The 72,089-nt window shown below is 40.3% G+C and overlaps 1 protein-coding gene across 2 annotated transcripts in view; it reads left to right on the top strand.

Moving 5' to 3' along the window:
- Positions 1-70,921: 70,921 nt before the first annotated feature.
- The window catches only part of LOC147428033 (truncated transcription factor CAULIFLOWER D-like), a 16,647-nt gene continuing 15,479 nt past the window's right edge, over positions 70,922-72,089 (top strand). For both annotated transcript variants that reach the window (XM_086497611.1, XM_086497609.1), the window contains exons 1-2: positions 70,922-71,059; positions 71,154-71,343. In XM_086497611.1, the coding sequence (XP_086353737.1) occupies positions 71,162-71,343 (182 nt within the window). In that variant the 5' untranslated portion in view covers positions 70,922-71,059; positions 71,154-71,161. The remainder of the gene's footprint in view (positions 71,060-71,153; positions 71,344-72,089) is intronic.

Below are 72,089 nucleotides of genomic sequence, written 5' to 3'. Positions count from 1 at the left end.
GCTCTAAAATTTGAAGGGTTAGCTGCAAAGGGGTCTACTTCTAAGCCTAGACAACAGCCTTCACGCAAAGGCTGGGACCGATGCATGTGGTGTGATAGTGAAGACCACAAGTATGTTAAAGAATGTCATGAATTTGATGAAGCTTATAAAAGGAACGTGGTTTTCTAGAAGAACAAGAAGATTCACCTTAGGGAAACAGGTGAGATGCTCCGCCTGAACGATAGTTGAAGTTATTAGGAAAAAGATAGTTGAAGAAATCCAGAATAATGTTGCTCTTGTGGAGCAGCTACAAATGGACTGCAGGTCTGCGAAAAGGGTGATGATGATGGTGCAGGTACAAAGGGTCAATTGTGGTCTTATGCTTTGAAGACAACAGAAACAGGGAAGGTAACTTATGGGCAGCTATGACAAGTAGGGAATTCAATTTGAGAAACCACAGGGTGGATTGATCCAGTGGATTCCCTCTCAGTGTATGCATTCATTGTGAAGTCTCAAGCTAATGAGGCTATGGTAAGAGGAAAAGCGAAAAAGAGATGAAGAAGTTCCTGGGACATCGAAAAGGACAACGAGATTCAGTAGCAAAAAAGAAGAAGGTTCTACTCTTAAGCCCGCTCCTGAAGTGGTTATGGAGGAGTCAACCAAGGATAAAAAGCAAGGTAAACCTCATACAAGCTTAAATCTGACATTGAATTGGCTATAGATTTAAAGAAATTTTTTGAAGAGTGCATTCTGAATAGTAAACTGGAGCTCACATTGGGTGATGTTTTGAGGATTGCCAAATGCGAGTTTCATGAGGAGATTATTGATATTATCAAAAGGAAGCGGCAGATACCAAATGAGCAAGAGCCAAAGTCAGTTAAGTGCCAGGCGGTTTGCCACATTGAGGCAATTTTGGATGATTATGAAGAGTATTTGGTAGATCTTGAAGAAGAAGAGTCGAGGTCTATGGTGGTGTCAAACCCAACTGTACTAGAGGTAAGGCATGTTCATTCAATGAAGATGAAGATAATGAAAGTAAACCAAGGAGTCACTTTTCAAGGACTCATTGGGCAAGGGCAACAACTGAAACTATTGTGAAGCTTGGCGACATTGAAGAACCGGTTTTAGCACTAATAGATCATGGATCGGAGATAAATTTGATGGCAAAAGGCTTGCACAAAAAGGGGAAATGGCCTATTGATGTGGACCATGGTTGGCAGATTCGAGCTGCCAACATGCTTCCAGGCGACCTCTATGGTGCATGTGCAAATGTTAAGGTAATTGTAGGGGATGTCTGTGATGAGAAAAATTTCTTTATACAAGAGCATTCCTCTTATCCATTAATCTTGGGGCAACCTTACATTATGTTTGTGCGGATGGAAACCAAGGTGCTCGATGATGGCTCAGCCTATGCCAGGGTTCGAAGCCAAGATGATAAGAAAGCAGTTCAAATCTTGACTGTATGTGTTGATCATCCAGGAACAAGGATAGTCAAATGAGCAAGAGCCAAAGTCAGTTAAGTGCCAGGCAGTTTGCCACATTGAGGCAATTTTGGATGATTATGAAGAGTATTTGGCAGATCTTGAAGAAGAAGAGTCGAGGTCTGTGGTGGTGTCAAACCCAACTGTACCAGAGGTAAGGCATGTTCATTCAATGAAGATGAAGATAATGAAAGTATACCAAGGATTCACTTTTCAAGAACTCATTGGGCAAGGGCAACAACTGAAATTGTTGTGAAGCTTGGCGACATTGAAGAACCGGTTTTAGCACTAATAGATCATGGATCGGAGAAAAAATTGATGGCAAAAAGCTTGCACAAAAAGGGGAAATGGCCTATTGATGTGGACCATGGTTGGCGAATTCGAGCTGCCAACATGCTTCCAGGCGACCTCTATGGTGCATGTGCAAATGTTAAGGTAATTGTAGGGGATGTCTGTGATGAGAAAAATTTCTTTATACAAGAGCATTCCTCTTATCCGTTAATCTTGGGGCAACCTTACATTACGGTTGTGCGGTGGAAACCAAGGTGCTCGATGATGGCTCAGCCTATGCGAGGGTTCGAAGCCAAGATGATAAGAAGGCAGTTCAAATCTTGACTATATGTGTTGATCATCCAGGAACAAGGATAGTCAAATGAGCAAGAGCCAAAGTCAGTTAAGTGCCAGGTAGTTTTCCACATTGAGGCAATTTTGGATGATTATGAAGAGTATTTGGCAGATCTTGAAGAAGAAGAGTCGAGGTCTGTGGTGGTGTCAAACCCAACTGTACCAGAGGTAAGGCATGTTCATTCAATGAAGATGAAGATACTGAAAGTATACCAAGGATTCACTTTTCAAGAACTCATTGGGCAAGGGCAACAACTGAAACTGTTGTGAAGCTTGGCGACATTGAAGAACCGGTTTTAGCACTAATAGATCATGGATCGGAGATAAATTTGATGGCAAAAAGCTTGCACAAAGAGGGGAAATGGCCTATTGATGTGGACCATGGTTGGCGGGTTCGAGCTGCCCACATGCTTCCAGGCGACCTCTATGGTGCATGTGCAAATGTTAAGGTAATTGTAGGGGATGTCTGTGATGAGCAAAATTTCTTTATACAAGAGCATTCCTCTTATCCATTAATCTTGGGGCAACCTTACATTATGTTTTTGCGGATGGAAACCAAGGTGCTCGATGATGGCTCAGCCTATGCGAGGGTTTGAAGCCAAGATGATAAGAAAGTAGTTCAAATCTTGACTGTATGTGTTGATCATCCAGGAACAAGGATAGTCAAATGAGCAAGAGCCAAAGTCAGTTAAGTGCCAGGCGGTTTGCCACTGAGGGCGAGCTTTTTGAAATGGGGCCTCTAAACCCAAACCAATGGGCCTACCCTCACAAAATGTTCGTAAAGAGGTACGCACACTACTTAGGGCACCACCTTCTTTTGGGAGTGGAGAAGGAAACCAATCAAAATGACACTTGCACTCACCCACTCAAGCAACACACTTTGAAAACCCCCTTACTCTATATACACTTTGGACACTTGAACACCATCAATGATTATGCAACCCAATGCTGTGCATCAAAATGAAATATGCAATTTGTGGAATAGCATTCACCTTCTCCCCATAAGAATACCCATAATACATCCAAACTCTTCCTCTCTCAAGCACTCATCAAAAAAATCATGCTCACAAGACTTGCCTCTCAAACACACAAGAGAATCACTTACATCAAACTAACACACTTTGCATAGAGAGCTCATCTCCATCTATGCAATGCCGTGACACAAATAAAATCACCATGAGAGGTAGCCACATGCATATGTAATGAAGCAAAAGAGAGTTGGAGTGAGAAATTTCTTTAGACCAATTGAATAAGTGTGGAGAAACAAACCAATGGTAAATTGAGAATAGAACACTTACTTGATTTCTCGCACACCTTTTAAGGGGAGAACCGACGCTTGCTAACCATCACGAATTGCGACACTTGAAAGTTTTGAAGATGATTTCATGATCATTAACATAACCATGAGAGAGATCATGATGTATTTACAAGTTATTGAGGTGCTACAAATGATTTATTGGGTTGATGGAGTAAGAGATTGTAGAATGGAAAGAGGGGAGAATAGAGTTGCACTTCCTCCAAAGAGGAAGGTTAGGAGGGAGGATGTGAAAGAGGGAGAGTTGGGGTTTTCTCTACTATTGATCAAGAAACAACATGAAGTTGAAAATATAGGTGTGTGTGTGTGTCCTTGAGTCTCTCCAAGGGGGGCTATTTATAGTTGTGTAGGAGTGGGATTATGCTACACTTAATTAGAGTAAGTGATTAGACCTAATTAAGTGTCCTTTGACCACTCATTGAATATTGGACATAAAAGGGACTATTTATTCACCAAAAATATCATTTTAGACCGTGAAGGCTCCATAGGGGTGCATAATGTAGGTGGGCCCCACCATGAGGCCCTACGGGTGGCTCCTGCGGGGTATCTCAACTTGTCTGTCTTGGCATTTAGAAAGCATCTTTAGGTTGGTCCCATCACATGCAAGTGACCTTGAACACTCATTGCTCTTCTAGAAGATGAGTAGGGGAAAAATAAGATCTCACTCTCTTGATTTACTTGATTTACAGTTCCCTTTTGCTGCGAATCTGACAGATTTACACTGTTTTGACCATAACTTTTTACCTGTAGCTCGGAATGACATGCTTCAAAAGGCAAAATTGACCTTCTCAACATGAATTTGGACTATTCTTCACGCCCATGCACCAAGAAATTCGGTTTTGAAGGTCCACACTAGGCTAGGGAACCTTTTGCTTCAAAGTCTTCTTGTATGGGCCCTTTGCTTGTATGCATCCAAGGGGAATCATGCTTTTTCAAAAGGCTATGATGTTAAAAAAAATAGAGGAGGGCCCAATATTATTTGCTTGTGAAAAGAATATACAATTGGAGTCTTTTTGAAAGGAGAGAAACTATATGTATATTCTTAAGAGATATTGGGCCACCTATGTAGGGGGCATAGAAGACTTGTAGAGAGGGACCATAATCTTTGGTAAAGACAAGTGGAGAGTTGATTTCCATGGGAATTTATCTATAAGGGGTGGAAGATGGATATATTATTTTTCTACTACTAATTCACAAGAGGTAAGAAAGTTTGGGGGTATATAGTTGGTTATTGTATGCTTACTTTTATTTACAAAGCAAAAAGAAAAGGGTGGTAATATAAATATATGACTAAGGTGACATTCTTGGGAAGAGTACAATGTATGTGTCTCCACAAAGGTTAAACGAAGAGAGGAAATTTACTCTAGATAACTTAATAGTGTAGAAAAATATATACACATATGAGGAAGAGGACATTGAGTAGGCTGAGAAATGTTGCAAAAAGATGGTTACCATTTTATGCCACTCATATTAGCCCTCCCCCAAGCCTAAAGATATTCATATATTTAGGAGGACGGTGTTGCTTTTTTTTTTTCTTTCTTTTTTTCTCTTTTTTTTTCTTTTTTTTTTCAATAGGAGGAGTGTCATGCACTCTTTTACTCCATTAGACCTGCTTTTCATTACCTCAATCCCATAAATCGGAGATGGGAGGGTTGCCTTGGGTATGTTCAGATTCCAAGACTGGTTCTTCTTTGCACATCAAAGCTTTAAAAATAGGTGGAGCATTTGCCAAGCTGAAGGGAGCCATGCCAATTTGGAGTTTAGATGATGTAGGCAGATGACTGCCTATCAACGGATTGATACGTTGAAAGTAGGGCTTTAATCTCCATCCATTGACTCTGGTCTTGTGGAGTTTTCCTGATAAATCTGCTAATCTGTAACTACCATTCCCAAACTTTGTTTTTATCATGAAAGGTCCCTCCCATCTTTGCAAAAACTTTTTGTCAAGTCGAGTATCAAGTCGGTTATCATAGCGAAGAACCAACATACCTTCCTTCAATCCTTTCCCCTTGAGCTTCTTGTTGATTTTATCCCTTTGGCTTGTCGCTTTGGTGATGTAGTGATCAATGGACTCTTCTCTATCTAGCTCAAGTCGTTGGAGATCTAAGATCCTTTCATGTAAAACCTCCTTTGGTTTTTTTGCCACTCTTGCAAGAACGCGCAAGCTTGAGAGCTCTACCTCAATGGGTAGAAGTGCTTCCTGTCCATAAACTAGATGAAAAGGGGTGAATTGGGTAGATACCTTGAAAGATGTCCTATACGCCCAAAGAGCAGCCATCAAATGGCGATCCCAATCATTAGGCCGGTCCACAACCTGTTTAGAAATGATCTTACATATCATTCCATTCACTTTTTCCACCAATCCATTGCATTGAGGATAGTAGGGTGTGGAATGCAGGTGTTTCACTTTTAACCTCCTCAAGAGATCATTCAGAAGGTCAGCCCTAAAATCCGGGCCTCGATCTGATAAGATTTCTAGGGGTGTTCCAAACCTACTACAAATATGATCAAAAATAAACTTTGATACCTCTTCAGCTGTGATTTGGGTTGTGCTTGTTGCTTCCGCCCATCGTGTCATGTAGTCAACACCCATGATGATGAAAACCTTCCCTGTAGAAGTACGAGGTAGGGGACCTATTGCATCCACACCCCACTTTTCAAAAGGGCCATAAGATATTATTGGGACTCGAGGCTCATATGTTAGTCGTCTATCCCCAGCAATTTGGCATGGCTTACATGCTTTACACCAATATTGGACATCACGATGTAAGCTCGGCCAAATAAACCCTGCTTGTAAAATCTTCCTACTTGTAATATCTTGAGAAAAGTGACCACCACAGACATCATCATGACATGAAAGAAGAATTTTCTCTATCTCTTGCACACCTGGTACTCTCCTCAAGACCAAATCTTTCCCTTTGTGATATAAATCATCCCCGATCAACTGGTAAGGTGTGGCCTTCTTAACTAGTCTATGTCTTTGCACCTTGTCTAAGTGTTTGGGACACTCACCTGCTTGTAGAAAGAAGATAATTTCTTTTAGCTCCTCTTGACCTTGATATTTGGGTTCATATAGTTTCACACCTCCTACCGCCATTTGAAGCTTTTCATTTGCGAGTAAGTCTGCTTCCTTGTTATGAGTTCTCACAATGTGTTATACCTGTGTTGCTTTAAAACCCTTCATCAAAGCTCTTACACTACTAAGCCACTCAAACAATGTACGATTCTTGCACCTCCAAGTCCCTTGGATTTGCCTGACCACTAGCAAAGAATCACCTTTTATAATAAGTCTTTGTATGCCTAATTCTTTGCATTCTTCTAACCCAAGGGTTAGAGCAGCATACTCAGCCTCATTGTTAGAGTGAACATTGGGTAGAGTGATACCTTTTCTAACCATTACCTCCTTTTGTGGGTTTAAAATGAGGATCCCCCCTGCTGCTTTGTCTTGTTGGCGTTGATAGGCTCCGTCAAAGCATAAAGTATGGGCATTATCAATCTCCTTCACTTTGAACTGTTTTGAGCCTTCCTCTCTTTGTGGTCGTGATCCTTCCCTTTCTCTCACTTTGTAGGTGAGAATGTCTGCAAGTCCTGCTCTTGTGCTATCTTCTACAAGGAAAGTGTATTCAAATTCTTGGAGTTCAAGCACCCACTTTGCTATTCTAGATGAGAGGCTCATGTGTTGTACTACATATGGTAGATTGTGCTCTAAGGTGAGAAAAACAAATGGCACAGGGAGAAGATACGATCGAAACTTCCTTACCGCAAACAAGATTGCAAAGACCACTTTCTCCATTTCAGTGTATCCCTTCTCGGCTGGAGTCATCACCTTGCTTGCAAAATAGATCGGCCTCATGTATGATGTTTTAGGATCTTTTTGCATCAAAACAACACCAATTGCTTCGAAACCTACACTTGGAGTGACATAGTAAGTCTCCTTTGGATCTGGTGGCATTAGGATTGGGAGAGAGCTAAGAATGCCCTTCACTTCCTCAAAACATTTTGCATGTTCCCTCCCCCATTCAAATGTAGATTGGCTTGCCAACCTATGCAAAGGGGCGATGGCTTCTGCTAGGAGATGGATGAAGCGAGACATGTACCTCACTTTGTGGTTGAAGGTCATTAGCTCCTTTGTTGTTGTTGGTGGAGATAATGACAAAAGGGCCTCTACTTTAGAGGGATCCACTTGAATTCCTTGTGAAGAAACCACATGGCCTAGCAAAACCACTTGAGATTCACCGATATGACACTTCTCTGGGTTGAGTTGTCCCCCAAATTGATGGAGCCTCTTAAGCCCCTCTTCAACCTTTTGGCAATGAAGTGATCTACAACTATAAATACAGAAATCATCCATAAAGACTCTTATAGATTTTCCAAAGAATGGCTGAAATACAAATATTGTGAATCTCATGAAGGTGCTAGGAGCATTGGTGAGCCCAAAAGGCATTACTCTGAATGCAAAACATCCCCAAGGTGTGATGAAGGTGGTTTTTGGTTGGTCCTCTTCTGCTATTCTAATTGAAAATATCTCGAATACCCATCACACACAGTGTAGCATTCGTGACCTGCTACTTCATTCAAAATTTCATCTTGGAAAGGGAGAGGGAAGTGGTCCCTCTTTGTCGCAGCGTTGAGGGGTTTGTAATCCGCGCAGACCCTCCACTTACCATTCTTCTTGGGAGTGACTACAATAGGTGATACCCATTCGAAGTTGGATACTGGATAGATGAAGCCAGCCTTCAAGAGTCGATTCACTTCCTGTAGGAGAGCCTTTTGTTGCACAGATCCTAGTCGCCTTAACTTTTGAGCCACGGGTTTGGTCCCTGGTTTCAATTCAATTCGATGCTCTATTACATCTACACCTCTTATTTGTGAGTAGTCAGTGATAAACAAATTGGGATACCTCCTTAACATATTGATGTAGGACCTCTTCTCCTCACAAGTAAGATCTTTTGCATGCATCTTCTCAAATCCTTCTTCAAGGTGGTGGCATCTTTCATCCCCTCGTGTGTGATTGTCTGTTGGCTTTTCTTCTACTGGAACATCTTGAGTGTTGGCGTTGAATACAATTCCCATTACCTCCAAAGAAGACTCCTCTTCACTGGTTGATGCACTGGTTGATGCTTCCTCATCACTTGAGTAGGGACTCTCCTCCTCGCTCTCTTCATCTGCCGTGGTTTCATAGTTGATATCTAGTTGCTTTCCTTCTCGCCAATCATACACCACCGGTTGACCCTTCTTAAGAATCAAACGACCACTTCCCCATTTTTGATCTGCATTCACAGCAATGAGCCAAGGCCTCCCTAGGATGATGGGATAGCCCTCCCCCTTAGCTGGCATGACATACATATCCACTCGTGCATCTATGTTACATACAGAGACTTTTACATTTTCAATGATCCCCAAACACTTCACACTTGAGTTGTTGGCTAGCCTAGCTTGACAATTAGAGGACTTTGTAATTTCAAGCCCTAACTTGTTCATTGATTTTTCCGTGATCACACACATTTGAGCTCCACCATCAACATATACATTAGACACCTTTTTACCCCTTATGTAAGCATCCACAATGGGTTCCACATCTTTTTGTAGCTTTGAGGCCACAACCTTAATGGAAAGATTTGCTTTCTTTAGAATAAATGGATTAATTGAAGCATTGATTTCATTGAGGCGAGTGGATCCAAATATCCTCCTTATGATAGACTGAAACCTAAACTTAGTTGCAATGATTATATGAATGGATTGCCGAGCAATAGGCCTAAAAGGTTCATTATTTTGATCGAGATTCATGTGCTACTCCTCGTTGTTGGTTTGAAGACTTCGTTCCTTCATATGGCCCTTGAGCACCCCTTCACCACTCCTTGTTCCTGCCTTTAAAACAAAATGAAAACGTGAACATCAAAAGAAGTTTCATAATTGATGATTGGAAGTATAATTGGATTGGGTGATGCCAGTATTTCTCTAAGTCTTTCTGCACCAAACATAAAAACAATGCGTTGCTGGAAAAAGACTTTTCTATCTATGTGAACATTTACTCTAATGTGTTGTGATAAATGAAATGGATAGATGGGAACTCCATTGTTCATCACTATAGAATTTGAAGGTAATTTGGAAATATGTTCCTCAGTGGGGGCACCACTTTATGAGGGCGAGCTTTTTGAAATGGGGCATCTAAACCCAAACCAATGGGCCTACCCTCACAAAATGTTCGTAAAGAGGTACGCACACTACTTGGGGCACCACCTTCTTTTGGGAGTGGAGAAGGAAACCAATCAAAATGACACTTGCACTCACCCACTCAAGCAACACACTTTGAAAACCCCCTTACTCTATATACACTTTGGACACTTGAACACCATCAACGATTATGCAACCCAATGCCGTGCATCAAAATGAAATATGCAATTTGTGGAATAGCATTCACCTTCTCCCCATAAGAATACCCATAATACATCCAAACTCTTCCTCTCTCAAGCACTCATCAAAAAAATCATGCTCACAAGACTTGCCTCTCAAACACACAAGAGAATCACTTACATCAAACTAACACACTTTGCATAGAGAGCTCATCTCCATCTATGCAATGCCGTGACACAAATAAAATCACCATGAGAGGTAGCCACATGCATATGTAATGAAGCAAAAGAGAGTTGGAGTGAGAAATTTCTTTAGACCAATTGAATAAGTGTGGAGAAACAAACCAATGGTAAATTGAGAATAGAACACTTACTTGATTTCTCGCACACCTTTTAAGGGGAGAACCGACGCTTGCTAACCATCACGAATTGCGACACTTGAAAGTTTTGAAGATGATTTCATGATCATTAACATAACCATGAGAGAGATCATGATATATTTACAAGTTATTGAGGTGCTACAAATGATTTATTGGGTTGATGGAGTAAGAGATTGTAAAATGGAAAGAGTGGAGAATAGAGTTGCACTTCCTCCAAAGAGGAAGGTTAGGAGGGAGGATGTGAAAGAGGGAGAGTTGGGGTTTTCTCTACTATTGATCAAGAAACAACATGAAGTTGAAAATATAGGTGTGTGTGTGTGTCCTTGAGTCTCTCCAAGGGGGGCTATTTATAGTTGTGTAGGAGTGGGATTATGCTACACTTAATTAGAGTAAGTGATTAGACCTAATTAAGTGTCCTTTGACCACTCATTGAATATTGGACATAAAAGGGACTATTTATTCACCAAAAATATCATTTTAGACCGTGAAGGCTCCATAGGGGTGCATAATGTAGGTGGGCCCCACCATGAGGCCCTACGGGTGGCTCCTGCGGGGTATCTCAACTTGTCTGTCTTGGCATTTAAAAAGCATCTTTAGGTTGGTCCCATCACATGCAAGTGACCTTGAACACTCATTGCTCTTCTAGAAGATGAGTAGGGGAAAAATAAGATCTCACTCTCTTGATTTACTTGATTTACAGTTCCCTTTTGCTGCGAATCTGACAGATTTACACTGTTTTGACCATAACTTTTTACCTGTAGCTCGGAATGACATGCTTCAAAAGGCAAATTTGACCTTCTCAACATGAATTTGGACTATTCTTCACACCCATGCACCAAGAAATTCGGTTTTGAAGATCCACACTAGGCTAGGGAACCTTTTGCTTCAAAGTCTTCTTGTATGGGCCCTTTGCTTGTATGCATCCAAGGGGAATCATGCTTTTTCAAAAGGCTATGATGCTTAAACAAATAGAGGAGGGCCCAATATTATTTGCTTGTGAAAAGAATATACAATTGGAGTCTTTTTGAAAGGAGAGAAACTATATGTATATTCTTAAGAGATATTGGGCCACCTATGTAGGGGGCATAGAAGACTTGTAGAGAGGGACCATAATCTTTGGTAAAAACAAGTGGAGAGTTGATTTCCATGGGAATTTATCTATAAGGGGTGGAAGATGGATATATTATTTTTCTACTACTAATTCACAAGAGGTAAGAAAGTTTGGGGGTATATAGTTGGTTATTGTATGCTTACTTTTATTTACAAAGCAAAAAGAAAAGGGTGGTAATATAAATATATGACTAAGGTGACATTCTTGGGAAGAGTACAATGTATGTGTCTCCACAAAGGTTAAACGAAGAGAGGAAATTTACTCTAGATAACTTAATAGCGTAGAAAAATATATACACATATGAGGAAGAGGACATTGAGTAGGCTGAGAAATGTTGCAAAAAGATGGTTACCATTTTATGCCACTCACCACATTGAGGCAATTTTGGATGATTATGAAGAGTATTTGGCAGATCTTGAAGAAGAAGAGTCGAGGTCTATGGTGGTGTCAAACCCAACTGTACCAGAGGTAAGGCATGTTCATTCAATGAAGATGAAGATAATGAAAGTATACCAAGGATTCACTTTTCAAGAACGCATTGGGCAAGGGCAACAACAGAAACTGTTGTGAAGCTTGGCGACATTGAAGAACTGGTTTTAGCACTAATAGATCATGGATCGGAGATAAATTTGATGGCAAAAAGCTTGCACAAAGAGGGGAAATGGCCTATTGATGTGGACCATGGTTGGCATTTTCGATCTGCCAACATGCTTCCAGGCGACCTCTATGGTGCATGTGCAAATATTAAGGTAATTGTAGGGGATGTCTGTGATGAGCAAAATTTCTTTATACAAGAGCATTCCTCTTATCCATTAATCTTGGGGCAACCTTACATTACGGTTGTGCGGTGGAAACCAAGGTGCTAGATGATGGCTCAGCCTATGCAAGGGTTCGAAGCCGAGATGATAAGAAAGCAGTTCAAATCTTGACTGTATGTGCTGATCATCCAGGAACAAGGATAGTCAAATGAGCAAGAGACAAAGTCAGTTAAGTGCCAGGCGATTTGCCACATTGAGGCAATTTTGGATGATTATGAAGAGTATTTGGCAGATCGTGAAGAAGAAGAGTCGAGGTCTGTGGTGGTGTCAAACCCAACTGTACCAGAGGTAAGGCATGTTCATTCAATGAAGATGAAGATAATGAAAGTATACCAAGGAGTCACTTTTCAAGGACTCATTGGGCAAGGGCAACAACTGAAAATGTTGTGAAGCTTGGCGACATTGAAGAACCGGTTTTAGCACTAATAGATCATGGATCGGAGATAAATGTGATGGCAAAAAGCTTGCACAAAAAGGGGAAATGGCCTATTGATGTGGACCATGGTTGGCGGATTCGAGCTGCCAACATGCTTCTTGGCGACCTCTATGGTGCATGTGCAAATGTTAAGGTAATTGTAGGGATGTCTGTGATGAGCAAAATTTCTTTATACAAGAGCATTCCTCTTATCCATTAATCTTGGGGAAACCTTACATTACGGCTGTGTGGATAGAAACCAAGGTGCTGGATGATGGCTCAGCCTATGCCAGGGTTCGAAGCCGAGATGATAAGAAAGCGGTTCAAATCTTGATTGTATGTGCTGATCATCCAGGAACAAGGATAGTCTACGTGATTATCCAATGCCAAAGATACGCAAGGAGTTTAAATAACACAGTTCTGCATAGGATTTTCTCGGAGTGCCACTATAAAGCAGGACTATGGTGGTATAAGTGAGGAGAAGTTCTTACGAAGAGAAGCTTTCTCTTCAGGGTTTTTAGGGTGATTTGCCAGGGTGGGAAAAACAGTATGTTTCAGGTATCCAAAGTGAATTGCAGGGATATGATGTGCTTGAATTAGATGATGTGATTTCAGGGATCATTGAAGAGGTATCTTATGTAGATACTATGTCAGAGATTGAGGAGATCAAGCAACACAGGTTACAAAGCGGAACTGAAGTGGTTAAGGTCCACTCAATGGACATGTATGATGAGTTAGGTATATATGAAGCACTTATGCATATTGATGATGATTCAGGTAAAGCAGTTGAAGCACAGGTAGAGACAAAATGCAAGACTGTTGCAAAGAAAGTGAGGCCAGTGGCTACACCGCTACCAGAAGGAAGTGATGGGATGATCAAGGAAGATTCTCGACAGCCTATACTTAGGAATCCAAAGAACATAGGGCATAAATTTACTAAGGAGACATTGCAGCAGCTGAAGGTTGGAGACAATGGTTTCCTCGATGAAGAGGAGATCAAGTGTTTTCAAGGTATGCTCAAAAAACATGGTAAAGCTTTCTCTTTTGAGCCAAGTGAGATTGGGTGTGTGGATCCAAGTGTTGTTTCACCTATGGTTATTTTCATTGTTCCTGACATGCCATGGAGCTTACGTCCTTTTCCAGTTCCTAAAGCTCACTTGACGAAGCTTATCAATTTGCCTAATGAAAAGATTCAAATGGTAATTTTGGAGCCATCATGTGCACCATATTCTAATCGATGGTTTACTGTTCCAAAGAAAAACAATACATTAAGGTTCATTTAGGATATGCAACCAGTTAATAAAGTAACAATCCGCAATGTGGGTACTGGCCCAATTGTGGATGAATTTGCTGAGGTCTTTACAAGTAGATCTATTTACTCCATGGGTGATCTTTATTCATAATATGATCAACTCCAGTTAGCGTTGGAGAGCAGGGATCTTACTACAATGCGTACTCCTCTTGGTTTGGTAAGGATGTGCACTCTGCCACCACAGGGTGCTACTAATTCTGTAGCTCATATGATGAAAAACATGAATAGGTTATTAAGGGACTTTATCCCACATGTTACTATGCCTTTCATTGATGATCTACCAATTAAGGGCTGTGAGGAAGGCTCAAAAAAAGAGACAAAAGATCAGAGGGGGTGCCAACAGTTTTTTGCTCAACATAGTGCTGACTGTGATGCTATTTTATCGAGGCTTGAAGAAGTTAACTTAACACTTTCAGGTCAAAAATCAACTTTTGGTGCTAAGGAGGTCTTAATTGTGGGACATATGTGCAATTCTAAAGGTAGAAGGCCGAGTCCAACAAAAGTTGAAGGTATCCAAAAGATGAAGGAAACATGCTCTTCGGTTACTGAAGTTCGTCAATTCTTGGGTGTGTGTGTGTGTTATATCGTATTTGGTTGCCACACTTTGTTCATGTTGTAGAGGTGCTGTATCAATTTCTAAGGAAAAGTAAAAGGTTTTCTTGGGAAGAAGTTCACACACAAGCTATCAAGAAATTAAAGAAGATGCTTCTTGAGGCTCCGACCTTGAGGAAAGTTGACTACAAATGCGAAAGGCCAGGATGGGCTATAGGTCAAGATGATGCAGAAGGACACAAGTATGCAGTGAGATTCGGAGCTAAGGTTCTCAATGCTCGTACGTCGACGAGGTTATTCACAGGTTAAGAGGGAACTTTGGCGCCTTTCTATTGCTCTAAGGTCTGATAAGGAATACTTTATTGGAGCTTCTATCATGGTAGAGACAGATTGCTTTCCACTGATAGGGATGATTGCAAACTGCTCTACTTTGGACATTGCATGCTACGATGGATATCCTATATTAAGCCTCTAAATCCTGAATTCTGTCATATTGTAGCTAGAGATAATCCTGTTGAAGATATGTTATCAAGAGCCAGGTTTGAAGACGAAGAATAGATGTTGACCACAAGTGATGATGTTAGCTTGAAGTTCTATACTTCCTCTTATCTACATGCCAATTGTGGTAATATTTCTCATGTTTTTGAAGTATTTTTTGAAGAGTTCTATGACGAAGAGTGGCTTATGATTGGCCGCTACCTAAGTACTCTCACTAGGCAAGAAGGGTGGAGTGACCAAGATTACAAGAGGATCAGGAAAAAGGCCTATGGCTATTTCCTGAAAGATGGAAATTTATGGAAGCAACCGAAGCACCCAAGAGGGGTACCACAACGGATTATTTGTGATAAAGCAACTCAACAGCAGGTGATCAAAGAGTTTCATGAAAGTCTATGGGCTGGACACAAAGGAGTCTCGGGGACTTTTGTCAAGATTAAAAACCGGCATTGGTGGAAAGGTATGTACAAGATGTGGTTCAATCTGCGGAAACATGCTTAATATGTCAACAATATTCTAATGTGCGGCATAGAGATGGATTGCATCCCACCTATCCACTAGCTATGCACTACAAGTGGGTGGTGGACCTTATTACAAGGCCAGTAGGAGTGTTGCAGATGAGGTATATTGTTCTTGCCAAAGAATATCTTACTAATCAGGTTGAAGGCAGAGCTTTGCGTACTAAAGATACTAGTTCAGTATGTAAGTTCTTGCTTGAAGATGTTATCTCTAGGTATGGATGTGTTGGCAGAATTGCTGCAGTTAGAGGAGAGCTGGATGCAGATGAAGCTCAAGAGTTTTTTGCTCGTATGGGCATTAAACTCGCTCTCACTACAGCATATAATCCATAAGGTAACGGGAAAAGTGAAAGAGGACATCCGCCTATTATTAAAGCTTTAGCAAAGGCGTGTGAAGGACATATTGGTGATTGGCCTAAACTCTTGCCATTTGCTTTATGGGCTGATCTCACTACACACAGTTCTATTACAGGATTATGCTGTTTCAATTGATGCATGGGCAAAAACCCATTATGCCTATAGAGGAAGCAGTTATTACTTGGACCATAACGCAATGGGAAGAAGGTATGTCTACTGAAGACTTGCTTGCTCTATATACTTATTCGCCAGCTTGAGAGGCGTCAAGAGGATATTGAACAGGCTAAAGAGAAGCTTAAAAAAGAAATATTGAAGAATAAGGCAGCATTTAACGGAAAGCATAGACTACGATCACATGCTATCAAAGACGATGATTGGGTACTTGTCTATGACAGTAGCTTGGAGAACCAATATACTTCTATGCGGAAAATGGTTAAACGGTGGTTTGGACCATATATGGTGCTACATGTTTTTGATAATGCGGCATATAAATTATGCGAACTTGATGGCACTATGATCAAGGTGCCTATTGCAGGAAAGAAAATCAATCTATTTAAGAAGCAAGAAGGCAAGATTGTTCTTGAAAATTTCAATTCAGACTCACCTCTAGAGGATCATGTCATATATACATCAAATGATATCTCTGATGATGATTTTGACGAAGTTGATTAAGTGCAATTGGCACAGACCGGAGGCTGTGCAAGTTCAGAGGGGGTGGATGTCGTGCAGCTCCACTTCCATGACAAGAAAATGAGCAAAGGGATGCCAATCAAGTTTATTTGAATCCTACATGATTATTTAGCAGTAATAAGGGCTTGCTAACAAGCCAATTTTAAGTTAAAAGTGTGACAGATGTCGCTCTAAGGGCCAAAAGATGTCTTGGTAATGCTAAACAGTGAGTATGCTTGAAGTGGTCATAGCAGGGATTTTATTGATCAAAGTTGAAGTACTTGAAGTGATCTACAAGCTTGTCTTTACGGCTCGTCACAGTCGGAGCTACAGATAAGAAGTTATGGTAGCTTGAAGTTTGAGGTGATTGCACATCCGTACCAGATTGGGCAACTGCAACTCAAGGGATAAAAATGAAGTGAATGCAAGGACCTGAAGTGCTCACTTTGTGGAGTGCGTCGGTCTTTTCAGATCAGTAATAATCATATTTACGGTTGCCAAGGTATTGGTCGTTAATGATTCACCGGGGGCCGATTCCGTGCCAGTCTAGTTGACTCGGTTGGAGTGCCAACTCGGAGTTTTTTTGGCTCTCGACCGGATCTTGGAATGCAACAGACTCAATGGATGTGGTGTCGAGGTCTTATGGTATGTCTTTGAAGGTAGATGCATCCATTAATGTTGGTGTCCTTGAGGCCATTAGGCTTGCACCTCCCAATATTTCTTCATGAAAAGCCCAAAGCCCATAGCCTTATGGCATGGCCGCCCATATAATATGGCAAGGCCGCCTCACTTAAGCTATGGCTGCCCGACCGTTTTAATGGGGCCACCCTATTTTTAATAGGGTGTGAAGCCAATAAGTAAAGAAAAAAAGAAAGCCTTCATGGCGAGCAGGGCAGCGCGAGTAGGGCAGGCAGGAGAGATGACAGAGTAGGCTGCACGGTGCTCAAATGAGCGCGAACAAGAAACGAAATCTGCTCAGCTCACCACCGCGCACCAATTTGGGATCACTCCCGCCGATTTTCGTGCAGGTCGAATTTCGGGCTGCCACATCATCTAGGGGCGCTACCCATTAGCGACATCGCTAATGGGTTGGCCATAAATAGTAAAAGGTGGGTTTCCCATGCACCCACGGGGAGCTATTATAAAAAACATGTGTGACTCTTGTTGTTCTTCTACTAGGCATTCCTTAGCAGGAGAATCCAAGACGTTCTAAGCATCATAAGCCCAAGCTCTCTAAACCAAGCCATCTTAATCATAAGCTCTCTAATCTGAAGCCTAAGGAATCTAAGCCAAACTCTTCGAATTTCAAGCCATCATAATCCTAATCTCGCTCTCATAAGCCATCAAATCCTTAACTCGGATAATCCTAAGCTCTAAACCAAGTCATCATAAGCCATCAAATCCTTAACCTGGATAATCCTAAGCTCTAAACCAAGTCATCATAAGCCATCAAATCCTTAACCCGGATAATCCTAAGCTCTAAACCAAGTCATCATAAGCCATCAAATCCTTAACCCGGATAATCCTAAGCTCTAAACCAAGTCATCATAAGCCATCAAAACCTTAACCCGGATAATCATAAGCTCTCTAAAGCAAGCCATCATAAGCCCAAGCTTTCCTAGTCTGCATAACAAGCTTCCATAATCGTAAGCTCTAAACCCAAGCTTCCATAGTTGGTTCCAATCTTATCTACTCCTAAGCTAAGCCGCCTAAGCCCATTCAAATCCGGAATTAAGCCATAAATCCTAAGTCGAACACCTTAAGCCAAACTGGACCTCCTAAGGCCATTGGAATCCGAAGCTCCCATAGCCATAGCGAGAAGAAATTCAACTCTCTCTCAACCTTGAAGCAGCAGAAGGAAATGAAGTACATCAAGGCAGTTTTTGGTAGATCAATTAAGGCAAAAGAGCTTGTTTGGAATTGTTTCATGGGACGAGTCGTTATCATCATTACTAAAGCTAGATTTTCTTAATTAGCACCTGGATTAAGGCAAGTTAAACCTTGCAAGGAGCATAAACTCCTCCATTAACATTTGATTAAACAGGGATATTGTTAAGTATTTGATTTGAGTTCTCAGGCTTCACAATCTGAATCAAACTGTGTGTTTAAAGCTCTACCCACATTGATTGTGTCTATTGTAACTCTTTTCCTCTCACCTCTCATAGTCAGGGGCCCTGTGCCTTCCCGGCTCACCTTTCAAATACAAATCCCCCGACAACTTGCAGATTCCTCTCACCACTACATATACCCAAATGTACAAAGGATTCATTTGTTGTCAATGCTTTTTTAAATTGGTGGACAACTGCTACGAAGGAGTTTTACTTGATTCTTTTGCCTAAAAAATAACTAGGGTCTCATTGAACCTGTTTCTTGGTGACATAAAAATTTCTCTTAGATGTGGTTTGCTAAATACAGATACAAATTTAAAGGCTTTTGTATGCTTAAAAAAGGCATTGATAATGGCAATTATCCCAGGTGTGATAAAGTAGATTTTTTCTTCAACACACCAGAGGGCCAACTAGGGGAGGTGCTTATCCCTTCCAAATATTAGCCATGTTACATGGTCGGGCAAGGGCCGCGTACCATCGGGCAAGAGCCACGCATAGGCATCTCCATAGCCACATAATTGATGCACCACCTGTTGGAATAATTAGAGAGAACTTGTAGCAACGATCTAGGAACCTCCTCCTAGGGTGATCCACTCCAGAAGGAGGATGCACTCAAGTGTCCAAGGGCAAGAGCCCTAGCAACGTGAACACCAGGTGAGCACAAGGTGTCCCTCTAGAGTATGACCCAACGGGGGATTTGAACCCACAACCTGTAGGTTGAGAGGCCAAATCCTTACCCCATTAGACCAACCCTTTGGGGACGTGATTAAGTAGAAATTGTTGAGCATTTGTTTTGGAATTGCAGGGTTGTGTAAGAATGGTGGAACTAGGCCAATATTTGGTTGTAGGGCTCTTAGAGAATGAGGATTACTAACTATAAGCGCACATATGGGTATATCCCCTCCTTTAGAGTATGGTATCTATGGTTCATATGGAATACTACGAATATAGCTATGTATGAGGGCTCTGCGTAGTGTCTCTATATAAACACTCTGCAGCCTTTCATAGATACTTCCCAACAAATCTCATAAGAGAGAAAATACTAGAGCTAGGATGCTATGTCCATACATCAGACAATAGCTAGAGAGAATACTTTCAATATCTTGTTCAAATTGTAAGAATATAACAAGATTTGTCCACAGAGAGAGAGAGAGAGAGAGAGAGAGAGAGAGAGAGAGAGAGGAGTCTCAAGTACATTATGTAGCCGTGCGGGCAACTGCTATCCCAATCAGAAGAGATCCAAGGTCTAATCTCCAATAATCACTTCAAAAAATAAAGCCAAAGTTGAAACCTGCACAAGTTTCTTCTTTTAACACGTTATAACAAATTTCCTTTCAAATCATAATTGGAAAACTGTGGAAAACCATCCTCTCAAATTCCACATAAAAGAAGACATTTAATATATATATTTTTTGGCACCAGTGAGCTTAGAATACTAGCCCATTCAACAGGTTACTATGGATGTTTGATTACATTTTTCTCTTGTGTGTTTGCATGTTTTTTGAAAACATAGCACATGATTGCAAATCATGTGAGAAAAAAACATGCTAACATATTATGTAGGTAGAGAGTGTTCACATGTAATCCATGTGCGAAAAGACATAGAGATTGTGGACATGTATATGTGGGTGGAACAAGACATAGAGGCATTTATGTGGCCTATAGTTTTTTTTTTTTTTTGTAGATTAGCCTCTTATTTCGTGTTGTGGCTATATGTTAGTAGGCTGTCACTCTCTAGTTGAGTGCATACTTGAATCCATAGGTAAGGCAACCACTAAAGTCATGTGAACGTCAAAATAGTGGTCATTTTGAATGCATCTTTATAGAAGATTGTGAGAGGGTCGTTAATAGTGTCAGTATCACTATTCAATTCAATATATCGATCGAGGTACCCTTGCTCTTATCAACGCTCTTTTAAGTTGGATTCTATCATTTCAATGTAGGTGTTACATATAGATACACATTTTGATGCATGCCCCCATGTTTGTCAATTATCTTGGTACTAGGTTGCAACAAGCTATGGGCAACCCTACTTTGCAAGCCGAAGTTACTCAACAACTTCGTGCTCATGGGATTTCCCTTCCTCTCCAAGAGGAAGGAGCGCTTAGGAGTCCTCTTAATGAGCCCCCATAAGAAGACTCTTTCCCATACAATAGGAGGAATCCAAAGAATAAGAAAGTAATGAATCCCTAACTTCCTCTGAAGATGTGGCTCCACGAATACGGCAGTCTAGAGGATCGCCAAATCCTCCCAAGAGGAAACAATGAACACACATTCCTCCCCTCAATTAGGTGGTACTAGTTTGTAAAGGACTTTTTTTTAATGCAATTCATAGGCAAACGCCTGCTGCCTATATACTTCCAGGCTACATTTTATTGATCCCGAGCCCTCTCTCTCCCTTAGGACTAAGTAACACACAACATTTAATGAGGGGTGGTGAGGGGATCTACGACTCACAAGTCCACACACAAAAATATATGCAATCGCAGACGCAACCGTCACATAAAAACTAAACCCGACTACAAATTGAACCTCCTAAACCCGGACAGTGCATGTTGGCTTCAAATAAAATATAATAAAATCGGAATTGGGTACAACATGTACGCGTGGGTGATTTAGTTAGCCCATGTGATCCACTACCCAAACCGTGAGGTGATGGGTTCAAAACAAGCTTGTGGAGCCCTAATTTTTTTGTGATGCCTGTGCCTCAAGATTCTATCTTGGAATTTCCAGTCGTCAATCCCCTCACTACCCCTCATTAAATGTTGTGTCACTTAGTCTCTAGGCTCTCTCTCTCTCTCTCTCTCTCTCTCTCTCTCTCTCTCTCTCTCTCTACCAAGGTGAAGTGATTGTCTTTGGAGACATGAATGCTCGCACAAATACGTTACAACACGACACACAACAAGTTGACATGCAGCATGTTTCGAGAAGAATGGATGACTCATACATGTATAATCAAAGTTCTAATGATGCAAAAGAATTGGATCACTATGGAAATTCACTACTACATATGTGCAATAGTATCGGAATGCTCATTGCAAATGGTGTATCTTTATGGAAAGGCACCAATGACTTTACATGTAGAAAGCACTATGGTGATAGTGTGATTGACTATATGTTGTTTTTGGAAGCCACTCTAGAATGCATACAAAGCTTTACACTTGGTGAATGGATTCCGGAATCGGATCATAGGATGCTATGTATTGACCTCAAGTGTGGTAAAAGACCCGAGCATGTAGCCTCCAATCATGATGTGAATTATTTGTACCTACATCTAGACTTCATTCGAGCACTTATATATGTTGATATGGTGGACCGAATGTTAAGCATAAGAGAGCATCAAGAGAGCCCAACATTAGAATGCAAGTGGAAAGTTTTTAAAGAAGTAATTTTCTCTTGTGCGAGGGAATGCTTTTCGGTGAAACACATGTCTTGCAAAAGATCCAAGAAAGGTAGCACCAAGAAGAAATGGTTCGACATGGAATGTAGTCAATGTAGTCAAGCCCAAAAACACTTGCTAAGGTTGGATGCAAGCAAAGACAAGGAAGTTACTTGGAACATTCACACACATACAAAGCACTTGTTCAAAAAAAAGAGGAGAAGGTGGGAAGTCAAAAAAAAAATTCTTTTAGCGCAAGAGAAAGCACATGCATGTGGCAAGTTTTGGCAAAATCTAAAAGGCAAGCGTGTTGAGAGCTTTGGTGACTTGACTCTTGAGGATTTGTATATGCATTGCAAGAACCTCTATGAGCAACCGAATGTTCATAAGATGGAGTGTTGTAGCTCCCTTCCGTTTATGCCTCCCTTCTTTACCATTGAAGATGTATGTTGCGCGCTTGAAAAACTTGCTACCCGCAAGGCAAGGGACCTTCAAGGTATCAAGGCTGAAATGATTAAATGGACAAGCAAGAAAACATGATATTGGATATGCGATATGTTTAACCTTGCACTTCAGCATGGCATGCCTCATGATTGGAGTGAAAATTGGATCAAACCTTTGCACAAAGGAGGAGATGTAAACAATGTGAACAACTATCGCACTATAATGGTTGGTTCTTTGATGGCAAAGTTATTTGGATGTATCATGGAGATGAAGATGAGTGAATGGGCTAAAAATAATGACAAACGTGCGCTAGGTCAAGCAGGTTTTTGAAAGCATCATAGCACTATTGATCACCTTGTCACTCTTCAAGTTCTTATCGAAGCGTCTCGATTGAAAGAAAAAAAGTTGTATTGTTGCTTTGTGGATTTCCAAAAATCTTTTGACGTGGTACCGTGAGGCAATCTTTGGAGACGTATGCAAAGCCTTCAAGTGCTGAGAGAATTTATGCATGCAGTCTTTTGCATCTACCAAAAAGTGATATGTCGACTACGTATGGGAGATGGAATTTCAGAATTTTTTGCAAGCACCATTGGTGTCAAACAAGGATGCCCACTTTCCCCAACCCTCTTTCGGCTACTCACTGATGAATTGGAATGCATGGTTCTTGATTTTATGCAACAAGAAGGCATAGAAGAGGTTAAGATTGGAAATGCGGTGATCATGATTTTGCTTTATGCTGATGATGTAGTGCTCTTGGCAGATACCTTAGAAGATGCACAAAAGCTTATGAGTGTCTTGGAACGCTTTTTCCTACATAGCGGGCTGATCGTGAATGGATCCAAAACCAAGATTATGCTTGTAAAGACCCTCAATGATGAAAATCCATACATTGTATACAACAAGGTGCAACTTGAAGTGGTAGATAGCTTCAAGTACCTTGGCCTTGAGGTTCCATCCAGCCATAGATGGAAGGATTGCACAATGCATCGCTTAGAAGCCTGAAAGAGGGCTTATTATGCATTTGAGAATATGTGCAATGTCGGAGAGATCATGTGTTGGGCTCTCAAAAAGTACCTCTTTGACACATTGGTGACACCGGTGCTTCTTTATGGAGAGGAGGTGTGGGGTGGTAGCATCGGGAAGTCTACTTGGAAAGAGTTTGAAAATGTCCAAAAGCGTTTTCTCACCAACTTTCTCCAAGTCAAGACACAAACACCCTACATGCTCTTACTTCCTGAGTCTGGATTGCTTCCCATTGAGGTCTTGGGCATGCAAAGGGTTGTGGAGTACATGCTTAAGACACAACATAGCCCTTTGTATCGACTTCCTAGAATCGCATATGAAGCAAGTCAAAAGGTCCAAAAGACATGCAAGAGAAAAATACTAAGTTCGGGGTGGATGGTTGACATCAAGAAATGGTTTGGAAGATGGGATGCATGTCACTTGGTCAAGGATGTATCGATCGACTCCCAAGTTAATGAGACTTTCTTACAATGCCAATGTATCATGGCTTGGGAGAAATCCGGAGGTTCTCGCTTCAATCATTACACCACACACATTGCCCCAAACTACAAATCTCTCTTCTTCTCCGAACGCGGTAACCGAACCCATCCCTACATCCTTGAGCCCATCCCATTGAGTGCAATCCGCACCATTGCCTTCATTCATCTTAGCTCCCATTCTCTACACTACGAGACGGGACGTTGGGGCACTGGTGAGGAGTCTCATCGACTTTGCACGTTATGCCCTCGTCAAGTGCGAGAGAGTGAGTACCATACACTACTTGAGTGCTCAGCTTTTGACCACATTAGGTCCTCTTTTTCCCATATATTCAGCCATGATCTCTCCCTACATACCTTCCTCTCCCAACCACGATGTAGACTCTCTATTGGGACACTCATTTCAGCCATTTTTGAGCATCGAGAGTCACTTATGACCTCCACTCACACCACGTGACATGTTCATTTATTCCCATAGGTCATATTTAACCTCCGAGGACGATCTAATAGAACTCTCTCTCTCTCTCTCTCTCTCTCTCTCTCTCTCTCTCTCTCTCTCTCTCTCTCACACACACACACACACACACACACACACACACAAAGCGAAGTAGAGGTAGGATTTATTGAGGCAATAGCAGGTAGAGGTGGAGGATGGTACGTAGGGTGTATGGTAAGTATAGAGGAATCTATATCTTTCTCTGGCATCAGGATGCAAGAGCATCATTACTATTATGTGGAATCTTAGGAGATACCTTGAGTTTTATAGAAAAGAAGGAAAGTCATGTTTTCCTTGAGGTGCATTTGAAACAGTGTTCGGAAAAATCATCCTTTCCTTGAATTTGCCAAGAGAAAATTTTAGAAAAGTAGATTTATTTTGCGAGCTTTTACACTATTTTTCTCTATTTTGGGGCAGAATTTCTCCCTTTCCCCTTGCCTTCAACCGGCATTTTTTAAATCGAAAATGGCACGATATTAAGCTGAGACATATTTTTCCGAAACACTGATTTGAAAGCAAAATTAAGTTTTCCTTGGAGTTAAGTGAGTTAAGCTAAGTATGGCAAAACCAACACGCCAGCATAAATGAATGTTTGTATACATAAGTAGAAGCTAGTATGGGTAAGCCCATGGTCAAATGAGGCTTAGTTATCAGTTATTTGAATTGATAACTTAACCTCATTTGTGGTCACACACAAAAAAGAGCAATCAATGAATAACAATGCCTACTTTTTGTAACTATGCTGAATTTGACATAGTTGGGAAGTTCAAGGCATAGTTGGGAGGTTGACTGAGTAACTAAGCCTTGCGTGATCACCACCTAAGTATCCAAGCAAGATGACATGTATAAAAGAAAGGAAACATCATTGAAGCGCAACTCTGGCAGATAGTAACTCGTCTCACGTGAAACTAGTCCTACATGGTCGATGAAACACAAAAATGATAGATAGTCTACAATATGGGAAATAGTAAACACTGTTCTTTAGACGTTTGTGCAAAATACCTTATCAATGTAGTTTTTTTATCAACAGATGAAAACTATGCTTGAAACCAAAAACTAATTATATTAGAAAATATAAGAGACAATCTAAAATAAAAAAATTATTCATATTAAAGATCACTTAAGAAAAATCTATCTCCAAGGTCACCCCATCGCCATTACCAAGATGTCGCCGCTACTCGTGCCTTTACTGCTAGCAGTGGTAGATGCAAGCAGAGGTTCCTTTTCTTTCTTAGCATTCTCCTTAGAATTTGTGCTCGAGAAAATTTTCCCTTTCCTTCTTTGTTTTGGGAATTTAAGCTTCAACTTTGCTCAAGTGCGGCCTTTAAAGCCAGAGTAGATTATTCTAGAATCCCAAGGAGCAACCCTACAGTAGTTGTTGCTTATGCCATATCAAGATCCATCTAGGAGCCTAATTTCATCTTTTCTCTTAGGTTGAGAGCCTTGCTGTGAAGCTTGTAATATCAAAGTTGCTACAAAAAAACCTTGCGCCATTTATATAATAAGTGGCTTCAATGCTAGAACAATTTGCTGCTAAGAGGGTTGTAACTGCCAACAAGAGGAAAGGATTGAGCACCATTAAACATTTCATCATGATTACTTTGTGCTTGTAACCCAAAGTGTTAACCCTCACGTACACCCTATCACCTTCGACAGGCATCTTATTATTTATTTGATTGAGTCATGAACCGGGCTTGTCGGTCCAATTGGTGTGTAGGTTCAGCACCGATGAGAGGCACACCACTTATCTTATTTTTACAATAGTTTTGCAACGACCGGCCACTGTGGGCGTCCATGTGAGAATGCGTCAAACTCTTATAAAAGGTCCATTTGACCTAAAAATCCTTATTCTTTGAGAAGAAGTGTTCTTGCTCCATCTCTGTCTCTGTCTCTGTCTCCTTCTCCTTCGTATGCTCACGTGTATGTGTGTGTGTGTGTGTGTGTGTGTGTGTGTGTGTGTGTGTGTGTGTGTGTGTGCGAGAGAGAGAGAGAGAGAGAGAGAGAGAGAGATCGAGCATTGTGGCAGCATCGGCGATGACAAGGCGATTGAGCGCGGTGGAAGTGGCAACTCCTTCTTCTTCGGAGCACAAGATCCTTCACGATGGACGCATTGAGCTATGAGTGACAACCCCTGCCCCTTTGAGCTTGCTAGGACTCTCTAGTTACGTGCTTGTAGCGTTTCAAGGCTCGCATACAGTGCACAGGCAAGTTCCCAGCTTGCGACACGTGCGGCAAAGGTAGCACATTTTTGGCGTCGTTATCGTGGACTGCCTTGCACTAAGCTTGAGGAGAACTCAGTGCTACCTCAGGAAGCCTTCACTTACGCCATTTTTGGTATTTGCTGAGTTGTGCGAGAACTGCTAAGTGACTGCAATGGGCAGTATTAGCAGGTTTTTGTAAGTTCTGTTAAGTGTTGCAGTGTACTTGTTTTTGCTAGATTTGTTAGATCTGTAATGTGCAAGTGTTAGCAGATCTGTTAGTGAGCGTAAATCAATAATGTGTAGTAGACGGTGAGTAGATTGAGTACTATGTGTGAGTTAGCAGTGTTGTTGTGCTAGGAAGTATAGAGGGTATGTAGCTTACTGTGATAGATAGTGTATCAGTAGAGGTAGTTAGTGTTAATTAGTTGTGTTAGCTGTAAGGAGGTTAGACATAGCTGCTAAGAGTTGTTGTGTGCATGCGCGAGCTCGACGTCCACGCGACAATATTATTCACAAAAAAAAAGTTTATTGAAAAAAAACGCTCGAAAAACCTGAGACCAAAAAGAAAATTCAAAAATAAAAAGAAAATTAAAAAAAACTCATTTTAAAAAGAAGAAATCGGGATCGAGATCTTCTCCCAGGACCAAGCCTCGATTCTCAGTCTTATGATATAGTATACACACTACTATATATATAAAGACTAAGACCTCAAGTGAAGGGGGGGCATGTGGGACAAGTTCCTCAAGTCCTCCACCATCCCCTTCACACTCACCCTTTGGACTTACTAGTTCTAGCCCTCTCCCCACCTAGGATAAGACTATTTTTAAGATTTCGAGCGATTTAGATAACCGAATTGGGGCTATAAAGCACAACACGTCCTTTAGCCAAGATGCTCGTTTTGAGCTATCACACGCCATATTCCATGGCTTGGTTAGAAAAAGGACAAAAAATAACCAAGAAGTTTGGGTTGTAAACACCTAAAAAACAAGGTTAGCGGCCTTCACAGGCACTCACCAACACTTCTAGAGTGTTGAGGTCACATGCACATATGCTCTGGTCATGTGCTAGAGGACGATCACATAGAGAGTGTCTCTGTTTATGCGGGCACTCATTATCCCTCCACCTTAGGCTCTAGGCCATCAGGGAGAACCCAAGGTAGTACCACTCAGGACCCACATATTGTGTCTAGTGATTCTTCCTCTAACTACAACGTCATGGAAGGTTACCAGATGCCTAACCCTAATAGTTCAAGCCAAGACATGCATGCCATGGGCCCATGGTCCAAGTCGAGCGTGCTTAGCCACTTGACGGATACTTTCAGTAGGGCCACTTGCTTCGAACATGGAGCTCACAATGTGAATAAAAGGGGTGGGGGGGAAGGGGGGGGGGTTAAATTCACCATTAATGTAGACCCCATGCTCCCAGAGAGTGTTCATGTGAATACTCCATTCATGGCACCCATGTTAGGCGAGCAATTGATTGCTTCTAAATTAGAAACCACTAAGGGTCAACCCATAGGGATCCACATTGCATTTAGTTCAAAGGACACCCCTAGCACCTCAATCGTAGATGGAGCATATCTAAATGAGAACTTGGAGTATGAACTAAAAATGGAGACTTTAGCCGACGTATACACATATCACACCTATCACGTGGGTTGGTTAGATGTCCTACAATCCACAATGGGTGTTGTACTAGCATAGAGAATCAACAACAAAGAGTTTGTGATGTCATCCTTAGGGTTATTGAGCTCGAGAGGCGGAACAAAGGGATCCACATGCATTCAACAGGTCTCATGAGATTCTTGGATATAGGGAAGGCTAACAAACCACCTTATCGCAAATGGAGACTCCCTCGGTAAGCCCGATGGATCCTTCATATGTTGTCTCACGAGGGGTCTCAATACAATCTGAGCCCACAAGTGATAGCTTTAAACTTCCAAGTTTCACTCCTCTTTCTCTTGATGTTACTACGGCTACCATGCCTACCCCAGTGATGGGCATGCCAAAAAACACGTTGTCAGAGTACGCGTCTCTCCAGGGTCGACTGAGAAATCATCGGGCTTCTGGCTCTAGACAAATAAGTAGTCTAGGTGCAATCCAAGGGAAATTAGTGTGATTTGGCCGATTTACTGTTAATAAGATGATATAGAGGTGTTTTGAGAGAATTGCAAGACAATATCACAGATCGAAACAGAGTTAATGGCTAAAATCCAACTTAGAATAGATATAAACACTTGATTGAAGCTGGTAATCAGAAGATGTTTCCATTATTCAAATATCTGAAACCATTGATGCAAAACGGTTGCATACTCCAGTGTTGGTATGACGATCGCTTTAAAATCCCCCAACCAGATAATCACATCTTGTTGGAAAAAACCGTAGGATGTCAGATAAACTTCGATCTCCTAAGTCATGCTCGTACACTTCTTCCTCTTTGACTTCCCTGTCTCCTCGGAAAAAAAACTCTCCCTTTCAAGAACTCTGTCCCCCCCCCTGGGACCGATAATATTGGAATCGATAATATTACTAGTGTTGGGACTGGTAATACTGGGACTGGTAATATTGGGATCTGTCTCTGTAGTACTTGTAATACTATTACTCATAGTGCTGGTACTTGTAACACATGCCTTAGTAATACTGTACTGCTATACTGACAGCTAACCCAACACAAAACTGGCCCCGAAGAAACTTCAACTGCTGATAAATTGGTATCCTGGTATTGGTCTCACTAGTAGTGGTGCAGCTGGTACTGGTCTCATTGGTGCTCGGGAACAAAGCTCGTAGGCTCAACCGCGCCCACTTGTTTCACTAGTATTGGCGCAGCTGGTACTAATCTCATTGGTGACCGGAAACACTGGTGCTCAAGATACTGGCTCTTCAGACACTGGCACTTGAGACACTGCATTGGAGACACTGACATTGGTAATACTGGCACTAGTTGCCAATCTTTCAACCTGTCTGGCATAGTCGTTGTTATCATTGTTCATAAGTTCGAGAAAAACCTCAAATATGTATGCAGATTTTCATCTTTCACCCCGTGCCTGCAAAGCGGCACAACAATGCCATGGACCTTATTTGTTAGTAAAGCACTGCTTCATGGTAGCTGAATGCATGCAACAATACCTACAAGTGTATATCAAATATATGCACCTATAGGTCCTCGTACTCATATAGCTCCTACCACTCCAATTGTTTCAGCAACCTATGCTCCACAATCACAACATCCAAGCTCTTATTTCAATGGGACCATACCCGCTAGCGTTAGCATGTCACATCCAACGTCTATTATGCCTACGACCACACATATGAACTTTGGGCCACCACATGGCACAACACCATACCAAACTTGGAATCCAAGGGCTTCCTATACGCCAACCCCAATGCCAACCCACATTCCACATGCAGTCTCGAGAGCACCTGTCCCCACCATACCTGCTCACTTAGGTGACTTGGGAACATTTACTCAAGCTATCGATTGATCTATTGCTGAGAATATGCATAACACGTCTGATAGAGAGCCTAGAAGTAAGGCAATACAAATAGCCAAGCTCACACAAAAATGTAGTGGAGATGGGGATGTGAAAAGCATATCAAAGTATTTGAACAAATATGTGATTCCCTAGGAGAACACAATCACCTACATAAGGGTAATGCTTTAAGCCTGACCTTAAGTGGAAAGGCTGAGCATTGGTATAGAACTATAAGGGTGGAAGAAAAAACGATCTACCCTACTCTTAGGAGACTGTTCTTGAAAGAGTACATACAAGAGCGAGTACTTTAGGGTCTGGCATCTCAGCTCCAGAAAGCCCAACGAGAGGAAGGAGAATTTGTGAGAGACTTTATCAGTCGCTTGAAGCATTTGAATTCTCATTGTAATCCAGATGAGCGCTTTAATAATAAAAAATTCTTGATAGATTCATCAGGGGACTACGACATGAGGATATCTACAATGGCCTAGTCAGTAGAGGTATCACCACTTGGAAAGCAGTCACCACCAATGCAATCCAATTGGAGGATAGCTTAATGATTCAAGGAGAAAGAGTGTTTATTGAGCCTAAATCTACTAGCTCCCAAGCATCACGTCATGAGTCAATGACCATAAAGCCTATTTCTAAAGAGCCAAATTATCTGAGATGATTTTAGCAAATCTCACCAAGGCCATTCAAGAAAGACTTAAGAGAAAACCGTGCTCCACAAACAATCATATGTATCTAAGAAGGGAGCAACAATGGTGCTCAGTTTGCTATGGTCAGCATAGTGCCAGTGAATTTCCTACATTTATAGTAAAATTTAATGGCAATTGCAATGCGTGTGGTAAGTATGGTCATTAATCCAAGGATTGCATAGTATTTAAATACACGATGGCCAATAGAACAACTTTAGCATGGACGGACACATCTCGAGTGCCTGCATTGATGCTTGCCCCACCTCTTGAACAAACATCACAACACATGGTCCCTAGGGCCTAAAATGATGTTCAAACAACACCCTTACCACCTCCAGTGCTAGGACTGCAACCCCCACATCCGAGAATCACTTCTGTGAATTATGTGGATTATGAGTCATCTAATGTTGGTTTGGAAGGCTGTGAGGAAGATATAGACCCTAATATTTCCTATGGGATTGATGCACTTGAAGAAAGTCCACAATACTACATGGAGGACTATTGGGGACAAATCAAACCTATTTGTCAAGTAGTTGCTCTTGCTGCAAGAGGCCAAAATATCAATTACACTGCCAAGCAACCACCTCTTCAATGCTACGAGTGTGGGGGGCCACATCGTGTAGTTGAATGTCCTATTAGATTACAAAAGTGTTCCACATCAATGCAAACCAATCAAGCGAGCATGTCTACAATGTCGATACTCGTGTGTAATCGATGTGTCATAGATCATTTGATTGCCCAATGTCCTAATAATCCTAACATGCCAAAGATAACGCCATTGAATTTAATTGAGGTTACCGAGGAGCCATCACAAAGTACACTTGTGGTGTTGCAATTAGGCTATTTGTGGCCTACCTTATTTAAAGATGCGTCACTTTTTGTAAAAGGGTGTGATGAATGCCAACGTTACAAGATCACACAACAAAAGGATAGGATGCTCTTACATCCTATTAAAGTGACTCAACCATTTAAAAAATGGGGTTTAGACTTTGTAGGCCCAATTAATCCAGCAGCTCGTAACACTCAATCTCGATATATTATTGTTTCCACTGACTATGTGACAAAGTGGGCGAAGCCAGGGCGACACGCAAGACTGATGCAATGTCAACTACCAAGTTTCTCTTTGAGAACATTATTACGCAATTTGGTTGTCCCTTTGAGATTGTGAGTGACAATGGTACTCGTTTTATAAATGGAGTGAAAAAGGAACTCACTACCAACTTCATGATATCCCACCATAAGTCTACACCTTATTATCCACAAGCAAATGGCCAAGCTCAGAGCACTAACAAGACCTTGATTTCTATCTTGATCAAAACAGTGGAAGCTCATTGCACATATTGGGATTTGAAGCTGACAACAGCTCTATGGGCTTATCGTACTTCCTACAAAGTGGCTATTAATTGTACACCATTCAAAATGGTATATGGCCAAGAAGCAGTTATGCCATGGGAGTTTGTAATTCCTAGTCTACGGGTAGCTTCGTAAGAAGGTTGGGATGGTAACCCTTTAGTTAAGTGTTTATATATCCTTGAGAGGTTAGACAAAGAAAGGCAATTGGTTGTGAGCACTTGTGGAGAAAGATAGGAGAAATAAATGGTTTGACTGTCATCTAAAGAACAAAGATATCAATGTTGGTGATAAAGTCCTTATGTATGGAGTGTGTAACAAGAAGAAAAAGTTAATATATTCCGGAAAAGGACCATATAGAGTTTGCAAAATCACCCAACAAGATACCATTTGTGTGGAGACCCTTGATGGAGTTGAAACCATTGGATTCCTCAATGGGAGAAAATTTGAAAGATAGTATGATCCTTTAACACTAGTTCTATAATTGGACACTCAAGTGTCCCGAGAAACTGAAGTGTCTTGCAAATAGATGAATTTTGGTGATTTTTTTTATATACTTATGATTTATATAGATTATAAAACGGTCATGACCATATAGTTCAACACTTCAATTACGCTCCTAAATTTTGTTTTAGTCAAATTAGAGCTTACTAGTGCGTAAAATTTAGTTGCCTACAGAATGAAATTTTGCATGCACCCGCTTTCCACTGCCATGCAGAATCTTGGCATGCATGACTTCGTGTGAGGCATTGCTTGAGCTAGGGACTCTTTGGCCAAATTGATAAGCAAATTCAAATTTTAAGTGGCCATTTGGCACGCGAAACCTTCAAGTTGGTTTAGAATGAAACCTGCTACCCGAAAATGAGTGAAAGAGGCCTCGCTTACAAAAAACAGAGGCATTAATTCATTGCGCTACAGTTTCGAGTAACGTGCTGCTCGCGTGCAAACAAGATGGCGCTACCTTCTACAGGTGAAGACCTTCCCTCCACGCAATTTTGCAGAAGTTTAGAAGGCCGCAGGGTTCTGTATCCAGTCAACAGGTTTTGGGGTCGATTGGGCAAAACAGGCCCATCCTGTTGATTGGCACATCAAGTGTTACAAGGGGAAAATCCTTGCATTCAACTGCTGCAAGCAGCTCTTTGAATGCATGTTTGAAGGTGACAAGACTTGCTACATGCTCTCATGGGAGAATTTGCGCATGCATATTATTCCAGATGCGCAAGCAATGCTTGATTTACGGAATGTAATTGATTTTGATTTTGATGATGAGGTCTCTTTGGCAGAGTTTTTGGCATCCCAAAAGAAGGGAAGGGACAAAGCAAGACGCTCAAATGTATGTTCTCGTGTGGAGCCACCCGTGGTTTTTTATGTGGATGACGTAGTTGATGCCGATGGAGATGCGATACAAGTCATGAAATCTATGGATGATGCTTTGACTATACAACTCATGTCTTTGCGGGGAGAGATGTACAGCATGAGGAATCTTTGTGTGTGTCCGGACATGCTCAGATTGCAAATAACTGATACCTTTATTTTGTGGTCCCCTCCGTCCGACTCTTGACGGTCGGGAATGGTCATTTAATGACCATCTCATAACATTGACTCCCACCGTGGCTCCGGCTCCCCGCAGTCGCCATGTGGTCCTCAACATTTTATAGTGAAATAAACATTCCCTACCCCTTCTCCCTCGACACTAAAGGGCACAAGTACTAAATGAAGGGGGAGCACTGCGCGTGCAAATCTAGAGGACATTAAAGGGTTCAAAAAATTTGGTATTGAAGGCCATTGGCGAGATTTGAACTCAAGAGGGTGCGGTGCAAGGCTTGTGGCTTCTCCAACCCTCCGATGCACATATGGTGCCCATGGTGGGAAACAAATGCATGATAAATAAAATAAACTTGGATAGGGACAAAAGTAAACTAGGACAAAAAGGTAAACTCGGACACGTCGGGTAAAATCAAACGGCCGAGCCGATCCGTATTGCACATGCCTAATTGCCCGCCGTAGATCGCATCGCGGGGTCTTCATTAAAGACCGTGTGCACAGTGCACTCACTTGAATGTTCTACGGAGTCCGAATTGCAATGTGGACTCTGGAATGATATTCAAAACGAATCCGTGGTAGGTCGTTCCAAGGCCCAATGTTGGAAAGGAGGTAGTGTTTATGGACCATTTAGGTTGGACCTTGTGTGTGTGTGTGTGTGTGTGTGTGTATATATATATATATATATATATATATATATATATATATATATATATATATATATATATATATATATATATATATATATATATAGAGAGAGAGAGAGAGAGAGAGAGAGAGAGAGCATGGCGACCTCCAAATTTCCAAGCTTCGCATGCGTCAGGACTCAGGATTCAGGAAGGGTTACGGCTGCATTCCCTGAGAGTGAAGTGGCGTTCAAGGCTGAAAAGGGGAAACATTTCTAAAGGAGGGACTGCTACTCAATACAAGGAAACGTTTCTAAAGGAGGTATAAGAGTTACGGACCTTTGGTCATGAGTCACGAGTCACGACTCAGCCCCGGCCAATAATATAGACAGCACGACTCAGCACAGTCATCATATGGACTGCAGTCTGCTACTCAACTTTCAAGCCTCCGATGATCGATCATGCAGCAGGCTTACAGTTACAGCAGCGCACAATATTCCCGCGGCATTCCTGTTGAATTCTGTCACCTGTGCAGTGTGTCCTCGAAGGCTCGAAGTAATTTTAAAACGTACCTTTCGGGCTCCTGCAACCAATACCATGCATTCAGTGAAATGAAGAAGATTATAATTAATAGAGTACTGCAGTACAAAGTACAAGTAACATCGGTACGGGCTTCAGTTGCATAGATTGCCTTTTTTTTAAGGCTTTGAATACAAGGACTAATTATCTCTAACATAAATAATTACAGAACCTTTCTCATGTGCAAAGGGTACCCCCACCCTCAGTCTGCTTCCTCTCCATATTGCTTTGTGCAAGATGAGCCAAAGGAGTACCGAGTGTTTCGCCGGAATTTCTTTGCTCCAGATGTTTTGAAACTTGAAGATCCATTATTTCTTTGATAAACTTACCTTCCATTTTTTGTTGCCTGTAAGATGAGGGGAGATTTGGGGCGTGGTGGAGAGCACTGCCGTTGTCCCAGTAGAGAGCCTTGGGGTTGGCATACATCATCTTCTTCATCTTGACTAATCCTCTTCTTTATTTCATCATAACTCAAGTTTTAAGCATACAAATTGCATTTTATGCATAGGAGAGATATTAGGGAAACATTGCTAAGCTATTCAGTACATTCAACGCCAAAACGATGGACTAGGTCAAAATAGCCTTGTTAATAGTAAGATTTTTTTTGAAAAGTGATTGAAATGTGTCTTTCAAATTGTAGGCATGTGTGTTTAGGATCTATCTAACCAAACTATAATTTTGGTAACGATTGGACTTTGTTAGCTTTGTGAATCATCAAGATTTTCTTATAGATGTTACGTACAATTAGTTTTCTTTGTATGAAATATAGTTGAGTGTTGCATTGAGTAGATAAAGATTGAGTGTGTTTTTCAAGAGATTGACAACCTCTTATAGCCTCCATGTACTAGTTGAGTTGACTCCGTCCCATAGTATGACATTTACATATGTGGTTCTAGCTATCCCTACAATAAGGTACAATGAGGCTTGGCAATTCCCAAACTAATTTATAGTAGCAAAAAATATAGGTATGCAATCATAGGTTTTAAGTGGGCCACAATAAGGGTCACCTAGTGCAAGTTATGGTTATAATCCATGGAGTGTTAGGTTGCATGAAAGAAAAAATATTTCTAGCTCATCAAATATATCAAGAAAAGGGAATGAAAAAGTTGATGATGCACATAAGCTTCAAAAATTTAAATGTTGTTCATGATGATGGTGACATTAGCGGTTTTGAGTAGAGTTCAAATGAGGAGTTTAGCATATCCTCTATGAAGACTTTGGGTGCAAGAAGGATGGAAGTAGTGAATAAGACATCTTGAGCTGACCATGCGACATGTAGGTCTGAAAGAGTAAGAAATCTTATGTAGAGATTGAATTATGATAGTTATGTGGCTCACCATTGTGCATGTATGGCAAAAATACACAAGAAGTGGGACCCACTTTTTTTAAAGATGCTATCAAAGATGAGAAACGGAGGCAAGCTTTGGATGAGAATATGGATGCACTTGATGTAAATGGAATATAGGAGGTGGTGCCATTATTAGAGGGAAAGAAGTCAACTGAATGGAAATAGGTCTACAAGATAAAGCACAATTTTGATGATAGTGTGAGTAGATACAAGGCAAGGTTTGTGGCCAAGGGTTATGCACAAACATATTGAATTGAGTATGAGGAGACATGCAACCCATTATCCAAAATGTCTACCATTCATTTAATTATTGCAATGGTTGCAGCTTTAGAATGGGTGTTGAAACAAATGGATATAAAGCATGCTTTCTTGAATAGAGACTTGGAGGAACTTGAATATTTGGGGTAGTTATAGGGTTTTGTGAATATAAGGCTACATGGTCTTATATACAGGTTTAAAAAATCATTATGTGGGTTGAAGAAAGCACCTAGAGCTTTGTATGAGAGGATTGTGGCATTCCTCATCTCTTTGGGTTTTGAGATGTCTGATGCGGATCATTCATTGTATGTGCAAAAGAATGAAGCAGGAATTGAGGTGATATGTACATATTTGGATTACTTGATTGTTGGAGATAATATTGTGATTGAAGTAGAGGCTATATTTATGCAGGAGTTTGAGATGAAAGACTTGGGAGACTTGTAGTACTTCTTGGGCATTGAAATTGTTTGCACAAAAGAGGGTGTATGGATGTCACAAAGACAATATGCTTTATACATGCTGTAAAAGTATGGTATGGTTTATTGTAAACAATTGTGATGCCATTAGATCAAGAATTGAAGTTGGAAAATGGTGCAAATCAGGTGCTCAAGAATGCTACCATGTACAAGAATATAGCTGGTCGATTAATCTACTTGATTATAACACGTCCAAACTTGAGCTACACGGCTAGATTGGTGAGTTAGTTTATGCAATCTCCTAGGAAACCACGTTCCAATTTAGTGAGGTGCACATTGCTCTATGTGAGTGCTACTTTACACTATGAATGACTTGTAGCTCTATGGTTACACAAATGCGGATGGCTGGTAGCACATATGATCGCAAGTTTTCCAATGGATCCATGTTTCACTTGGGAGTGCTGCTATCACATGGAGCAGCAAGAAGCAACCTACAATTTCTCTATCAAGTACAAAGACACAGGGGTATTGCAATGGAGGAAACGTAAAGTATAATGGCAAGGATTTCTACTTTAGGACTTTGGAGTACAGATAGAGAGACCAACTATCATCTATTCTGAGTCTTTAAAGAATAAATTTCACCTAAAACCTAGTGTTTTATGCAAGGATGAAGCACATTGAGGTGCATTACCACTTCATCAGAGAGAGGTTCTTGGAAGGAGACATCGACCTTGAGTACATGATGACAAATGAGCACGTTGCAAATATCTTCACAAAGACCCTTGGAGCATCGAAACTATGATGGTTTTGAGTGATGCTTGGCATGTGGGAGATGGAATTGAGCTTAAGGGGGCCTTTTGAGATGTCAAGCTCAGCATTTAGGGTTTTGTGAATATACTCCTAAATGACTATCACCAATAATCATCATTACTACTTCACGTTGGTAAATATACATATCTTTGCGAGTGATACTACATTTGGACTACACCATCTTGGTCTACCTACCAAAGTGATGATAGACTTACACTAGGAAGAGAATGGGGTCTAGGAGGCCTCTTTACTTGGCAGTTTAAGGAAGTCAAACCTTTCGTATTAAGAAAGTATTCAAAGGATAGCTTTTGAATTCAAACAAGAAAATCGGCTAGTTTATTTGAATTCAAAGTTTTCCCCTAAAATGGAATTTAAAATCTAATGGCTAAAACCATATCATGTAGCATATCTATGGAAAGAGCGTGACGCGTAGATTGCTAATCTATGATCTCCACTTAAATCGGAGATCATATGTGAGAGTTATGGAAAGCCAAAAATCATAACATTTTCCACCTCGTTTTTGGGGGGAAAAGTGCATCCTTTGACCACTCTTACACATCTCTTAAACACCCACCATTCTTGCACACATGGCATACACCTATTCGTCAAAATGTTAATCACCTCCATACGTGCATGGCAAATAAAGAGGCCCTCGTACACCCCATCCTCTTCCTAATTATCTAGCTGACTCACCAGAGGTTCACACTAGGCTTTTGTTCTAGTTTAGCCTGATGTTTTATTTTCCCATTATGCTTTGTAGATATCTTTGTTAAGTTAGTGAACAAGAGGAAGAAGTAGAAGTTTTTCCTCCATCTCTATGTGTATGTGTGTTTGGGTGTGTGCTTGCAAGAGCTCAAGCTCTCCCTTTGTCTATCTCTTAACACTCCACAAGGCTCATGATTACCAACAACTTCAAGAAAGTCAATTTGACCACAACTTCTTCATCTAAGGTATGATTGCTTGCATAGATTAGCTCATTCACATCTTGCAATGCTGCTCCATTTTTAAATTGAATAGCTCATTTATCTTAAAAAATGTTGATCGTCAACCCATTAGGTCTCCCCAGTCTCAGAAAAATAAAAATTCTTTCAAAATAAATTAAGTGCATAAGTGAAGAGTGAGTTAAGCAAATGAAAAGACACATGAAGGTGAAAATTCAAAAGACAAATGAAGATGGAAAGTCAAAAGACTGGTTGTGTCCATATAAATAGGTGTTTCTTTGCTCTTTCATTTCTCCTTTAGTGTTTTCTTCTAAGTTGTCTTTAGCGTTTTCCTTCCTCTCTCTCTCTCTCTCTCTCTCTCTCTCTCTCTCTCAATGTTGTATTCATCTTTCTTAGGTAATATTGTTGCAAATCTATGTGCTTTGTTATTGCCTATCGTTACGTACTATAGAGTAACGGATGGTTTTTTTTGTTATTGAGTGGAATTTTTTATTTTTGATTTTTTTTTTGAAGCCATTAGGAATACCTTTTAATTTGTAATTTTTACATCTCCCCTATCTTGGAAAATTAAAAATGTTTTCAGGACATCTTAAGTGCATAAGTGAAGGGTGAGTTTAGGAAATGAAAAGACTCGTGAAAGTGGAAAGTAAAAAGACTTTTTGTGTCCTTATAAAGAGGTTGTCAAGACTTGAACATTGATACATTTGTGTTTTTTCTGCTGCTTTAGCATTTTCTTCTCTTTAGAGTGTCCCTGCACTATGTACGTAGTGAATATTTATTTTTTGAATCCATTAGGACATATATATCATGTAATGCTTGTAAGTAGAATCCTAGCTAAATGTACATAGTATACATATTTTACTCTACTATAGCCAAAGTAACAACCTTTCATAAAGAAAATTCACACCTACTATGTTATGTTAAGCATGCTATGAAGATATAGGAAATGGTTTGATGTGACCACCCCTGTTATTATCTTTTTCTAAGGGCAACTACAATGCGATATGAGTTCTCTCTACCAAACACATGGTTTTTCCTTCCCTGACATAAAACAATTTAAACTCGTATAGCCAACATATTTTAATTTCTATATTTCTTAATGAAGCTTTAACTTGAAACACTCAAAGGTTTCAGAGGTGGGGACTTGCCACTTTGGACTAAGCAACAACCACCTTCTTAGTAGAATGCTCATCAAATTCACTACATTTGTTGTTTATAGCTTACTATCAAATAATGTGCTGAAGTGCTATAAGATCTTCTATTCAAAAGGCACCACACACAAGAAACCTCGACATCGATCACCCTTGAGCAAACCACTCAAGACCCTTATCCTACAGAGCCTAGTGTTTCAAATTGCATTGTCATCCTTAGTATGGTAGAGCCAATTAAGGCTATGCATAGATACAATGTTTTAACTCGTGTAAAACACTACCTAGGACACAATCTATCGTCTCGAAGAATTTCAACTTGGAGGGAGGGAGGCATTCTAAATGCAAACCCAAATACTAAATACTTCTATTGAATGGGCAATGTTTAAAGATTCACTAAAGTCTTTACATGTTAATATGTGATTTTGTTTGCAAGACCCAATTTATATGACCTTTTAGGTATACAAATAAGAAAAAATGCCATATATAACCCCTAGGTGTGTGTATATAGTGTAAATAAATGATAAAAAACAACCAACATTTTTTTGGGGTTATTTTGGCCAAAAAGGAAACCAAAATGGAGCAATCCACAAGAAATATAGTAGAGTCTAGTATTTTAGTGTGTTTTGTGAATTATTGCCTTGAATTTCTATTTTTTAAGCTTAGAATTGTAATTTTCCCTTAAATTTTAAAAAAAGGTCAAAAAATAAATAAATAGTAAACAAGATTAGATAAATAAATAGGAAATATGATGATAACCAAGAAGATATGACAAATAAGCATGTCAAACATTGTTTCATTGTAACTGCAAAGACAGGAAGCCCAAATTAGGTCCGCGATGCCTGATCTTACAAATTTTCCAAGAAACTAGATAAATGGAGTCCAAAATGACAAGATTATTGAAGGAAAATAAAATTTTATGACTTATTAGGGCTACTTGAGAGGTATGAGAGAATTTGGTCTATAGGGTCCAGGTATGTGTATGCTAGATAGGCCAAAACTAGCCTCATTTTCACTTATTACCTTCTAGAGAGAGCTCTTGGAGGCGTGCTTCTACATGTTTTCTTGAGCTTCTAGCAAACACCACCATATAAAGACTCATACCAGACATAAGAGGTGAGTTCCTAACCTACAAGCAAAGTTGCTTGATAGTGGTATAGTCAAATGGATAGTTTGGGGCAACCCTACGTCACGAGGGCCATCCTAGAGTAGGAAGAGGCAAAAATGATCGTACTGAGCAGTCTTGTACACCAAAATTGAAATTATTTTTGTGACCATAGCATTGACATATAGAATACTCCTAACAGGCTCATATGTAGGAGTATTTGTATTTGGTAGGGGTTCAAGGGGGTCACTACATAATAATCTAGGTTTTTGCAAAGTGTCAAAATTGGATTTTGAATTCACAAAAGGCTCTTATATAGGATATATAGACAATTTACCTAGGTAGACCATTGGGAAATATTCCACAACATTAAAAAATGACTCAAAGGTCTACAAAGTATCATTTTTGACCCACGAAAGCAAATAAACTCCAAAACAATTCAAAACTGACACGGTAGGTCTACATGACCTATCGAGAAACTCCATGCTCTCAAATGTGGTCAAAGTCATCATTTTCAAGAGTCATGGTCAACACCACAACTATTAAAGAGCAAAGTGGAATAACCAAGTTCAAAAAAAGAAAATCAAGTTTAGAACTATGAAAGCTTATGTACAAGACCTAGTTGACATTTTTGTAGCTTGAAAATTCTGTTTCGATAAAAAATTGTAACACTAGATAGTAATTGCGGTTATCATGCTTAGGCCCACAAATTATTATATTTTGTCATAAATTCCTCATTCCTTTTTTCTTCATGTTGTATCCACCCTATACACCAAGAGAAAATACATGTTGTCATTTTGACTTGGTCAGATCATCAATAATGCACTAAGGCTCTAAATTCTCTTTTTGACCTAGTAAGGGTGAAATGGAAAGGGTCTTGTTTTTATGATAACCGCAATCAAGGATTGATTATGACATATATCACCAATGTGTAGGCCTAAAATTGATAAGACATGAAGAAAAAAGGCATCACAAATAATAATCTGCACTTATTATCTACTTTCAAAATTTGGCCTATTTTCATGATTTCTTATCACCCATCAAGTGTGCCATTATAAGTCCAAACCCAAGTTTGTTAGAAATGGGATCAAAAGAGCTTTCAAATCCCCAATCGAACCCCTTTAAAGAACTAAAGTTAGAAATTGACCCAAACCTTGTGTCATTTCACCCAAATTCCTCCAAAAGCCAAATCCTACCTACTTTTTTAATGCCTTCCAATCATGTAATATTTCAAAGATTAAAATTCTTGCCAAAATCACTCCTTAGATAGGAGTTGCGTCTTTGAAGCTACCCACAAAATGGGTATCAATAAGGTCCAAAGAGAAGAAGGTCATTGATATGCTCACTAAGAACACAATTGCTGCAACATTTGCACATATGATACACAAGCCTGCAACAAACCCCACAAGCCTTTATCACCAACACTTCCCTTTATTGCCATAAAAACCATCAAGGTGGACTATACAAAACAATGTGGGGGACTCAACATTCACCAATGCTTTGAAGTCAAAATAGCCAAAGCCCATAGACAATGCACTCTATGTGCTAAACACCTCAAAGAGTACAAAGAAAAGCAATAGTGCTACCACTTGGGAGCTCCAAAATTTCTCACACGGATAGCATACCATGCAATTGGTATGGCTGAAAAATTATCGTATGTGCTAGACTAAATTACTAGTTCATTGTAGGAGTTAAAAATAAAGAATCTAAGAGAATGCAGAAGCCACCAAGTCACCCACCACCCATTCAAAGTGTACGAAGAAAAGCAATTGTGTTACAAAAGTTCTCACACGGATATCATACCATGCAATTGGTATGGCTGAAAGCTTGTTGCATGTGCTAGACTTAATTATTATCTCTTTGTAGGAATTAAAGATGTAGATAGAGTAGTAGCACACCCAACCTGGAGAAAAATCTGGTTGTAAAAATATCCAAGCTACCTGATCCTACACACCAATGCTCTCACAAAAATGTTACAACCATGGCAGTACCATGCACTGTTTGTCTAAGCCATTGTTTGGGGTGCATGCAATGCAATTATTCAACATGTCCTCATTGTATTAATGAACAAAAATTTAATGGTAGAGATTTTCATGGATATTTGGATAGACAGGTCAAGAAAGACTAGCTTTGATAGTATGACGGCTTTATTTTTGGAGGAAGTGAAAAAGTCCCCAGAGCATGTATCTTTTTGATTGTTCACAAAGAACATTTATGAGATTCATATAAGAGGGAGTCTAGCATGCATGTGTCCAGAATTTCAAAAGTGAAAGAAGACAAACAAATCCTTTTTGGCATGCAAACATATGTACTATGTTTGCATGAAAGTGCTTGGACTCGAACCTAAGGAGCACATGATAATTCATCAGCCAACCCTCTCCCCAATGGATATCGCCTTTATTCTCAAACAACCAAGGAGGATTTCTCCCCCCATTTAATTACTATTGGTTTGGTATGCATCTTTCACTAAACTAGATAATTTGCTCTATGCTACTCAAGTTTTTTCGACATTTTCTTTTCCCACTTGCAATCATCTATTAGAGAAAAAAATTGTTTATGCAGCACACGATTTCAAATTTCAAACAAAACATAGAAGCAAGTACAAGTTGTTTAAACACTTGGGAGAAAATTACTTACCTTTCAAAGTGACCACTCATTTATGTAATTTATGTCTTTTTTGTACTCTGGTTTTGGTCCTATCCTATGGTAGATTAGTGAATGTACTTACATCCGCATATCTACGTAGATTCAAAATGCTCAAGCTTGGGAAAACTGGTATTATCTCTGTTTGGCATGATTTTTGACTCTATGGCATGCATACACTGTGGACTTATTTGACTATGATGGCATGTGCTACAAACATATTTGACTTTGATGGCATGAGTTGAGGACTTATCTGCTTTAAAAAGTCTATATGATTTTTGGCTCCAAGGAGTGTGCTACAGACAAATTTGCTTTACAATATTGATGTAGGAATATAAATATACATATATACATATATTATATATTTATTTATTTATATATTTATATGCGTGTGTTTGTACACATAAGAAGTTCTTCAACTCAATCAAGTGTGGCCAGTGGTGTTTTTGATTACTAGTTTATGTGCAAGTCCCACCCCTTATTCTTTCAAGATAAATATTGAAACATGAAGCAAGAGGTTTGAATTAATACATCCACAAAAAGATATAAGCTTTGTTTAGTGCATCATATAATTAAAATAAGTCCTTTACAGCATTAGGCACATGCATCAAACTTGAGAGTACAATATATTGATTGCTAGTGCATAATTATTCAAATAGATTAGTTAAATATAAATATTACCTCAATCCTATGTTACACTCAAGTCAAAGATATCCACCAGATTGATAGTATGTTTGCACATGAGCAGATGGTCAATTTCAGTTTGCAAAGTGGCTCTCCGAGTGCTATCAATGTAGCCCCATGTCTCCCACGCTGCTAGAGCACTTTTCATTGTCTCATAGCCTTGATCGTGTTCCTGGTCTCTAGTGTTGTGAGCACGGTTTAGATGGTTGAACATTCTGATGGCTTTTTTTGTGTCACGCTCCCTCTGTATGAACATCTTTTTTCATCAAGGGGTGTGTTGGGGGGAATTTTATTAAGTTCTTCATGGATTTTTCCAATGACCTCATTTCCGGTAGTTGCATATCCTATAGACATTGTAATGAGAAGAGGGGAAAGAAAAAAATCTCTCTTGACTGGCACAATAGAGTCACTTGTGTTGCATATGATGCTTGACTCTATACCATATATATAGGTTGAATCAATAGGGTCTCATTTGCTAGTGCCGTAAGGTCTCACAGGCATGTATTAGTTCCATGAGGCGTCCCAACTCTCAGAAAACATTTGCTAGTGCCATGAGTAGTCCCAAATCTTAAAAAGAATCTACCCATGAGTAACCACCACTCACTGCTCTAGTGGAGCATGCAAGAATATATGAACTATGAATATTATGCCCCTATCATTGCACAAATGGCCTTTCAATGACTGGAAAATGATTTTCTCTCTTGGTTGCCACTTCCACTTTGGCATTTTCTCTCTCTCTCTCTCACCTCTCTCTCACCTCTCTCTCTCTCTCTCTCTCTCTCTCTCTCTCTATGTGTGTGTGTGTGTGTGTGTGTGTGTGTGTGTGTGTGTGTTTTCCCGCTACTCTATTCCACAAATATGTTTTTCTTTCTCCGTCTAATCTCTTTTCTCTCCTTCCCTCGTCATTTATTTCACCTACCCCTATGCCACCATAGAGAGAGTACATATGAGAGAGCTCCAAGCTTATATGGAGTTGGAAAAGCATCACCTTTAGCCAAAAAACACAAATGGATTAACTTGCAAATGAAATTTACTCTATTTAGGCCTAAATTCAACGACATCAGAGCGTATTTTGTCAGCTACCATGCAATGGAACTACTTTTTGCTGACACTATGAGGCCATTTTCTCCTGAAGATAGAGATTTAGCAAGGGAATATCAAGATAGATTACAAGAAAAATCAAGTAGGTATCTCGAACGCCGCCCTTACCTCCGCCAACAACAACGCTTCTAATTCACGTCAGGGACGACATGAAATAGGAGGGGGGGAGTGTTGGAATATTCCAACAAAGATTTCCTTTTATTTTATTTCCCATGCAACTATAAATGTAATCCCAAATGATGTTGACTTCTTCCACAATCTGTATCTATATCCAAATGTCATGTGAAGCCGAGAATGTAGTTATTGATGAGATTATGGAAAATATTTCTTTTCTACCCTGAAACCCGGAGCCAGCCCATAAAAGGCAATCTTGTAAAGGTTTTTGGATCATCATTATTATCATGAACAAGGGGATAAGTTTTTGCATTGTACATCGTGTGCTCTCTCTTTCACTATTTTTTTGAATTGCTCACCCATACCGCACGGTTGTTGCATCGGATTTCCAAGGGCACCATTGTGTTTGTCTTGTCAAACTCTCTGTACAGATAACTACATTGTGAGCGTCGCGCTAAAATCAAGCAATTTTGTCTACGACCTTCCAAGTGACATTTCTCTCTATCCGAGGGTCATATTGAAATTTGGTCAATTGCACATGATTCCCGAGACTTAGAGAACCTAATAGGCATACCTAAACTCTAAAATGCTAACCTGCATCAAGCAATCAGAAGAAAATCACAATTTTTTCTTGAGTCATATTGCGAGTTTGATGACCTATCCTTGCCCCACATAGTCCCAATATGTTGCCCATGAAGTTTTGAGTCAATTGGAGATGATTTGTTCAAGGATTTGCGTGTAGTTAGGTGAAAGGTCCAAAAAAGAGGATCACAGATTTTGGTGGATTTAGTATACATCAAGTGTCGTAGTGGAATAAGTTGTGTTCAGATAAGAGCCTAACAACCTCTTCAAGTCATTTGCTTCCCAAGATTGACATTTTGTCTTGGTTTCGTCTCTTTCAAAGATGTGATATGCGTTGACCTGTGTGGATCCCCACACACACACACACACACACACACACACACACACACACACACACACACACACACACACACACACACACACACACACACACACACACACACACACACACACACACACACAGAGAGAGAGAGAGAGAGAGAGGACCTGCATATTATCACTCTCTTCTAGACATGAAATTTCTACCATTTCTTCTTTTCAGCTAGAAAAAGGAATATAAAAAATTATAGTGATGAAGAGGCTATCATCTTAATGGATACACTTTCAACAAAGCGCTTAGGATAGTAAAAGAGCCACATTTGAAGGTATTGAGCATACTAGTGTAGTAAAATTCTGATTTCCTGAAGTGTAATGAAGCTTGCCAAGAAGATAGGTAGCCTTTATGAGCAAGTTGTCCTTGCGAGCTCCACAACTCTAGTGCATCTTTGTATGTTGTTAAGCAAGACAACCATTTCTTCCTTGCTAAGCACACAATAAAGAGCACTCGGTCCCTAGTGTAGTAAAATTCTGATTTCCTCAAGTGTAATGAAGCTTGCCAAGAAAATAGGCAGCCTTTATGAGCAAGTTGTCCTTGCGAGCTCCACAACTCTAGTGCATCTTTGTATGTTGTTAAGCAAGACAACCATTTCTTCCTTGCTAAGCACACAATAGAGATCACTCGGTCCCTAGTGAACACATGAGAGAAAGAGAGGAAGTAGAACAAACATTAGGAAAATTTTGAACTCATTTTTGGGCCTTTTAAGAGTGCCACATCATCAAACTTGTACAAAAGAAAGCAACCCGGTAGACCCCTCTAAATATTGCTTAGAACCCCATGATATGACCTATCATTGGAAAGTTCTTGAAAAATGGATTCTAAAGAGCCAAGGTCCGAAAAGTTTGGATGACTTCTATGAAAGTTATGCCATTTTTTTTCAATCAGCCAGGTTTTGTTACCGTTACGGTAATCTAAAATCACCTTTTTCTAGATCTACATGAAGGCAATGTCCGATACATGCATGCTATATATCAATAGATAGCATTTGAAGAGTAGATTCTAAATATCCAACCTCCGACAATTTTGGATCTTATTTGCAAAAAATTTACCGATCCCCACTTTTTGAAAGCTATGCCACATCAACAATTCTTACAAGGCCCATTTTTGAGTCCAAACTTTTCCTAATGCCTCTCGATTCTTGCATGATAGAGAGAAAGACAATGAGAGAGAGGGGGGGAGGGGGGAGAGAGAGGGGGAGGGAGACACACACACACACACACACACACACACACACACACAGAGAGAGAGAGAGAGGTGGGGGAAAGGGGGGATGTTAGATGTCCGTTAAAAAAGAACTTGTTTGAAATATTTAACTTCTCGAGTTTATAGAGAGCTTTTACACTCCCCAAATTTAGCCATGCCCCAAAAATAACCTTTTCTTCCATCCTCTCATGCTTCCACCCATATATGTTTACATCAAAATAAGTATATATATAAAACACATAAGCTTGTTTCTCCGTCCCTATTAATCCTACCAATAAAAAAGATAGAATAACTATATATATGTGTGTATATATGTATATAAAGAAATAAATAAGGGAAAAAAATAAAAATAAAATCATACAAGTGTGATAGCATAATTATGTATGTATATACATATATATATATATGTATATATATATATATATATATATATATATATATATGTATGTATATATATATATATATGTATATATGTATATATATATATATATATATGTATATATATATATATATATATATGTATATATATATATATATATATATATATATATATATATGTATACATATATATATATAATCATATAAGTGCAGTAGGTTGGTTACCCTAGTTCCCCCTCTACACTTTCAAGGCTTGGGTTCAAGACTTACCACATAGATCCTCAACGTCTTTTGGGATCGATCCTTTGACTTTGTCTTGAGTCCAAGATACATGAATCTTCATTTTTGTGACTTCCTTTTCTAGGGCTAACTTCTATCACTAACCATCCAATTTACAATGCGATGCAAACCAGCATGTCACATACAATATATATTTTAAAATGAATGGATCAACATCCCCTTTCTTCATTATCTTTCAACAATCTTTTCATGTTTACTCGATCTCAAACTCTCCCTAATTTGGCTTAAGTCCACTCTTTTCTCTCGCATGTGGGAGGGAACAATGATTCTATGTTCACACCCTTTTGCCACAAGCGGAGAAGGAGCTCCTTAATCCCCCCTTTTTCCATTAAAAAAGAGGTTTCCTCCTTGCATTTAGGGCATGTGAAGAGCTTTAAATATTGGCAAAAACCATCCTCCACCATCACTACCCCCCCCCCCCCCCCCCCCCCCCCCCTCTCTCTCTCTCTCTAAACATGCCCGAATCTCAAGGGTATTCAAGCATTCTCTCTCCCCTTCCCCCTACTTAAATACCTATTATCCCTAAAACTTGATTACATTATATCTAGCGTACTCAAGTTAGGGCTCCATATATATATATATATATATATCCCTATTTCTCATTATAAACGGCGTTATAGTCCTCATTTCCCTTACGATCAAGTGATAGCATAATTTCTCAAACTCTCACCTCCATTGTCAAGAATTTAACAATGCCATATGGACGAGGTCACGATCAACGATGTGGATGAACCACACCAATCTTACAGGAAAACTTTGAAAAAATGGCTAAAATTCAGGCTCCTCCTCTTGGAGAGCTCTTGGATCTCCTAGAAACTATGGATTTATTGACATAAAAAATGCCTCCTCATTATAATGTAAGTAAGATCCACTTCCTTTTAGCATGCACGTAGGCCACCAAGAAAGGGGACTGCGAAATGTATATATATATCCCTATTTCTCATTATAAACGGCGTTATAGTCCTCATTTCCCTTACGATCAAGTGATAGCATAATTTCTCAAACTCTCACCTCCATTGTCAAGAATTTAACAATGCCATATGGTCGAGGTCACGATCAACGATGTGGATGAACCACACCAATCTTACAGGAAAACTTTGAAAAAATGGCTAAAATTCAGGCTCCTCCTCTTGGAGAGCTCTTGGATCTCCTAGAAACTATGGATTTATTGACATAAAAAATGCCTCCTCATTATAATGTAAGTAAGATCCACTTCCTTTTAGCATGCACGTAGGCCACCAAGAAAGGGGACTGCAAAATGATGCCTACATGCCACGGTATCACATCTTTCCCATTTGGTTATTCTCTAATTTTGGTAACTTTTATTTTGAAAATTTTTTATAATGCTTGCATCGCGATGATGGGGCTAAAAATCAAGTACTTGGTAATGTTATATTTACAAGATTTTGGCAATAGTGATTGCTGGATGTTTTTTATTTTGAATTTGTAATAGCTCCAGATTTCTAGTGTCAGAGAATCTAGTACTTACTTTTAGACTCAACGAAATTTAACAATGAAAGAGAAGAGTTTTCCTTAAGAGGAAGATATCAAGGAGATTATAGGTTGTGCCAAGCTGATTTCTTTACAAAATCAGACATAAAAAGAATACAAACATGCACATAATTCAAAGAGAATACCCAATCAATATTGACAACTTGATGTGAAGACTTCATTTTCTTGGAGCTGGTCCCTCCTCTCAAAAAACTTGCATTATAATCCTCTAAAATGCGAGATTTGTGAAAATACATGTATGCTCTTGTGGAGTCATTCTTGCATCAAGAAGATGGTGTTATTCAAGATTCCATGGTATCACCCTCCTCCCCAAACCCTGAACATCCCAGTAGGGAGAAAGGAACTATGGGGAAAGAGGAAGATGGGGGTAAAAAGGAGCATTTTTCAAGCAAGAGAAATGATAGTTCATGTACGCTTGCTCATGAGCAAGGTCTTAGCATAGCTTAGTAATAGAATAGTAGAGATGGAGAAGAATAATATTTTAGTGTCTTGGATTTGAATCCATAGCCAAGAGCTTGAGTATACAGTGTGTCTCTAGAGCTCCCATACGCGAGAGAGAGAGAGAGAGAGAGAGAGAGAGAGAGAGAGAGAGAGAGAGATCTTGATTTTCCAACTTGGACACTTGAGAGAGTGTGTGAGAGGACAAGAGAGAAAAATCCCAGTGATCCCCTCCTTATATGCTTGTGCAAGTGTGGAACTAGTTTTCAATTAGAATGCTTACACTTGACCAATGAGGTGGGAACACCCCATAAATGCAACACATGCTTATCCTATAGTTGTCATAGACTGCCTTGCATTAAGGACTCACCCTCCCCGTCTCTTAGAACCTTCTTAGAAAGTGTAGACATCACATACACTTGTTAAGTTTACTGAAAGCAAGCGTGGGCTACTTTGGACATATGGCCCAGCCAAGCTTAGTCAACAAAGACTAGAGTCAACTTAATGAAATGGGGAAGGGATGATCCAACCTTAGTTTTTTTTTCCTTTCATTTATTAAAAACCATAAAGTTAACTTTTTATTAATTCGCTTGGGTGCAAGACCTTTCCACAAGCCTTGGAGGTTTATGAAGCTGACCTGAGGCTACAGTCTACTTGCTAATTTAGGACCTTCTAAATTAGTATAAACTTTGGTAAAAGTAAAACTCACCCTTTGTGATTTAAAACTTTCACCTCTTGTGTGAAACCTTAGCACAATGCTTTGGAGGTGCCACCAAGCTACTCGCAAAACCTGTTGAATTTAGACATGGTAAATTTAGTAAATTTGTGACAGGTAAGAATTTCACCTTAAGGCTTCCCAAAATTCATACTTAGAATCTAAAGATTTATTCGAATGACTTGAGCTTACCATATTCACTTGAGTTCGTCTCTAGAGCTTGAGAGAGAGAGAGAGAGAGAGAGAGAGAGAGAGAGAGAGAGAGAGAGAGAGAGATCTTGCTTTGCCAACTTGGGCACTTGAGAGAGAGTGTGTGAGAGGATAAAGAGACCAACGAGCCCCTTCTTATATGCTTGTGCAAGTGTGCAACTATTCTTCAATTATAATGTTTCACTTGTCCCATGAGGTGGGAACACACCTTAATGAAACTCATGATTATCCTACACTTTTCCTAGCTTTCTTTACATAAAGGAATCACCCTCCCTTTCTCTTGGACCCTTCTTGGCAAGTGTAGACACCACACACACTCACACATACTTGTTAAGTTCAATCAAAGCCTTTGCTTGCTATTTTGGACATGTGGCCTAGCCAAGCAAGCTATAAACTTACCCTTTTATTAATTAGCTTGGGTGCAAGACCTTTGCAAAACCTTGAAGTCTTATGAAGCTAACCTAGGGCTATAGCCTATTTGCTAATTTAGGACCTGTTAAATTAGAAAAACCTTTGATAAAAGTAAACTCATCCTTTGGGCTTTAAAACTTTCACCTCCTATGAAAAACCTTAGCACAATTCTTTCGAGGTTCCGCCAAGCTGCTTCCAAAACTTGCTAAGTTTAGACCTGCTAAATTTAGAGAACTTGTGGAAAGTTAGAATTTTACCCTAAGGCTAGCGCTTCTTAGACTTAATACTTGGAGTCTAAAGAGTTTTTCAAATGACTTGAACTTAGCACAATCACTTTCTTCTTTTAGACACCTATCATTGTTGTCGATCATCTCCTTTATCCTGTACCTTTGACCAAGGCATTTTGGGATATATTTATCCTTCCTTGACATGTACCTATGACTGAGATAACTAGTTAGAAATTATCCGTGCTCTTTTATGGCCTTCTTTCGTTTTGGACCCAAGCCTTGACTTGTTGGTCTATTAGAACTTTATCAATTTCATTTGTTCTCTTTATGTTTTCCCTAGACTTAAGCGACCAAATTAAAATGGAAGATACTTTGAGAAGGTTATGACTTTATATTCATGACATATGTGCTAACCTTCTTTGAATGGGGCCAAGAAGGGATAATTGTATGCCAGATAGCACATTGGGGTAATTATGGGCATATCCTCATCCCACAAGGTAACCAATGTCAATTTGGGGATTGCATTGGGATAATTACTTAGGATTGGACTCAAATTCTAGGTAGATAATAGGGCTCCTATATGAGGATGCACGGTAGAGGTAGGGGTTCATCGATAATTTGTGATGGAGTGCGAGAGGATGGCTCACAATTCCATGAATCCTTGTAGCAAGGATGGTGTACTCCTCCAAAAGAGAATGAATCGATGCATCAAAGGAAGCTAAATTGGCATTGCCAATTGAAGGATTGTAATTTGTTTTTTTTTTTTTAAATGATAATTATGGTTTGCTTTGTATATACATCTATGGTACAATTAAACTCTTTCAAATGTCTCCATTGCATAAAGTGTAAAGGAATATGTTTTTGAGTCAAAACTAACCCACCTAAGGTGTCTATTGTCGTATCCTACACATGTGCAAACCTCTAGTAGTTTAGAAAAATCAAAACTACATTTTTCTCACTATAAAGTAGGTGGTAGGGTGGGCTTGACTACGCCGGGTGATTTCCTTGAGCAGTTTAAACAATTGTGATAGAGGTAGAATCCTAGTATCGGAGGACTAGCTTGTGCTCTCTCAATCCTAAGATATGAAGGAATAGAGAGCCTCTTCCATGCATGGGGATGGAATACCACGTGAGATACTTTCCCCACCTTGACTTGTGAGGTACTGGGAGGTATCTTATAAGTGGTATCATAGCTTAAGGTTTAAAAGAGACAGGTAACACTTACAAAATAAATATGCAGTCTCTTCTTATATTTTGTGGCTAGGTTGATTCTCGCCTTCAAATGAGCAAAGAGATGCTCAAACAAGCATTTGAGCACCGTGCTACAAGGTTGTCGAAGATACGCACAAGTGTATCTCAAAACTTAATCAAACCCTGTCTATCATCGGCTTCCAAAGGCATCATTTTCTTTTCGTGTCCCTCCCCTCAGGAGTATATTTTCACAAACACTTTTCATTATTATGATGCAGACTTGTGTAGATTCCAAATACTAGAAAAACATAGAGTTGTGCACTACTATGTACTTCCTACATTTTTGAGACTTCAAAAAATTGTAACCATTCACAAGTCCATGGGTCACAACCATGTTTCAGAAATTATTCCAAAGGTTATACTACTTTGTCATGGGAATTTCCACCCTAGATTCGCATGGATTACTGATAGATCAAAAATTTATGCCTTAGATATATATAAGAACCCTCCTCGTTTTGTAAAAGGGACTGATCATGCACCTCTCCCTAAATGAATCAATTCAACTACTTAAGTGAATACTTTATCCACCTAGTGCATGTTTTCTTACCTCTATGGAATCTTGTTTTGCCCATGATGGAATGACAAGTGTAAGATTGTACTAGAGTAAATGAAAGCGTCATCATTCTCAGGAGAGGAGAGTGGCATCTCTAAAGATGTTGAAGCATGGATTGAATGCCTCAATGACTAGTTTTTGTTGATATGCACCATACCAAAAAACCAATCCATGTTGGCTCACTATAATCTTACTAAAACTGCCAAGTTTTGTCGGAAGGATGGATGCTGGAACAAGGGATTGACGAGGCTTTAGTGACATGGAAAGTTGTCAAGGAGGTAGCAAAGGATAGATATCTCCCCTTAGATCATCAAACACTGAAGATGAATGAGTTGTATAAGCTCATCCAACATAACCTCATCCTCGAGGCTTGTGAAGGACGCAACAAAGAAGAGATATATCTCCCCTTGGATCATGAAACGCTTAAGATGAATGAGTTGTATAAGCTCATCCAACGTAACCTCACCGCCTAAACTTAAGTGAATAAATTAAAATGGAACTTATACTTTTATAAGGTTAGAAATTAACATCATGAAATTACCTCTCCCTTGAAATCATAGTTGCCCTTGACTATGGGGTAGGGAAAATAAAGTCATAGCTAGTCCTTTTGTCGTGGGTAGAGGATCCCTTTTTACTCGTTGACATTCTTCCACAATGGTGACTAACTCCACTTGGTTTTTGGAAGGCTTAGTTGTCACAAAAATGTCTTTACTTAGCCTTAATCATCTTTCATTGTAGATTGGCAAGGTCTACTAGATGCTTGAGAGACTAAGCTACTCCAAGCTTGATTCATGGTATGCATACTCTGCAAATTTATAAACATGTAAAAGAAATCTTAGAGTTAAAACAAGATAAGATTCTTTATAAAATATGCTTTTTCATACCTGATTCTTACCTTTGACAAGAGTCATTGTAAGTATTTATAAGGTTTACATCATCCTTTAGCTGGATGTCTTGCATCCACTTTGCACCTTCAAAAGGAAAATTCTTGAATTTGATAAGATATCATCGAATAGTCTTAACACTTCTTAAAACCTTGTCTTCATGTTGTATAATTCTCTCTGGCTCCAAAATATTTTCTTGACCCTCAAAGTGAGGTGGTTCTTCAATTACTAGTTCCTTGGGTAGCTCGCTCTTATAAAGGTTTCTAGAGGCTCACATGAAATGCATTATGAATGAACCAGGTGCTTGGTAACCTTAACTTATAAGCTATTTTATTAAAAGGCTTAAGAATTTGAAATGGACCATAATAGCTTGTTGCTATCGTAGCATAATATTTATGGTGACCCGTTGGGCCCTTGCACCCCTTGCCCATAGTGTGCCTTAGGTATTCTTTTGGAAACTTGAGCAATACCCAATCATTTTCTTTGAAGTTCAAGGCTCATCTATGCTTATCAAAATCAGCCTTTTGCTTCTATTGGGTGATGGATATAGCTTTTTTAATCTTTTGAAAAGACTCTTGAAGAGCTGTGCTATACTCATTAAAAAAAACTATATTCCCAAGTGTCTTGAATATCAATGGGAGCTTGGGTCTTCCTTCAATTATTTTGAAAGGTGGTTTTCCTGCAAAAGTATGGGCAGTGTTATTATACGCATGCTCTACTAAGGGTAATTACTTTTTCCATCAATCTCTTCAATCTATTTCTGTCATATAGGCTTTAATTAGATTAATGATAGTTGAATTTTCTATCTCACTTTGGCCATCCATTTGTGGGTGATAGGCCAAGGAGAAATTCAACTTAGTAACCAAATTCTCAAAGAGACCCTTTCAAAAATTATTGCTTATTCTTGGATCTCTATCAAACACTATAGATGTTGGTAAACCATGGTACTTAAAGACCTGTGAGATGAAGAGGGTTTCCATATGGTGTGCTTTAATAGTCTTCTTGACCAGTATGAAATGCACTTGCTTGCTAAACCGGTCTACTATTATCCATATTCCCATATTCCCATGTATGGATTTTGACAATCCAAATATGAAATCCATGGATATACTTTCCCATGGGGAATCAGGTATAGGCAATAGTTGAAGAAAGCTAGGTTGATTCCCTCTATCCACTTTCTCTTTTGACATGCAATGCATTTGGCAACACAGCGTGGTATGGTTGCCTTCAATGTTGGCCAATAAAAGTATATTCTACTCCCTTGAGATTATCATCTTAAATCCATCTATTCCTCGCATAAGTTGTAATATGAGTTGCGTATATAGCCTTTTCACGTACACTGTGCGTAATGCAAAGCCTATTCCCATAGAGAAGATAATCATCTTGCTATATAATTCCCTCTTCCCTAGTGCAATACCCGACATTACATCTTTGAAGTCTCGATCCATCAGTAGCGTACTCAACTATCATAGAGGACAGATCATTGTGCAATACCTGACATTACATCTTTGAAGTCTCGATCCATCAGTAGCGTACTCAACTATCATAGAGGACAGATCATTGTGAGTAGCTATTGATACAACATTCAATTTTGGCCTTTGTGAAAGTGTATCAGCCACTTGGTTGTGCTTACCTGTTATGTGAGCAATATGAAAATTAAACTATGAGAGTGTTTTCCCACCTCATTTGCTTATCACTTGATTTTTTTGCATCAAAAAGTATTTAAGACTTCAATGATCTGTTTGCAAAGTAAATGGAGTGCCTAGGAGATAATGCTTCTAAGAATCTAGGGCATGTAAGATAGCTAGCCGTTCTTTTTAATATATTCCTAAATTCCTCTATTGGTCATCAAGTCTCCTACTTTTGTATGCTATGGCATGCCCTTCTTGAAGCAAAATAGCTCCAAGGCATTGTCCACAAGCATCACATTAGACTTATTAAAAACTTTTTGAAAGGTTTGGTAATATCAACACGAGTTGAGAGGTAAGCTTTGCCTTTAAATTTTCAAAAGCTTCATTCTCTTTTGTCGTCCATACAAATTCATTATTCTTTTTAGTCAAATCATAAATGGGCCACTATAAATAATAATTTTTCTATGAAGAATCTACCTATAATGCTTCTCAATTTTTGTATATTCATTGGTATAGGCCATCCTTTTATTACCTCCAACTTTTTAGGGTCCATTCGAATCCGTGCTTGAGAGATAATATGACCTAAATACTGAATCTCTTTTAAGAAGAAATCACTTTTCTTTTTGTTCATGCAAATTTTATTGTCTCTGAAAACTTGAAATACTACCTTGAGATGCTGCTTATGTTCCACAATAATCTTCAAGTAGATGATAATGTCATAGAAAAACACTCTCGTGAATTGTTAATGAGGTCTAAAGAGGCTTTTCATCATTTGATTAAAGGTAGCTGGTGCATTGGTAAGTCCAAAAGGGAGTACCAAGAATTCATATAGGCCAAAAAATTTCAAAAAGTTTGTCTTATGAATGTCTTTAGGCATCCTTATCTGGTGATCGCCACTTTTGAGATCTATTCTAGTAAAGTAGATAGATCCTTGTAGCTTATCGAATAGATACTCTATCTTGGAACAAGAAATCTATTCTATATGGTTATCCAATTAAGCGTCCGATAATCTACACACATTCTATAAGAATCATCTTTCTTTTGTACTCATAGAGCGGGTGAACAAAATGGAGATGAACTAGACGTGACCATTTCTTTTTCCACAAGCTCTTTCACTTGCCTCAAAATCTCTTCTTGTTGAGCCACTAAGACTTGATAAGGAGGCTTATTAAGAGGTGAACTACCAGGTAGAAACTGTATGGAATGATTATCTTGTCCCCTTTTGGGAGATAGCTCCCTCGGGAAGGTCACCTAAAAAAAATGTAACCTATCACGTGAGTTCAACATAAGGGTATTTAAAGTTCCTAAAACTTACAGAAATATATATATAGAAGGATATTATTTTTTCAAATCTAATCTTTTTTTTTACAGATTTTAAAAGAAATGGGTACATTATATTCCTAAAAGGATTCACATATAAGGGGTTTTACAAACATGCGTTGAACGCACGTGATATGGTAGTTTTATACATAGTGAACTCCCCAAGGTAACTCCTTGATAATGTAATACATAAACACATCTTCAAATTGATTTAGAAAAATACATAAGTGTAGCTCCTCTTTACTTTCATTTTTAGCTTGATTAGGAACAAAAGAGAGCTTTTCATCACTTTGTACAAAGTTTGAGTCTGTACAAGGAGTATAGTGTTGCCCGCACTATTTACATCAAGTGCAACATCCTTGGCTTGATAGGAAAAGATTATTTTTCTCTGAGGATACTTCATAGTGGCAGCCATACAATCAAACCATGGTGCCCTAGGGTATCATCTTCATCTTTGAGCAAAGAGATGAAGAAATATTCTTTATAAACATGACTTTGCACATGGAGCCTTAGGTTCCCGATCAATGGAGTGATTGAGACATTTGTTCCTTCGAAAGCTCCATCAACTTGTACCACATCTCCCATCTCAAAGTCATGAATTTTTAGCTTGGTAGATAGCTCAATAGAAATGAAGTTGTGGGTAGAGCCACAATCAAAAAAATGAAAGCAACATGTTCTCTTACTTTCTCCCAATCATAAGAGAGCGGTGATCCTTTGCAATGGCCTTCGTCTTTTAGAGCTTCCACCATGGTGGCTCTAGGAGGGTCATTACATTTATTTCTCTTGGGGCATGCCCAAAAACCATGACCTTTCTCTCCACACTTGTAACATTTATTATCTTGACGATAGCGTTCAGAAGAAAGTTTTTTTTTACCTTTCTAGCCCTTTTCTTTTTCATTTCTTTTGTTGTTGTTATTGTTGTTAGCCTTGGGAGAATTTTGTGTCGCATCGTTCTTCCCCTTTGGCTCAATTGGCTTTCATTGGCTAGAAGCCCTTCTTATTCCCTTGTTGGGAATGAATCATCAAAGCGACCATAGTATGATGTTTGACCTCCAAATAGTTTTAGGTCTCTATGAATTGACATACTCCCTCATCTCCTCTCATAGGCCAACACAAAATTGTTGCTTTTGTTCCGCAAATTCTATCTTTTTGGAGACAGTGGCTTTGAGATGTAACTCTCAAAACTTATCCACATACTTTTGGATAGACTCATGTGGGGCCATCTTCAAGCTTTTCCATTCCGTAAGGACTTTATCTTCAGCATCAATTTTGTAAGGAATTGCTTTGGAATAGCAACCCTCAAAGCTTTCTAGGCCTGTGGAGCTTCACCTTGACTATGTAGGCTCAACAGGGTTGAGCCTTCGACTTTCATAAGCTATGGCGTGCCCTTCTTGGAGCAAAACAACTCTCAAGGCAATCACCACAAGCGTCGCGTTGGACCTCAAATGGCTTTGAGAGATCCAGTAGTGTAAGCAAGGTTGATAGATAAGCTTCTATTTAAGATTTTCGAAAGCATTGTTCTCCTTGGTGGACCATATATACCTAATTGTTTTCTTTGTTAGATCATGTAATGGTCCTGCGATTTGTGAGAACTTTTCTATGAAGCGTCTATAGTATGCACACATACCTATAAAGCTTCTTAGTTCATGCAAATTCCTTGGGTTAGGCCATCCTTTTATTACCTCTAGCTTTTATGGATCCATTTGGATGCCATCTTGAGAGATAATGTGACCTAAATACTGAATCTCTTGTAAGAAATATTCACTTTTCTTTCAATAAATATAAAGTTTATTCTCTCATAAAACTTGAAATATTACCTGAACGTGTTGCTTGTGTTCGTCTTATGAATTAGAGTAGATGATTATATCATCAAAGAACACTCTAGTAATGGGGCGTGAATAAATTCTCTATTAAGCGGTTAAATGTGGCTAGTGCATTGGTCAAGCAAAAAGGTGACAATGTACTCGTAAAGATCAAACGTAGTGCGAAATGCAGTCTTTACAATGTCTTGATCAACTATCCTTATTTGATGGTAGCCACTTTTTAGGTCAATTCTACTGAAGTAGGTCGACCCTTATAGCTTATCAAATAGGTATTCTACCCATGGACCGGGAAATATATTCTTGACAGTGATCCTATTTAGTGCTCTATAGTCGACACACATACGATATGTGTTGTCCTTCTTTTGCACTAGTAACACTAGTAAACAAAAAGGAGATGAGCTAGGCACTTGCTACATAATCTCCTCTTGTTGAGCTTGGGAAACTCTATAAGGAGGTTTATTAGGCGGTGAACTTCCTGGAAGAAGTTCAATTGCATGGTCATCATTACCTCGTTTTGGAGGTAGTTCACAAGGGATATCGTCAATAAAAACATCTTGGAACTTCTTGAGAAAATTGGATAACTCTAATTCCTTTTGATTGTTTATATTTTCTTTTGCTAAAGCATTAGGTTCATTTTGAGAATCTTTAACAAAAATCATGTACACAAAAATAGAACTCTTTATTGACTTATTGAAAGCTTGCTTATGTACAAGAGGTATGGTACTACCCAACTCCTTAGCATCTATGTACATATCTTTTTCCCTGAACCTAAAGTAGATTTCCCTTTCAGGGAATTTAACATTGGCAGCCATGCGATCAAACCATGGTGCCCCTAGGATTACATCCTTGTGCTTGAGAGGAGAGATAAAGAAATCCTCCTTCTCCACATAGGTTTCGACATGGAGCCTCAATTTCCCAATTAAGGGAGTTACTGAGGCTTATTGCCCCTTGAAAGCACCATCGACAGGTAGGACATCTCCCATCTCATAAGCTTGGATGCCTAGCTTGGTGGCCAACTCTGTGGATATGAAATTGTGAGTACAACCAGGGTCAAAGAGGATAAAAGCATCATGTTCTCTTACCTTTCCCCAAGCATGGCATAGAGGAGACCCTTTGTGATGAGCATCCTCTTCTTGAATTTTGACCAAGGTAGTTCTAGGAGGCTCATTATGTGTATCCTTGTGGGGGCAAGCACGATAGGCATGCCCTTGCTCCCCGCACTTGAAACAATGTTTATCTTTTTGATAACACTGTAGCTTTATTTTTGCCTTTATAAACTCCCTTCTCCTTAGCTTTGTTGTTGTTGGCATTGCCTTTTGGAGACTTTTGGACGTTGTCTTTCCCCTTAGGCTCGTTACGGTCCTTGTTTTCCATGGGCTTAAGATTTCTCTTAGCCCCTTCGGAAGCTAATTCGTGAAGCCACCATGGTATGGTGTATGACCATTGATATGGTGCGTGGCCTTGTTAGGAAATAAGACGTAGCTAAATAGATTTTTGAGTAGATTACTTAATGGAGAGAGATAGATTTCATACACAAGAGATTATAGAGTAGAGAGAGAGAGAGAGAGAGAGAGAGAGAGAGAGAGAGAGAGAGTACACACGATATACGTGGTTCACCCAATGTGGGCTACGTCCATGGGAAAGCAACCACTCAATGGCTTTAGTACTTCAAAACAAGAAGTAGTTTACAAAGGGATTATACCCTTAATGGAGCTCGCGCCTTGCTTTACTCTCACCACCTCACACTCACCTTGTTGCATCAACTTCACACTCTGAAATGTGTGTAGAAATGGCCTCCTTTTATAGGCCAAAAGGGATGCCCTCTCTTATGAGAGACAGCCATGTGTAGCCGCCCTTGTGCGAATAAGTCCAAATCGGACCCTCCAATCCGCCCATGTGTGGCCGCCCTTGAGAAGACAAGTCCGCTTTTGAATTCGGCCACCGGCCACCGGCCATTGACTTCCGACCACCGGCCACCGGCCATTGTCTTCCGACCACCGGCCATCGGCCATTGACTACCGGCCACCGGCCAACTGACCGGGTTTTTTCCGACCACTTTCTGGCCGTCGTCCGGCCATAATATTCCGGCGAAAAAGAATATTCTGGCGAAAAAAAAAGTCTCGGGGGCCTCCATCCCCGAGGCCTCTAAAGTTGCCCCTGATTCTTGTCCGTGAAATTTTTTTGTTTCCGGTGAGTGATTTTCCTTCACGCACGATGGCTTCTCCTCATAATGGGGGCCTTACAAATGTGCGCTTTTACCATAGAAAATTACAAGGGTAAATCAGGCTCCATACTTAACAATCTCCCACTTGGAGACTGATCTCCAAACCAAACCTATGACTGCTTTCCATTCTAGCTTCTTATCCTTGAATGCCGATTGAAGATGAGCAAAAGCTCAACTTCTCCTTGTTGACCACCTTTGTAAACATGTCTGCAGGATTTTCACTTGTATGCACCTTTCCTAGCTTTAGGTGTCACTCTTCCAAAAGAGTGCGTATGAAGTGATATCTCACCTCAATGTGCTTTGTCCTTGAATGAAAGGCTGAGTTCTTCGCAAGATGGATAGCGCTTTGGCTATCACTGTACAAGACACAATTGTCTTGTTTGAATCCAAGCTCTTCTAAGAATCTGTGAAGCCACAGAATTTCTTTGCTTGCCTCCGTCATTGCTACATACTCTGCTTCCGTGGTAGAAAGTGAAACCACTTTCTGCATCTTTGAAGCCCAGCTTACTGCTGTGCCTCCAACCGTGAACACATAGCCAGTAGTGCTCCTTCGAGTATCTTTGTCACCTGCCATATCTGCATCAGCATACCCTTCTAGAAAAATATCAGTTCCTCCAAAATACAAAGCATTTGTTGTTGTCCCTTTTAGATACCTAAGTATCCACTTCACAGCTTGCCAATGCTCTTTACCTGGGTTGTCCATGAACCTACTCACAACTCCCACTGCATGTGCAATGTCTGGCCTTGTCCAGACCATAGCATACATTAGAGAACCTACCGCTGCAGCATGTGGAACTTTAGACATATAGGCTATCTCCTCTTGTGTCTTTGGACACATATCCTTCGTTAGTTTAAAATGACCAGCCAAAGGTGTAGAAACTGGTTTTGCATTTTGCATTGCAAACCTTTCTAGTACCTTCTTGATGTAATCTTCTTGAGATAGCTTTATTGTCTTCTTCGTCCTGTCCCTTGATATTTTCATACCAAGTATCCTCTTTGTAGCACCTAAATCTTTCATTGAAAAAGATTTGGACAGCTCCTCTTTTAGGTCTTTGATGTCCTGCATGTTAGCACTTGCAATCAACATGTCATCAACATACAAAATTAGGATGATGAATTTCCCATCTCCCAAATTCTCCGTGTAGACGCAGTGATCCGAGTTGCATCTTGTGAATCCATGATCCAACATCCATCGATCAAACTTCAAGTACCATTGTCTTTATGCTTGCTTTAAACCATACAAGCTCTTCTTTAATCTGCAAACCATTTTCTCCTTACCTTTTACTTCATACCCCTTTGGTTGAAGCATGTAGATTTCCTCCTCTAAGTCACCGTGAGGGAATGCCGTATTTACATCCATTTGCTCGAGATTTATATCATGAGCAGCCACAAGGCTTAAGACAAGCCTAATTGAGTTCATTTTTACAACAGGAGAAAGTATTTCATTGAATTCAATACCTTTCTTTTGAGAAAAACCTTTTATCGCAAGCCTAGACTTGTACCTTTTCTTCCCACCTTCTTCTTCCTTTAGCTTGTACACCCATTTGTTTTGAAGTGTCCGCTTACCTTTAGGCAACTCAACCATGTTTTTTTGCGATGTAGTGAGTCCATCTCCACTTGCATGCTCTTCGTCCATTCTTCTTTGGATTCATGTTGCATAGCTTCTTCATATGATTCCGGCTCTCTAGAATCTGAGATCAAGAGATGGTTGAAGGAAGGAACAAACCTTTCTGGAGGTCTACTTGCTCTTGTAGATCTTCGGGGAATACGTTGAGGCTCCTCATTTGGTTGACGTTGTTGCACATTGTCACCGTTTGCAGTCCTTGAGTCTTCACCGTCCTCAAGCTCCATGTACTCATCACCTGTTTCTTTTGTTTGTTTTCTTTCCAAGTAATCTTTGTACATATTTTGTTCGTTAAAAATTACATCCCTACTCCTTAAGATTTTACCATCTTCAGGATTCCATAGGCGATACCCAAAGTCTCCTTCTCCATAGCCAATGAAGAAACACTTTTTGGACTTTGCATCTAGCTTTGATCTTAGGCTTCTATCTATGTGCATGAAAGCCTCACACCCAAATACTTTGAGAAATGCATAATTCACCGGTTTACCTGTCCATGCCTCTTCTGGAACTCCCCCATCCAATTCTGTTGAGGGTGACCGATTGATTAAGTACACAGACGTACTTACAGCTTCCGCCCAAAGCTCAAGCGGTAGGCCTGCATGTAGCCGCATGCTTCGGGCTCGTTCCATGATTGTCCTGTTCATCCTTTCCGAAATCCCATTTTGTTGAGGTGTCCTTGGGGTTGTCCTTTGCCTCCGAATGCCATTGCTAGCACAAAAGCTTTCAAAAGCTTGGCTGCAATATTCGCCTCCATTGTCGGATCTGAGGCATTTAACCTTGGTACCTGTTTCATTTTCCACAAAGGCTTTCCACCTTTGAAATATGGAAAATACATCGGATTTATTCTTCATGACATAAACCCATGTTTTTCTACTCGCATCGTCTATGAATGTTACATAGTACAATGAGCCACCAAGTGATGGTGTACTTGCAGGACCCCAAACATCAGAATGAACCAACTCAAGTTTTTTATTTTTTCTTTCATTTCCTGATTTTTGAAATTTTACCCTCTTTTGTTGACCATAAACACAATCTTCACAGAACTCTAAGTCCACTTCTTTCAAACCTGGTAGAAGCTTCTTTGTTTGAAGGATTTGCATTCCTTTGGCACTCATATGCCCAAGTCGATAGTGCCACACCGCACTGTCAACTTCTGTAGTTGCTACACAAGCTGAAGGTTACGTGCTAACAGTACACAAGTAAAGTGTACCGACTTTTTCTCCCTTGGCAACCACCGAAGATCCCTTTGAGATCTTCCACCGTTTGTTTCCGAATGCAATGTTGTGACCTTCATCGTCCAATTGTCCTGTAGAGATCAAATTTTTGCGAAGAGAAGTAACATGCCTAACATCTTTAAGCTTCCATTCATTTTCGTTAGCAGTTTTGACAGAAACTGTACCTTTGCCGACAATCTCACAAGCTTCATCATCTCCCAAGTATACATACCCAAAATTACCTTTGGTGTAGTCTTGGAAATGTTGCTTGTGTGGTGTCGCATGGAATGAAGCCCCGGAATCTACTATCCAGGAATTAGACACATTGTCTAATGAGAGAATTAGAGCATCTTGCTCTACTTTACCTGCCACATTGGCCTCCGATGTTGGCTTGTTGTCTTGAGACTCTGTCTCCTTCTTCTTCTTGGACCAGCAATCCTTCTTGACGTGGCCCTTCTTGCCGCAGTTCCAACATTCAAGAGCTGACTTTGTGCGTGACTTGCTCCGCCTTGAGCGATCACGACCCTTTTGGTTTTTGAACCTCTCCTTAGGCCTTCCTCTTGTTTCCACTGATAGTGCAACACTTGATGATTCTATTGTGCTTCTCCTTCGCATTTCCTCGCTTAGGAGAACACCCACAACATCATCAAACTTAAGAGTATTTGTGCCAGAGATAGAATTACTTACAGCCATCACAAGGCTGTCCCAACTATCCGGTAGAGATGATAGTATAAGGAGAGCTCGCACTTCGTCATCGAAATTGATTTTCACTGATCGAAGTTGACTTATGTTTGTGTTAAAGTCATTTAGGTGTTCTGCAACTGAACCATTCTCTGCCATCTTTAGATTGAACAAGCGCTTCATAAGAAATACCTTATTGGATGCCGATGGTTTCTCGTAGAAGTCGTCAATTGACTTCATCAAGTCCTCCATGGTCTTCATCTCTGAAACATTGAAGGCCACCGTTGAAGCCAAGCTTAACCGGATTGTTCCCAGTGCCTTTCGATCAAGGACAATCCATGCTTCATTTGCCATTGTTGCGGGCTTCTTCGCAAGACCGCCTAGTGGCAAATAGAGGTCCTTCTGGTAGAGATAGTCTTCAATCTGCACCTTCCAATGTTGGTAGTTTTTGCCGTTGAACTTCTCAATCTTGAGCTTCCCTTCCTCCGCCATAACTCCCACTCAATTCAAGGATTCCTTTCCTTGAGATAATTTAGCTACGCGCAAACCTTGGTCTGATACCAGTTGTTAGGAAATAAGACGTAGCTAAATAGATTTTTGAGTAGATTACTTAATGGAGAGAGATAGATTTCACACACAAGAGATTATAGAGTAGAGAGAGAGAGAGAGAGTACACACGATATATGTGGTTCACCCAATGTGGGCTACGTCCACGGGAAAGCAGCCACTCAATGGATTTAGTACTTCAAAACAAGAAGTAGTTTACAAAGGGATTATACCCTTAATGGAGCTCCCGCCTTGCTTTACTCTCACCACCTCACACTCACCTTGTTGCATCAACTTCACACTCTGAAATGTGTGTAGAAATGGCCTCCTTTTATAGGCCAAAAGGGCTGCCCTCTCTTATGAGAGACAGCCATGTGTAGCCGCCCTTGTGCGAATAAGTCCAAATCGGACCCTCCAATCCGCCCATGTGTGGCCGCCCTTGAGAAGACAAGTCCGCTTTTGAATTCGGCCACCGGCCACCGGCCATTGACTTCCGACCACCGGCCATCGGCCATTGAGTACCGGCAACCGGCCAACCGACCGGTTGTTTTCCAACCACTTTCCAGTCGCCAGCCGGCCATGATATTCCGGCGAAAAAGAATATTCCGGCGAAAAAAAAGTCTCGGGGGCCTGATCTGCCCCCGAGGCCTTTAAAGTTGCCCCTGATTCTTGTCCGTGAAAATTTTTGGTTTCCGGTGAGTGATTTTCCTTCACGCATGATGGCTTCTCCTCATAATGGGGGCCTTACAAATGTGCGCTTTTACCACAGAAAATTACAAGGGTAAATCAGGCTCCATACTTAACAGGCCTTTGGGAGTTAACTTACTCCACCATATCCTCAGTTAAACCCGCACAAAATTGTTGTTTTTGCTCTCTAAAATCCATATTTTTGAAGACATTGTCTCTGAGATGTAAATCCCAAAACTTGTCTAAATATTTTTGAACAGATTCTTAGGGAGAGAGCTTCAAGCTTCGCCATTCGGTGAGTAATTTGTCTTTGGCATAGGTAGCCAAAAACTGCTTCATAATGGAAGCTCTTAAAGTTTTCCATGTTCGTGGAGATTCACCGTTCTAGACCACCATTGCCTAGCGGACTTTTGAAAATGCATATCTACATGGTGTAGCTTAGAGGACTCCGTGAAGCCCTCATCTCCAAATGCCACATCGAATTGTTGGATAAAGGCCAAGACTTTGTCTGCAACACCAAAAGTGCCATTGTAGGTAAGGAAAGAGATGTCCCTCCCTCTTTGAACTTTTTGAGCTTGGACGACCTCTTCCAGGCAACATAGGATTTCCTATGGCCTCTTCTTTTAGGTGGTTCAAGAGTTACACCATCACTTTCTTCAGAAGAGGAAGAATATGAGGAGGATGGAGAAGAGGGTGACCTCTTTCTCGCCTTTTTCTTCCCTTGTTCCTCCTTGCCTGCACCATCACTTTCTTCAAAAGAGAAAGAGGATGAAGAAGATGGAGAAGAGGGTGGCCTCTTTCTCGTCTTTTTCTTCTCTTATTTTCTCTCGTCCCTCTTTGAATTATGGTGTAGAGAAGTAAGCGATTGTCTTCTTCGTTTAGGGGGTGTTGGAGAGCGTTTTGCCCGCCATCTTCGTAAAGCCATCTCTGTCGAGGTGGCTGGAGATCACTTCTTTCTCGCTCTCTTGGAGGGGGCTCTACCGTGGAAACTTGGGTTCTTCTTTGGAAAGGAGATGCGTCATCGAGTAGTAGATTTTTGAGCCTTTTATACGGATCCTCTTCTTCTTCCTTTATCAGAGAGAGTCCTCTTTTGGAAGTCTCAGTAGGAGGCTTCCTAGGTACTCTCTCTTGTTGGTGGGGAGTTTGGAGAATACCATGGGTGCGCAATTACTGTAGCACTTCACCTTGGAGGGATGGGTTGCCCAGGGCTTGTTGAAGCCTAGAAACAAGATAGTTTACAAGCATAGGGGCATCATTAGTTTCTCTTTCATTAGCAAAATCAAAGCTATCAGCATTCATTTGAATCTCTTTTCCTTTGTCCGCCATACTAGCAAATTTTAGGTGTAGACTTTTACTTGTACTTTGGAACTTCAAGCCCTAGTTGCTACTCCTCTTTACCTTCAAGATAAGCACTCAAGCATCTATACCCGTGGCTTGAATATTATTAATTGCAAGGAATAGAAGAGAGGGTTCGACAGAGCCAAGATAGCACCGGTTCCTAACAAGCTTCTAATAGCTCAATAATGGTTAATCCATAGGCAAGCCCCATAGGACTCCATTATTAAGACCATAGCTCTCGACGGTGTCCCTGTTAACTGCATAAAGCAAGCGTGCTTCAAGGATGAAAAATCCCTATTCTACTTACTCTTTTGCAATTAATAACACCAACCATTTGTAGCAAGCTTGAGGACCTCTCTTCTTGAGCAAGAAAAGAGAAACCAATAGCTCTGATACCAATGTAACATTTAATGCACTAGTAACTTGTGTGTAGCGAAAATTGATAACATAGTGAGCATTTCATTGAGAACAAGTTTCTAATGAGCATAGATAGATTACTTAATTTGAGAAATCAACATAGCAATTTACAGCTAGCTAATTTGGCATTGACAATACTTGAAAAGAGAGAGAAATAGAACAATTGACAACAGTTGAGGAACGGATTTACATGGAGACTGTCCCCCCTCCATAAAGGCTTTGTATTATAGCTTCTCCAATCAAAGGAGACTTTTGTACAATACAATCTTTGTGTTCCTTGATAAAGCTAGTTATGAAGATGGAAGCTTCATACACCAAATTATGCTTGAAAAACACACCTAGTGTCCCTAGCCTCAGTCCGAAGACCTCACACACCTTCAAAAATGGTGAGAGCTAGCAAAGAATGAGGATAGATTGAGAGGAAGAAGAGGTATCTTACGAGAAAGAAGTATTCTCCTCACATAATCACTCTAATAGCATATCTTAGCTTACTAATTAGCATGGTAGAGGAGATGAGCATGCCATCTAAGCTTGGCTCTTGGTTGGATTTGTATTCCATAGCCAAGAGTTGTTGGTGTAGGCCTCTACTTCTCAATGTTTGGAGAAGGAGATGGAGTTCTTCTTGCACACATGAGTTGTGTGTGTGTGTGTAGCAATGAGTTAGAGTAAAATGCAGCCTTCTCTCTCATCTTGGTCGACCCCTCTTGCTATTTGCTCATGCTCGCATCCCATTGACCCCTGTAAAGCTTAGCCAATCACAAATTAGAAGCATAATTGCTAGCCTTGTGACATGTGTCCCCCTTTCCCCTTTTGTGAGAGCTTTAGGTAATTAAATAATTCAATTAAACTGTCATTGGACCTCTTAGTCTTCTGGCCTATAGGAATCAGGCAAGCCATTGGGCTGCTGAATTCTCATTGGACCCCTTGGTAGATTGTCCAATAGTCTTCTAGGGAGCTTAATTTATATTGGTTCTTTTATCAAGCATTTTTAAACTGACTAGACTAAATTTACTCTAGCCTAATTCTCAATGGTCCACCTCTATGTCCGTCCAATAGGATTTGAGGGAAGCTTGGGGGCAACTGGCCTAGGAGCCTGACATGTGTCTAGTATTCCCTTTGTGTAAAGGGAGAGATTTGGAGTGTGTGTGTGTGTGTTTCTCTCTCATCCCCTACTCTCATGGATCTCCCCCTCCTTGATAGGGATATGGGAATATGTTTTAGTCTTCCCATGACCATCCAATTTTCCCCTACATTGGCCTTTTGACAATTGAATAAACAAACTAGGAACCTTAGCCTATGGAAGTCTTAATGGAGCTCAACCTTAGGTCTTTTAAGCCCCATTGAAGCACATTGCTCTTTTGCAGAATATCCCCCTTTGGATCCCTATTTTTCCTCTTTTGGATCCTTGCAGAGACCGGTCTGGCAGCCTTATCAATATTCTAGCTTTCACTCCGCTGGTACTTCCCCATATTAAATGATTAGTTTAACATGAGAGAATCATTTGGGAGAATTAGATATTAGTTTTTATGATAACTATTATATTAAGGAGAGGAGGTGACTTCGATCGCAGTGTTGTCTGTGATAATAATAAGCTATCAAGCTATGTGCATAGGCCAATATCTAGAATCATGGCTCATTCTTATTTCTTTCGTTCTCTATCTTTGAGGTATTACGTCGCATATACTGTAAATGCAAGTTAATTTGTATATACGAAGCAATTTTGTAACGATGGATCATGCAAAGGAGCGGCCCACTATCTACATACACCTCAATTTTTGCCTCCATCCTTGATCCCACTTGATCATGAGGTGAACAATACTCTTGAAAGCGTCTGCACATGAACTTAAAACAAAGTTGCTACAATGAAGCGGTTTGATGTGGCAGAGAGATTCTGTCCGCAACATCTGTAGCTTAAAAGTAGGTTTACCTCACGAACAACCTTCTCTCTCATATTTACATGTGCATAGGATGAGTCCAACGGCAAGCTCCGTGGTTTAAGGTCCCTCCCTTTCTGCAGAGTCCAACTTTTTATTGAGTAACCAACTCCCCCCCCCCCCCATCACTATATCACACGGGCATGGTCAAATGGGATCAATGGTGGAGGAGGAAAAGGCGGGGCGCGTCAATCATGGACCGTCTGATCTGAAGTTGCCCCGAATTTACAAATTTGCTCCGAATTTGCTAATCGGTCCACATTTACAATATGACATACTCGAATCACCTATATTTCAACGTACGCATGAGGGCGTAATGGTTAGTGCACATGGCTCGTGGTAGGGAGGTCGGGGGTTCAAGACATGGGGTGCAGATTGACCCGAATTTACAAGCCTGTCCCAAATTTACTTTACTCTCCGAATTTACCGAACACCCGAAATTTACCAAATGTGCAGCTGACGACCGAGATCACCTCAACCGTCGATCCCATTTGAGCATGCCCGTGCGAGATAGTGCAGAGCCCCCCCCCCCCTCGCCCCAGGACTAAGTGGCACGGGCATGGGAGGGTAGGATCTACGGGGGAGCCATTGCGGGTTGTAGATCTCAAATGCGGGTACGCTTGATTACTTGTAATCTAGGGTAAAAAGTAATCTAAGGTACCCGCATCTCAGAAGTAATCTAGGGTACCCCCATTTTGGGGTGTCGGGTTAGAACCCGAGACCTCACGCATAAGAGGCGCCTACCCTAACCACTACGCCATGCGTGCATTGTGAAACATGGGGACCCTAATTTACTTGAAACATATAAATTAGAGGCGAACGTCGAAAGTAAATTAAGATACCCTAGATTACTTTTTATAATAAAAAATAATCTAAGATACCTTAATTTACTTTCGACGTCGTCACTCAGATCTACGACCCACAATGCTCCCGTCGTAGATCCCACCCTCCCATGCCCGTGCCACTTAGTCCCGAACCCAAAACACCCCCCCCCCCCCCCCCCCCCCAAAAAAAAAAAAAAAAAAAGACAAATTCAAAGCACTTCTTTTGATCTTTTTCAGCTTTCACCTTATATTTACGAATGGGCAATGGTGGTGGGCACGACACGCGTACTATCTCTCTCAAGCACAACTCAACCATAGTCATTTTGAGGCGGTCGGGAGGCGAGGACAATTCCAAACTGTAGCGTATTCCTTCAGCAGGGTTTTACCCTTTAATCCCGTTTGCTGAGGCTTGCAGCTCGTACGTCTTCTGAGGGTTTCATTGCAGAAGCTTGCAGAGGGAGGTGGCTGGCACTACTCATGGCTAACGGCTCAGTGGTGCTTGTGTTGTGCAGGTGCCTCGATGGCGAGGAGGAAGATCAAGATCAAGCGGATCGAGAATGCGGCGACCCGGCAGGTGACGTTCTCAAAGCGGAGGGGTGGCTTGCTAAAGAAGGCGCACGATTTGGCGGTGCTGTGCGACGCAGAGGTGGGCGTCATCATCTTCTCCAGCAAGGGCAAGCTCTTCCAGTTCGCCAACCCCAGGTCAGCAGCCTCCCCTCCCCTCCCCTCCCCTCCCCTCCCAAAATTGTTAACTGTCGCCATAGCACTGCAGTTTCAGGCCCATCTTGAGCGGGTACTATGGATCCCTATGCTGAGCTTGTTCCCGTACTGCATATGTTATTCTGTTATGAAGGATCATGCCGGGGTTTAGAGATCTGAGCTTACAGTCTTGACTCATGACCACCTTTGCTACTTGTCACTAGCGATGTAGCCCACGCTTATAACCTTACCACAAAGTAGGTAGTCTTTAATCAGGGCACTTATTGATGTGGTTACATGGGTGCGTTTCATGTAACCGGTGCCACATAACAAAATGACATAGCTGCAATTAGACTTTCTTAGTTACAAAGGAGACAAATAGTTAGTGCTCTTGTGACGACATACTAATGTTATTAATCTTGGTGGTTGGCTCGTGGATGGAGAACCCATCACTTTTTTTTATCATGCCTAAACAATTTTTTTGTAAGAGTACACATTGATTGGTCAAGCAGGTACTCGTGCATGTTTGTTAGCATTAGACTCGTGCAATCGGGGGCACGAGAGTTTGTTTGGATTTGGCTAAGTACTATTGCCCTTGCAATAAGCAGACTCGGATGTGGGTAGATACTAGTGATTAACCACCTGCTGAATGTATATAGTGACCAATAACCGGTTCGGATAGGGGTGTTGCAACAGAAAACACCTCGTCATTTATCACCGTCGATGACTATGTAGAAGGTAAAGAGTTA

Source organism: Adiantum capillus-veneris, chromosome 23 (genome assembly GCF_014529385.1).
Source record: "Adiantum capillus-veneris isolate H3 chromosome 23, ASM1452938v2, whole genome shotgun sequence".
In the NCBI taxonomy this organism is placed as follows: Eukaryota; Viridiplantae; Streptophyta; class Polypodiopsida; order Polypodiales; family Pteridaceae; genus Adiantum; species Adiantum capillus-veneris.
The sequence above is the reverse complement of the archived record's forward strand: the minus strand, read 5'-3'. Positions and strand labels throughout refer to the sequence as shown.